Consider the following 70,295-nt stretch of genomic DNA (forward strand, 5'->3'; position numbering starts at 1 on the left):
ACTGACTCAGAGTGATGAATGAACTCTGTGGTCAGGTGGGAACTTGACCCTGGACCTTCTAGTCCAAAACCACCTACACCAGCTGAAGCTTCTTTAAAGGAGAAAAGACAACCATTTTTTCAGATAGATATAAGATTCCTATATTTCTCATAGTGATGGTCTGTTTCCCCTCACATTACGAGTCCTGCATGTTTCTCTTCCAATTGGCTCCACTGAGAAACCAAGAAAGCTGATGGTTCATTTGTCTCTCCGTGCTTCTGCTATCTCTTCCCACCAGTGCACAAGAACAGGCAAACGGCTAATCCCATTAGAGCAAGAGCACCGATGCTGATGCCTATCACTAGTGGAGTGTGTGAAGGTCCTTCACGTTGCCCTGCAAAAGGAAAGAGAAGATTTAGGATTGCTTTTAGGCAGGGGTTTTTTTTTTTAGTGGATGATGATGGAACTCATTTCAAATGCTATCTAAACAGAAGCCTTGCAGGAAGAAAATCCTAAAAGGAAGTGTCTAGTGATGATTTACTGTACAGAGATAGATTTTTTTTCCCAAGCTAGAACTATACCCTGGAAGACAAGCAACCACACATGCAATATTTATTTTGTACAATAGTTTGCCCTAGGTCAGCGGTTCTCAACCTATGGGTCGCGACCCCATTTGGGGTCGATCGACCATTTCACGGGGGTCGCCAAGCAAGGCTGTCCGCCATTTTTTTTGTCCGCCATTTTTTTCCCCTTTTCCGGCGGGTGCCTTACCTCCCTTGGGTTGGGCCAGCTGGTGGTCGGCCTGCTCCGTCTCTGCCGCTTGCCAGCTACGCCTCGGCCGGTGCAGGGGGCGGAACCATGCATGTGCGGCGCTCCCGGGAAGGGAAAGTCCTTGACGTATGACCGGTTGGGTAGTCCTCGACTTACGACCAGTTTAGTCCTCGACTTACGACTGGTTTAGTCCTCGACTTACGACCGGTTGGGGGTCGCGGCATTAAAAAGGTTGAGAACCACTGCCCTAGGTGATGGGATCACAGACCCTGTTCTGCCCGTCCTCACATCACCTTATGAAACACTTCCTTTTTAAATCTCCTCTAGTCCCTATTTGGGATAGAGTCAGTGCAGCTGGATGGAACTGAGCATTTACTGACTGGATGCCTTTCCTAAGGATCAGGTATTTTATTTTCCTGTTTCATTATTCATTTCTAAGGTTATTTCGGTACTGCAGAATTTTGCTCTTCAGTGTTATTGAGATGGCAGCGTCACTTTTATTGCATATCCTTTCCTCTTAGAATTAGTGAATAAGAAGAATTGACTGAGCCAGGATAATTTGTCAGGTTATCTATCTAGCCAAATGCTTCTCTGCAACTACCAATTGTTTCACATACCAGTACTAGCTTCTTTGTTGTTAGTATGCGCCCTTACAAAGTTGACACATGTTTCTTGTAGGAAGAACTGTAGATTGGTGGTTGTCTCTGGGAATTGATTCAGCTTCTTACTGGTATAATTGGCCACAAGAGTGTTAGACAAACCTTCCCAGTTATTACTATTTGTGTGAAATTTCAGGAAATCACTCCCATTCAGCCAAATCTTGTAGAAGCTTCTGGTGATATTTTCAGACACTACGCACCCCTTTGTGCAATATATGGATATGGGATCTGCAATCAAAATGTTTGTTAGAAAAATATATACTAAGTATTTATTTGAACATCATACACAAAGTAATGCAGCATAATAGAACAAATGAATCACTGAAACTGAGGCTTGCAAACATTCTTATACAATATGCATGTTTCCAATTGTTTTATGGTAACTTCAATAGAATCTATATATTTTTAATTTTTTTAAAGTGAAAATTACCAATTTCCAAAAAACTAAAAGTTAAATAAGTGAAAAAAGTGCAAAGAAATATAAAAAGGGGGGAAAGTTACAAAAGTGGCTTCCAATCTTCTATTTTACTTCCTTTTTAAAGGACTCTCTTAAACAGACTTTGTGGACATCTATTAGATAGTGTAACTCCTTATTTTTGCTGCCAGTGCTATGAATCATGGAGTTGGAAGTAACTTTACAAATTATTTAGTTCAATACTTTCCTCATTGTGGCATCTATTAGACTGGCTCTGACAGATGACCATTCAACTTCTATTTGGCCTTCAGCAAAGGAGAATTGTGGCAACAGTTCAGAAAATCAGGATTTCTAGCCTAAACCTCTTCCTTGTATGTAATTTTAACTCACTGGGTCTGATCCTCCCCTCTGGAACATTAGAGAATACATCCACTTGTATCTAATAATCCTTCATTTTTTAAAAAAACTACCATATCTTTCTTGGTTTCTGTAGGTCAAACATACTTGAATCCATTAATCATTCTTTATAAAGCTTCTTCCAGACTCTACCATCTTGGAAATCATCCCCTGAACCTGCTCCAATATGTTATTGCCCTTTTTGACCTTTAGGGCCCAAAAGTATAAGATCTTGACCATAGCCTGGATCTATTTTACAGGGACTCCTACCAAACAATATCCCCCACATTATACTTGGGCCTTTTCTTTTTCCTACCCAGATGCGGAACATTACGTTCTATTAAATTCCATTCTGTTTATTTCAGTGTACTATTCAAGCCTGAATCTTCCATCCCCCATAAAGTATTGGCCACACCTCCTTCCTTAGTACTGCAAATTTTGTAAGTATCCTCTCAACTCCCAAGTCAATAATAAAAAGTTGAACAGTATAGGGACATGGACAGACTTTACACTGCTGACTTCCCTCAAGCTGACATGCAGCCATAACTGGTACCCTCCAAAGTTCACCTAACTATAGTATGAGTATTTTATCATTTATGGAGAATACCTTGAGAAACTCTCAAAGTCTTTGATGAGTTCCAAATGCAGCATTGCTGCAACATCCTCCTCATCTAACATAGTAACTAACAAAAGAAACAACATTAATCTGCCATATTTTGTTTGCAACAAACCCATATTAGCTCCTGTTAGACATAGCATGGCTATCTAATGATCACAAGCATGTTCTTTATCAGTTCCATATCTCCGATGAAATAATTCCATTTATTTTCACTCTTAATAGACAACCCCTTTCAGATGTTAATTTGAAAATGTGAGCAATTCAGTTTAACAGAAAGAAGGGGTACAATGGATTGAGTGATAATACAAAATAGATGTGATAACATCACTTGTAAGGCTGGAATTTTTCAATTCTTTCATTATTTTTTGTTGCTAAGAAGTAAGGCTTTGCTTTTGAAATTGCTTTTAGAAATTATATTGCATACATTTCCCAACTCAAAATAGTGAAAATGATATTTTCATCAGTCATAAATGTTGGTGCTCAGCAATACCATCTTATTTGGCAAAAAGTCTGTTGCCTTAATATATACTCCCAACTATTGCCACCTTAAAAACTCCTTCATTACTCACAGGATATGATCTTTTCCTTAGAGAGTATCATAACCATTCCCTGGAAGCTCTGCAGGTATTTGTGCAGTTTGCTTTCCGTCTGTTCCCAGAGGTTTGGTGCCTCTAATGATAACAATTGGCTCACGTTCAGTTGTTCAATATCACCCTCCAAGCTATGGCTCAGTATCCCATCTAGGAAGGCATTGCCCACAAATTCCGCAGAGTTCTCTTTTGAAAAGTTGGCAGTCAATGTCATGATGAAGTTATGAGTTTCTGAGGGAAAAAAATGAGATAATCAAGCCAGTGGAAGCAATAGTTTTAAGCAGCGCTTTTTTTCTAAAAAAAAAAAAAAAAAGGTGCTGGAACTCACACATGTCATACAACCCGCCTTGCCTACCCTACAAGGTTCCATCCCAAAAAGATGCCGGAACTCTATGAGAAAAAAAGCCCTGATTTTAAGTCCATTCTTCCCAGTCTACTGCTTTTGGCTAGACAGGTGAGGGATAACAGGAGGATGGCTCAATCCTCACCTTCCCTCCCCTTAAAAAAGGAAAGGAAATCAGCCTGGCTGCTCTTTTTATCTCACTCTTTTTTCTCTCCCTTTGTTCAAAGGCATCCTGTAGTCTTAACTGAAAAAAGCAGAGGGATTAGTACAGGAAGTATTGCACATTCAGGAAGGAGGGGTTGCCTGCCTAATTTCCCCTTTGAGAAAATATTTCTCATAGCACTAACTGTGGCACTGATTGGATGACTGCCAAGGCACTATATGACCCAGACTGCCAGGCACCATTGTTTATGGTGGCCTCAACATTCTTCCTCTGGTGCAAGAAATGTGGCTTAAGAGGGAGAATAATCTATCGCTTCTGAGATGATCCACCATCCACCAGTGGCCAAGTCATTTTCCTGTTTTCCTGTCAATTTCTCTGGTTCACCTTATTTTTACTTGACCAATGTGTTGTATGAGGGGATACTTTTTGATAGCCAGAGCTATGCTTAATATTCTGGGGAAACCAAAGTTCCATGATAAGCAATATAATGATGCAATTGTATGAAGATTGTTTTTCTCCTTGATTTTGGGTCTGTATTTTTTTCATTTAAAAAACCATGTGAAGCTGATTTACACTATGGTTTTTATTTATTCTGTGCCTTAAAATATGCAAGATTGTGAAGATGGGAAAAAGACAAGCAATTGGCTCAACCATGCATCTGGGAGAAGAGAAACTGTTTTTGCAAGGCGCGTAGCCAATAATAAAACAGGAAATAGATTCAACATTGAGTCACTAACTCCTAAAAAACTGTGGGATATGGGTGCATTTGGAAGGCATGGATGTATATGGGGCATGTGCCTGTATATGAGAAGAAACTCCAAGCTTAAATAAGAAAAGCTCCCTGAAGTCTTCAGGCTCCATTAAAACTGGATACCAGCCTTATCTCATGGGATTTTTCCTTATTTTAGAACATGATAACTATTGCACAATATCCCAACCCTGAAGAATCTTTTTAGTTAATCATTTGCACAAATTTGTCCTGACTACTCCAAAAGGAATAGTCCTAAATTCATTCTATGCATGAGGCTGAGAATTATTACTAATCTTTTCCAATTTAGAGTTCTGCATCTAATACTGTCAATCTTGGAAGATAATAGAATTTTATCTCTAAATAAACATTTACATGATTGTAATATGGTTCTTTCGGTCTAGCACTAATTTCCAAATCATGACTGGGAGTTCAAAACAGATTATTTGTAAATTTCAAAATGTCATTAAAATATTTTTTACTGATTTGGATGAAGCATGAAATAAATGTACAGATAAAGTTTTGATCCACTCACTCTATTTCTGCACAAATGTACTTAGAAGTGTACAAATGTACTTCTACAGTTTTCAGTGGATACAGTCCCCAGCAAATGATATTTAGGATTACTGAATTAGTAAAATATTTTTAAAACCCAACATAAATAAAAATATATTTATTTTCTACCTAAACGATAGTAGGATTAGCCCCAGGCAAATAATTTTAAAGAGGCTATTCTATAACTTGGTATTATAGATGATCCACCATCAGGTGTATGAATTAGATCTGTGAAAATAAGTGGTTATGAATAAGAAAGAAAGATCCATGGATACGCATGTTAATCTTTCACAGCCAATATCACAGTGGTATAGACTAACATATTCTGCTACTTTTCACAGCTCACATTTATAGAGTGTTTAGCCAGCTTTATATTCACCCTTCTTGTTCCTTACTCAGAAACCTAGTTAAATCACAGAATACTCACTACTTCCCATTTTAAATCAAGACAACATGATTTTCCAAACTTACCTTCACCATATGCCCAATGATAGAGAGTCCAAGACTGGAGAAGAATTTGCAGAAGCAACATTCCCAATCAGGAGTCACTTATTTGCAAAACCAGGAACACTTCAGTGTTGTTAGTGAAGTAAGGTGTCTGGAAAGAAAACCTCGAAGTCTTTTATATGTCAAGCCAATATGTGTTAGTATCTCTGGGAACTACAAGCACCACCAGAAATCAGGGAGTTTCCTTTGCCAGGACTGGGCTGGAAGAGAGAGGGTACGGTTGGCTGGGAGGAGGCGGGTGGAGCATGTTTTCATCTTCCTATTTCCTCATGTTCAGCAAAGGAACTTTTTTCCTTGCCAGATCCGCCTCCTCCTGCTTCTCCCACAGCTGTGCAGGCTGTAGCTGGAAAATGCCTTTAAAATGCCAAGCATGACTCTGCTTTTGCCAAGTATAGTATTTAGGACTGAGAGACAAGGCAAACAAAACATGAGAAAAAGATCCAATCAAAATATCAGCAAAAAATAATATTCACAAAGGACAGAAAGAGTGCGTCTGCAGACAGTATAACCTGGATCATAGTGCCATTTGAAATTTCAAGTTTTGAGATTAGATATATAAAGATATTTTATTGCACACTACCCAAAAAGAGATATTCCAAGACTGCAGCATTGGAGAGACATATACTGTAGAATGTCTTGAGTCCAATATCTGAGACAAAATACAACCCAGGCAACAAATCCAATACTGTAACAGAAACAATTCCTACATCCTTATCCATTCGTTTCAGCCCTTATACAGTATACTGAATATATAGAGTGTGTCAATAGTTTGCCTAGCCACGTGGGCTGATACTGCTATTGTATGTCTATTCTACAAAGCCAGCCAGTATGAAACACAGGTAGTACTTTACTTATGACCACAATCGTTACTAAATGAGTCAGTTAAGTGAATTTTGCCCCATTTTTATGACCTTTCTTGCCACAGTTCTTAAATGAATAATTGTGATTGTTAAGTTAGTAACATGGTTATTAAGTGAATCCGGCTTTTCCATTGATTTTGCCTGGCAGAAGATCGCAAAAGATGATCATATGGCCTTGGGACACTGCAACCGTCATAAATATGAGTCAGTTGCCAAGCATGTCAGAGCATGCACAGTCTTATTGCACTGAGGTAACCCAGGAGTAAACACAATAAACAGTGGTTTGTATTAAATGGTGGTTTATCATACACTACAATATACACTAGGAACAAAATACATACATGTGGTGATTCAGCAAAGTCCAACACACAGCAATTACAGCAGGAAACAGATGAGAGAGCGACTCCAGCAAAGCCTTCCCTTTTATACTCAGACTCTTAAAGGGATACACACACCTGCTGAGTCATTCCTGTCATTGCATCGTGTACCTTACATTACATTACATTGTTACATAAGCTGTTTAGCCTTTAAATCAGAGCTTTCCAACCTTTTGGGCACCAGGGGCCGATTCTGTAGAGAGAGGTTTTTCCACGGACCGGAGGGTGCGTGGTTTTGTGTGCTGCCTGCATCTCGTGGATGGGGCTTTGCTTGTTTATGCAGACTGGTTGCTGGCATGCCACAGCCCGGTACTGGTCCACGGACCGGGGGTTAGGGACCCCTGCTTTAAATCATTATCCTGACAAAGCATCTGAACTTTAAAGCATCTGAACTTTGATCATGTGACCATGGGGATGCTGCAATGGTCATAAGCGTGAAAAATGGTAATCAGTCACTTTTTTCACTGCCTTTGTGACTTTGAATGGTTACTAAAGGAACTATTGTAAGTTGAGGACGACCTGTAGTGTTTAGGGTACTGGATCAGAGTGAGGAAGAGCATGTTTAAAAACCATTAAGCCATACACTACATGACAACAAACCACAGTAAAGATTATCATGAAATGGGAACTCAGCCAAAATGACACTATATGACTTGGTTTTGTAAGTGGGTTTGGTTAAAATCATAACTGTCCCAAAGTCTCCCTATAAGCTTTCGTGGCTAACTGTGGTTTAAAACATGGGAATCCCCAGTTCTAATCTAATATCTCCTAAGCATTATCTTATTCTGGTTCCCTTTATATGATTTTTGCTTGTTTTTAATCCCCTTTATTATTTTTTAAAAATAAATCAAGGCAAACATATCTAATATTCCTTCTTTCTATTATCCTCACAACAACAACTCTGTGAAGTCAGTTGGGCTGAGAGAAAGTGACTGGCCCAAAATTGCCTAGCTGGTATATATAATATTAATAGAATAGCAGACTTAGGCAATATAAAGTTGCTACTGGCAATATCTATTTAAATGCAGAACAGAAATATTACAACACCAAGAATTACTAAATGCATTCAAATGCTATAGCTGTTGCACGTGGAACTATTTGTAAGCAGCAAAGCTGCTTCATCCTGCCCTTTCTCTCACTTCTTTGCAGAAAACTGAACTGTGGCCTTAAAAGTCCTGCTGGCAGAAACCCACTGTGGGAAATTGGAATGAAACATTGCATCAAACCCCAAAAGCATAACATTGTAATTATGGGCAGAAGAAAAACAGATCATGTTACATTTCACAAAAGTTAGACATGCTTGGAATTTTAAGTTGCTTCTGTCTATGGACAAAACTACAAACAATCCCATATTTATAACATGCATATGCAGCCTATCTGAGTGGCAAGAAGAATTCTTTGCAGCATTTATTCAGTGTTCAGTTTCAACAGGAAAAAAAAGAAAGAATTGGCATATTTCTGAGAGAGAGAAAGAAACTGAGAACTCAGAACATAATCCTGCTCCCATCCAAATTCCTAGGAGAATGCATGGTGCCCCAGAATTCCCACAAAGAGCAGTATCTACCCTGAGCCTCCTCTTCAAGTCCAAATTAGTCCAGAGACGGAGAGTGTATAAAACTAAAAAAAAAAAAATGCTTCATACATGAAACAAAAATGTTGTATTCCAGAAGTTCTACTGAACTATTCTGAATGGGTCATAGTTTGCCAGAAATAAAATCCGGAATGTTTTTGTTGTATATGATTTCAACTAAAAACAAAACCCTCAGAGATAATTTTACATGGAAGAAAGGCAAGGCCGGTCCACGCCTCTGAATTTCTCCCCTTCTTTTCTTTTCAGCTTTCAATGATGTCCTTCCACCAGCCCTCCCTTCCTGCTGACCTTCTTAGCACTAGTCCTCTTTTTTTCCTCTGCAAACCTCAATCAGGCTGTCGCCAACATCCCAACCGAAAACTTGTAGTTCAAAGTATAAACTGTTTTATATAACTCTATTCCAGACTGATTTTTTTACTTATTTGTATCACCATTCTAGCTATTGTCTATCCACTGCAGGATGAAGGCCTCTTCTTCATGTTTTCAACCTATACAGTCCTAAGCTTTCTTTCGCCAATTGGGCCAATACTTGCTGATGTCATCAATCCATCTTGTTTTAGGTCTCTTTCGTGGATGCTTTTTATCCAGTGGGATCCATTCTATGACACTTTTGGTCCACCTGCCATCAGTTCTTCTTGCTATGTGACCAGCCCATTTCCATTTCAATTCTTTTACTCTCTTGATGATATCATATACTTTTGTTTGTTCTCTAATCCATGGGCAGATATTTCTATCTTGTCTTGTAATGCCAAGCATGTATCTTTCCATGGCTCTTTGCACCACTCATAGCTTTTGTATCAATTGTGAGGTTAGTGTCCATGTTTCACAGGCATCTGTTAGAACAGGTAGCACACACTGATTGAAAACCTCCCCCTATGCCTGAAAAGTTTTCGATCAACTTATTTGTATACATAGGTACTTCTCACACAACCTTCCCCTTGACTTTTCATGAGCTAAAAAATGGGTTATCCCACCTACCAGCATAATTGCTGTGCATATATGAAATGCGCATCTCCAGAACTTTAACTTTCAACTGTCTTGTCTCAGTGCCTGCGTTCACATTATTTTAGCCTAACATTTTGTATAAACCAACTGTGAATCCAGTCGCAAATCTCACTTACATTATTAATAGTTAAGTTAACCAAGAGTTTATTCTCTAAGCATAGCCTGAAAATTCCAATAACTTAAAACATCCATACTGATAATTCAAGAGTCAAATTTATAGATTTGGATTGGATTTAATGGAATCACCTTGACCACGCACAAGGCCATTATGTTTTTAGTAACTGATATTATTAAATAAATATAGGTCAGATAGAAGAGTCCCAGAGAACAATGAAATGACAAAAATGCTGACAACAGTCATCATGATGTCTATTCACTGTTTAGTCAAGATGTCTAAGAAAGATTAAAGAATTAGCTGAGCATAACAAGGTTTTACCCTCTTTTTTAAAAAAACAAACAAAAAACAAACCTCTCCTGTACTCTAATCCAGTTTTTTTATTCTTAATGAAGTTTCTGGCTGCTACTTTGAATATGGCTGGAGAGATTTGAGGAGGACGGTTGGGATTAAAGACTAGCGTTAAGATAGAAATATATGTTATTTTATATAAAACTTAGATGTATATTCAGAGATGAAGAACCGATTGTAAAATATGGTATAATTTGATAAGAATGTATATATTGGAATGTCACGTTATATCCAATGTTTTTTTTAATTGTATTATAAATAAAATTTTGTTATATATATAGATATAGATATATTTCCTGCTTGTAAAAGGATCACCTGTCCTTGAGGTTGCTCATTCAGTAGCAGCAGCAACATCTGGAGAGGGGAATTGTCAAAACAGGCAAGGTAGTGGATGAAAATCCCATCCCTTGTATACATGCACTGATGTCACTTGCATGTACAAAGAGAAGGAGACTAAACAATCCTGTTGCAGTCAATAACTTACCTATTTTTATTGTCTTAGGCTGCTTTTGCTACCATTTTCTCTTCATGTGCAAATATTTGGGAAGAGGTAGGAGGGATCTTATTTAATTATGGTGTGCTGTTACAAAACAATCAGGGAGAGAGAGAACAGGTCAGGGGTTTTGGAGAAATTATTTGCAGGGAGATATATGATGAGCAACTGAAATCTAGCTATTATAAAGAGTGGAGGGAAGACCAATGGCTGATCTCCCTTCCTTTCAGTCTACAATCTTATTAATGGTGTGACAGTGACAGAAGACCCTTTAATCTAAAGATTTAACTTTTTTTCATGCTAAATCAGTTTCTGACAAAGTATATATCTAGGATTTAATCCTGGACAAAACACTGATTTGGCATTTATCATAGATATCTGGATAAGAGTAGAGGGGAATTAATTTCTTCCAGTTTTGTAGATGAATTACTGTATAAAGTAGCAGGCTAGCTTGGAGGGTAGGGAGGTATGTGGTATAGTGTAAAGGACATAAGGAATAAAGGAGTAAGAAGGCAGCCATGATATGTTATGCTTGATCCAGGTAGTGAGATGTGAGTTGTTATGATAAAAGTAAGTTGGTAAAGTCAAGAATGTAGTTATGAGGAAAGATGTGAAAGACTGCTTAGCCAAGAAGGCCATAATTTAGGGAAGATGATTAAAAAAATCAAGGGACTATCATAAAGGGAGCTCAAGGAATGTACTTATATTGTCAGGGATTGTTAGAAGTCTGCTATCAGCATAAGGAATGTGCTAACTTCTGACTTTGTTGTGTACTATATATATGCAATGTATGTTTTATTTTACTTCTTTACTGTCCTTCCTTTGGGAACAGCATTTTCTTTGTGCTAAAGTAAACTTTTTGGGCAGTGCTGAGCTTCAGAGTTTAATGACCGTGGTCTAGGCAATGTATTTCTTGATGTTTTGCTAGCAACTGTGGCTAACATCCTGAGAGGCAAGGTGAGCAGGGACTAACTGGGCTTCTATCTTTAAAACTAGTGCACGTGAGTAGGCTAAACACCAATCAAAAGTCAAGAGTGTTGTTGAAGCTGACTGTTTTGTAGTATACAGAAATAGCCTAACATTTAATATCACTTTTAAACACACTCTTCCCTCCAGTGGATTTCAAGCACCACTTTGGTTTACCAAGGAATTGAGACTGATGAAATGGACTGCTGGAGAGCTTTAGCAGAAGTAGAAAATGCTCAGAAGTGGAAAAAGTAGCAGTAGATATTGTGAAGACAGCATAAACCCCTGGTAAAAGGACTGCATAGCTTCCCCCAAAGTAAATTAGATTCTAATTCTGTAATTGTGTCTGCACAAAACAGGCCCACATGTTTTTCCTTATTGTAAGTCCTTCAAGATAACGGAAAAGAACCAAAACAGTCGGAAGAGATTCACCATAAGCAATTTTTATTGGGTTGTTTTTTGTAGATAATGAATCTGTAGGTTAATGAATATTTTTCAGACTCATCATTCTGAAGGTCTCCAATAGCTTTAAATGGTTAACAGGCAATTTCCAAAAGTTTCACATGGCGAACATCTTCATTGATGAATTATTTATTTTTATTCCAGTGTATTTCCTCATCACTTACTGCTAGCTCTGAGTCCAGTGGTTTGTGTAATCACTTAGGATATTTGACACCAATGCCCATCATGCTTCACTTGTTCACAATGAATGATATCTGTCATTTTGATGCCTATTTTCTAATGTGCAAATATCTCTTTGAGGCTCTTTCCATTTTACTACTCTGAACAAGTCACAATTTAGCAAATTTGACTATTCAACTAGTCATGCCTGACCCCTTATAAATATGTTAAAACAACACCACTACAGCATCAGGACAGAACCCCAGGGGACCGCCTAGTTGCATTCCTATATTATGAGAAATGTCAATTTAATTTCTATTCTTTGTTTTCTGTTCTTTAGCCAGTTGCTCATCCATAAAGGACCTGCTCTTTTATTCCATGACTTTTAAGCTTATTGAGAAGTTTGCAATTATTATACAGACCTCTTCTTGGACTTTCCAGCCATTTTCCTAATTTCAGGAATATATTGGTTGTAAAAACTGCCAAATCTTCCTGGAGTGAGTTTGCCCTTTTGATTTTCTTTTTCACTGGTCTTTCTCAATTTTGAGATGTTTCCTTTCTTGAAGTCAAATATAACTGTGAGGGATTTGGTATGTGGGTTATCACTTCTTTGAATATTGAATTTTGCAATAATGGTGAATATCTGTAGCTTGGGTGTAGGATGAGGGTGAAGGTTCATTCTCCAAGCTTGTAGTTTCCAAACATTCTGTTACCAGGCTAGGTAACATCTTTGCAGAGTTTAAGGGGTGTCAGTGCTCTTCTGTTTATAAGAGCTTCATGTGGCCAATAGGTCAGTTGTCTTGTGATGGGTCAGGTGTGGGTGTGTCAAGTGAGGGTTTTGTAACTATCTTGTGAGGGATCAGGTGTGAGTCATCAGTGAGTCTTGTGATGAGGAGGTTATTTCAGGTAAGGGTCATTGGGAGATGTGGTACTGGTTGGGGGGTGGGGTTTGTGTGGGTTGGTTGAGGGTCTGTGCTGTCTCTGGCTGGCTGTGCTGGATTCTGAGGGGTTTATAGGCTGGTTGTAGATCAATGTGTCTGTTGATGGAATTGCTTGTGGTATGCCAGACTGCGATAAACTCATGAACATAGTGGGTGGTAGCATGGCTGATTTTTGTGTTGCTCCAATTGAACTGGTGCTGTTTGGTCAGTCTTCCTAATTAGTTCAACTACATATTTCTCTTGTTAAATTCTGGGTGCTAGTCAAGAGGAGGTCTAGTATTAAAGAACCAATCAACCTTGATCATTATAAACACCACAATAAACAACCCTGCTGCAATAAACAGCAAACTCACAAACTTGAGTGTATGATGTCAGTGGATAGGACTAGGAAAAGAAATGTAATGGGCAATGTTAAGGAGAGAAGTGAAAAGCAACTTAGATGGGTGTACAAATAGCAAGCATTTCAGGGCCATTCTTGGAAGAACTTGAGATTCCACGTCTTCTCCATCGCACCTGAATTAAAGTCATTTAGGGAGCAAATCCCAGTAGGAGCCTGCTGATCACTACGATCAACCAATTTCACCAGTTGCAGCTCGGTGCAAAACAATACCTGAGGCAGACAAATTGACAGTGATTACGTTTCCACCACAGCGCCTGCGCTGGCCAGGTAGCCCCTCCTCCAGGACGAAGGCCAGTCGAGAGGCGGAGCTTCTTGAAGCCGCGATTCCTGGAACGCCGCTGTTGCCCGTGATTATCTTTAGATTTTTGCACCCCGGATAAAGCTGGGAAAATGGCGGGAACCGATCTAAGCTCAACGGGGCTGGACCTAGAGAAGCTACGCATGGCGGGCGCCGGTCTAGCGTTGGCTGTGCTCACCAGCGGCGGCGACGCACAAGGTCAGTCGCACCGACCCCCGGCTTTCCTCCAGTCGAGCCGGCTCAAAAAACGCCAACTGGGGGTGTGCGAGTCACGTGCTACCAGATGCAACGTGCAAATGAGCAGGGTTAGAGCCGAGCACAAGCGAGCCTGCTAACTAGGCTTGAGCAGTAGAGCCTCTGCCCTATGGAGGTTAAGAGTCGAAAACCCTAAAGCAGGGGTAGGCAACCTTGGCTCTTTTATGACTCCTGGACTTCAACTCCCAGAATTCCTGAGCCAGCTGTGCTGGCTCAGGAATTCTGGGAGTTGAAGTCCAGGAGTCATAAAAGAGCCAAGGTTCCCTACCCCTGCCCTAAAGCAAGTCTGCCTTAAGGGCCTGTTGCAGAAATCTCCTTCGCCAGGGAGTTCCTGCTCCGCCTCCACGGCTTTTACATAGGTGCTCGCATAAGGGCGCCCCGGAGGTTGGCGGAGGGCGCTGCTCTCTGCCGCATCTGCCCTCATCGTGGGTGAGGCGGAGGTTAGCGGTGCAATGTTCAGACCTGACGGGCTAAGAGATTCCCCTTTGGAACGGGCTCCGTGGCAAGAGCTGTGACGACTCTGCTTGTTTGACGCACATGGCAGGCAGCTCTGCACATTCGCAGGAGAGCATTTCCTCCATGATGAGCCAAGGAAATTTCCCTGTCCCTCTATCCACATTTTTAGGGCTTGCGGAACTGAGCTGCAAAAATCTAGACGAGGACTAGGGTGATAGCAAAAAGATGTGGATGACTCCTTTTTTGTCACGAGTTTTGCAATCACATATCACTGCGTTGCATTTTAATCAAAGCATCGGTCCGTTAAATTTTTTGTCATTCTTCATTTCCCCGATGTCTGCTTAATAATGCAGTCCTAACATAGTAAGGTTGCAAAAAATGTTCATGAAGAGTACTTTGAACGTGAAAAGACAAAATTGCATCATTTGCTTCTATACTAGGCATAAGATGTGAGAGGATAACCAGTAAAGCCATCTTTTGGGGGATGCAGAATTGGAAAAAGGCTTATTGTACAGAGATGTATGTGTTTTGCATGCTGATTTCTGAAATATAAATATTGTAAACGGGGGTCTTTGGTGCTCCCCGAGCTTGGTTGTTTTCTTGCAACCATTTCATAACATCAAATTCTTGATACAAGGATTTTTTCTTGAAGCAGGTCACCTCACCAGGCAACTGGGATATGTCAATGCAAGTTCTTTCATTTCCCATTGACTGCATTTGATCTATCACAGGATTTAGGGGGCTTGAATTAGATCTTCCTGAATATTTTTAAAAGTTAGGGTAATGGTTAATAGTTAAAGCTGATTATGTGAACACTAAAGCTGCATTTGTGTTCAGTATTTTGACTAAGGATTTTTTTCTCATAAATATGTCAGGGTCTTGTCTAATACATATTGTAGTCCTGTCTTGACTGTTATGGAAATTGATTAGACAAGTAGCTGTTATTTCTAGATCAGTACCCTTAGTCCTTCGGGGGACAGAATGCCTTTGATTCTAGTGAAGAATCTGTGACATATGCTTTAATGTCTTTAGCGAAAAGGGAAATTCAGAAAGTATTATTGATTTTTTGCTTGCAATCATTAAAATAATATACTTGTTATGACTAAAAACTCACACAGGTCAAGAAAAATTGAAAATAAGATTGCATACTCAGTTGGAATGCTGGCTATTAGATGAATTAATCAATAATGTTTAATGATGTTTTATTGTAAAATTTTAATTCAAAACTTTTAGTGTGTGTTAAAAATAACCAACCCCCCTTCAAATTTCCAACTCTATATATTGTATTTTCATCATATCAGTGCTACTAGTTTAAATCAACAGTGTAATATAGAAAATTGATATAAATCTACAGTAATGGCAGAATCAGTTTAGTTGTAATGAACTGTCATTCCTGGATCTTGTCTCTTTCTCAAATGAGTCTTAGAAAAATGGAATTTGATGGGTGTTCATAATGTGTGTTTTATTCCATAACAGCTGTCACCCTTATATAACCTTTACTTTGCCCTTGTTTTCTACAATGTAATCTTTCTTCTCAGTTATAATGAGACAATCTGACAAATTTAGAATGAAAAGTTACAATAGATTTTGTCTACAGGGTACTTCTATGAATTATAGCAGCTTAATCTTTTTATTTATTCTTTCAGGGTAACAAGCCAAACTTGTATGTAGCACAGGCTTTTTAAACAATGTAAAATCTCAGTTTTGTTAACTAACTGGGTAAGAGGTGTCTTTTGAAGCTAAATGTCTGTGATTCATATTACTTTCAGGGAGAGAGAGCAATATCTTGTCCAAATATTTGGGATGAAATCCAAACTACAATTTTGTCCATTCTATCCAAATATCACTAAAATGAGTAAAATCAAAGTTTTACCAAAATTGTAAATAAAACACATTAATTATTTTAAAATCGGTGAACAAACTTCTAAGATTCTTCCCATAGGTCAGGGGTGTCAAACTGCCAGCCTACGGGCCAGTTGCATCATATGGATGCTGCGCCCACCCCAGCTCCAGCAATGCAAAAAAAGTTGTGACACGTCACATGACACGGCGAGTTTGACACCCATGCCATAGATCAATCATAGTGAGGAGTAGAAATGGAAAAGAATCCAGCTTAGCTGCTTTTTTAAAGTAACTGTTGCCTCCCTTGGTTCCTCTCTCCTTAAGGCTCCTTTCTACAACCTCAGAATTATTGCTGGATGAAATCTCTTTTCCATTTCTATGACATGGTTCCTAATCTCTGTTGTTGACATTTTTTTCCATATCACATGGAAATGTTCTAGTGTTAAAGACAACCAGCTATGGAGCTAGAAACAGCAACCTACTTCAGAGGAAGTTGCCTAACATTAACCAGTTGAGGACAGAATTCTAACCATAGGTTGCACTATCTTTTATTTATATGGTATAAAATATATGTTGCCCTTCAAACAATAGGTATTTTAACTATGAATTATATCTGTAATTCTGTCTATTCCAGTGGAGTTTGTAGCAGATTCTTGAGAAGATAAAGTAGCAAGTTTTTTTTCCAAATCATCTTCCACTCCCATTGTATACTTTTATTGTTTGGTTATTTTAATATATTCATTTTATATAAAATAGTTTGTACAGAAGTAGATTTTTACAAGTAGTAAGATTAAGCAGTGGATGTGACTACATTTTAAATCGAACACAATGTTACATAGAATAAAACAGCTTACTTTAAATGGGCAAATAATGGACTTGTCTAATTCTCTTAGGGGGAGCTCCACAACTGGTTCACCACTTTAGTTCTGTCTACCACCAACATACCTGATTTTCATTGTGGGAGATACATGGGGTTTTTTGAACCAGATATGCACAAATTAAGGTACTAAGGCAATGTGCAGCTCCTCAAAACTAGAATGCCACTCAAGAGGTTGCTGTTGGTTTATAATTTGCAATCAAACAACAAGGGAAAGTATTAAGTCTTGGGAGTAATTTTTAACTCTGATTTAAATAAAATTTTAATTTAATATTTTCATCTCAGTCACTTCCACTTCTTTCCCTTGGTTCTGCTCCTTTTCCTGACACAGGAGTCAAAGATCAAATATGATCTTGTGAAAAACTGTGTACCCTTATCTTCAATTCAAGATTGAATAAAAGGAGGTAATGTTTCAGTTATCTTGACCCCAGACCATCTTTGGCTGGCCAACAATATTTCAGCCCTTCAAATGTTGAAATAAAATCCCATCTGTATTCAGTGTTCTATCTAGAACAGCGGTTCTCAACCTATGGGTCGCGACCTCATTTGGGGTCGATCGACCATTTCACGGGGGTCGCCAAGCAAGGCTGTCCGCCATTTTTCCCCCTTTTCTGGCAGGTGCCTTACCTCCCTTGAGCTGGGCCAGCTGGTGGTCGGCCTGCTCCATCTCTGCCGCTTGCCAGCTACGCCTCGGCCAGCGCAGGGGGCGGAACCACGCATGCGCGGCGCTCCCGGGCACGGAAAGTCCTTGACCTACGACCGGTTGGGTAGTCCTCGACTTACGACCGGTTTAGTCCTCGACTTACGACCGGTTTAGTCCTCGACTTACGACCGGTTTAGTCCTCGACTTACGACCGGTTGGGGGTCGTGGCATTAAAAAGGTTGAGAACCACTGATCTAGAAAGGGATTGAAGTAATAGCTACTGTACCTACTTTAGAAAGAAATGCAAATGATGCAGCATCAGAATTACTTACATGTACCCCTAGTCACCAAATCTGACTGGAACATTGCTGGTTTCAGAAGGCTATTAGATTTCAATCCTAGATCCAAGTATTTCACTCTATCTAGAACAGCCTATTTCCTCAGTCTTGCCTGAATTGAGTTACAGTTTATACATTCACAACTAAGCCTTCACTGTGTCCTGAATGTTGAAATTTTCTATTCTTTTTTTGGCAGTAGAAAAGAAAAAGAGCTGGGTATAATCAGGAAATCTGTGATTTAATTCCCTTATGATCAAGTAGAGGACAACATGATGACCTAATAGTCACCAGCTCCACTATATCTTGCCATATAGCCAAATAATTTCAGAAGCAATGCAGAAATGCAAAGAGAACAGAACGTGACACTCACAATCTATCCACGTGAGCTTGATCTTCATTGTAACAAAGTAAAATACAGAAGCAGCAGGTAGGCAGTTGTAAGTGGCCATTCCAGGCAGAAGAAATGGCAGAGCAGAGTTCAGAGTTAATTTTCAATATCTCTGAAAAACAGCTGAGCATGTCTTTGGCAGTCTTAGCTCCTCTAAATGTCTGATCACACGATTCTTTGAAAGAGTGTTGAATGAGATAAAGTAAATCATTAAACTAATTCCTATATAAAATTAAGGCTACATTGGATTCATTTATTTTATAATTGGAGTTTAGGGAATTCTATAAATTAGCTTTAGATTAATTGTTATTTTGGCTCTGAATAATGCTGCAAATTAAGCCTAATCTACTATAGTTGATTAGAGTAGCTGGTATGTGACCTACTTGCCAATACATTTTTTTCTTTCCTTTTGGATTCAGCTGGCTTCTGAATTTCGTGCAAAGGATAAGAAAATGTGGTTTGGCCAAAAGAAACAAAAAATATGTTGATTCACATTCAAAACTTTGGTGAATCTTTTAGAGCAGCCTACTCCTGTGGTCTTAGATGTGATGAATCAAATGTTTTATAGCTATCAATGAATAAATGTCTGTATATTCCTTTCTTTCTGCATTTCATTAAAGATTTTAAAGTGGCTTACTCTATTTTTTAAAAAAATTAGTTCCAGTAGTAATTAAAACTATTGAAACAAAAATGTTGTTTTTCCACATACCATTGTTAAACAAAACTTAGCCTACATAATACTGGTACTCAACCATTGATTATAGTTTTGTGTAAGAGCTTCTAAGTAGTTAAATTGTCATTGTAGAAGAAAAACTAGGAAAAAATTCAATGGCATACAGTAATGTATACATTTAAATATACTTTAGAGCAGGGGTAGTCAACCTTGGCTCTTTTATGACTCGTAGACTTCAATTCCCAGAATTCCTGAGCCAGCTTACCCCGGCTTTAGAGGATCTAGGGCAGTCCTTATGACAACTGCATAAGCAGAATGCTTTTTAATAATATTGCTTTATGTTTGCTTGCTATTTTGACATCATACTTAACAATGTAACAAGATATAGCCAATGTGACAAGTTGGTTAGGTATCTAGGATTTGATCCATTCATAAACCTCAGTATTAACATGATTCACCAGCCAAGGGATGCTTGGTTACATGCTATATATGGAGAACATAAGAATGTTAACCTAAGGGCACTGGCACCGAGATCAAAGACAAAGCAATTTGTACCTGCATTACAAATAGTGTTTCCTATCATTGCTGTTGGATGAATCTCTGCTAAAATTATTATTTGGTTGGATTATAAAGCAGTGGACTTAACTACCCACTTATATAGAATAATTGGATGGTTTTCCACAAACAGTTAGAATCTGATGGGTTTGTTTTAATGGAAAACAGATAAATTGGGTGGTTTGGGGGGTTTTTTTGCATATAGAAAAATTCTTTGTAATAAAAATCCTATGTAGTTAACAGTGCTGGATTACCATTGGGAGATCTGAATTCTAGTTCTCACATTAGCATGAAAGCCGATAGGTTGACTTTGGCCAGTCATACTTTCTTCATTCTAGACTGAGAAACTGAAAATTATCTTAGAACAGCAGTTCTCAACCTATGGGTCGCGACCCCATTTGGGGTCGATCGACCATTTCACGGGGGTCGCCAAGCAAGGCTGTCCACCATTTTTTTCCCCTTTTCCGGCGGGCGCCTTACCTCCCTTGAGCTGGGCCAGCTGGTAGTCGGCCTGCTCCGTCTCTGCCGCTTGCCAGCTACGCCTCGGCCGGCGCAGGGGGCGGAACCACGCATGTGCGGCGCTCCCGGGCAGGGAAAGTCCTTGACTTACGACCGGTTGGGTAGTCCTCGACTTACGACCGGTTTAGTCCTTGACTTACGACTGGTTTAGTCCTCGACTTACGACCGGCTGGGGGTCGCAGCATAAAAAAGGTTGAGAACCACTGTCTTAGAAGATGAAAGTGACAAGCCATTTCCAAACATATTGCCCCCAAAACCCCTGTGTGGCCCTAGCTATATAATTGCCAGGAGCCAACATTTACTTGAAAGTCATTAACAAAAGTGAGGGGTCCTTGGTGCCCCCTGAGCTTGGTTGTTTTCTTGCTAGCAGTGACAATGTTACCTAGTTTGAGTAATGAAACATTCGCAAGAAAACAACCAAGCTTAGAGAGCACCAAGGATCCCTCATTGCAACCCTGAGCTACAAATATTCTCCTTTATTAGTCATAACAGTATTTTATGTTGTTTTAATTTTTGATTGAGAGCCAACCAGAGCTTGTTACAAGTTGAGTGGCTACATAAATTTTTAAGTAAATAAAAATAAGCCATGCCAGTATCAAAATATGTATAAAAGGAAAATATTTTTAAGTCAAGGCCAAGTAAGAATCAGTATTGAAATGTGAATAAAAGGAACAATCTACATCCTGCAGTAGTTATTTTATTAAGGAAAACAATCCTTTTAGAGGACTTGCCCATTTCAGTTTCCTGCTTTCATAAGACTTTCCTTTCACATAAATTAGGGTGTAGTGAATATGAGGATATTCCATTTTAGAAAGTTCCAACCTGAAGGAATTCCAGGGAGGAGAAGACGGATGGAGGCTCCTCCTGGGGACCTGCAAGAAGTCAGCACAACCCATGTGTGTTTGTGTCTGTGTGTCTTAGCCCAGCACAGAGGGGAAAAGGCAAGAGCTTCATTTCTCTGCCCAAGGTAAAACATAATCAGCACAACTGAATTATGTGGTATCAGTGTCAGAAATTGAAACAATATCAAACTTTTTTATAATTGCATAATGTAATAAATTAAAATTTCGTAATAAATCACAGTCATTTATTCATCATATAACTTTGAGCCATTTCATGGTACATTGGCTCTACCCAGCATCATAAAAGCAGTAAGAATCTTCCCTGAATAGCCAAGCTTTTTCTAGTAATACATTTGATGCATTTGGAGCTCTCATAAAAGTAAGGCTGCCAGGTCTGGATTAAATATATCTTGAGATGGCAGCAAGAGATACAAGAAACTTGAAGGCTTTGCTGCCATTAGTGGTTGTACTGATTTTTACAGCCCAAATCTGCTAGTCCTAATAAAAAGACAGCATGTTTCATTTTTTTAAACAAAATTAAATTTTATTAAAGAAAAAGAAAAATATAAAATATTTTTACTTTAAAATCTTTTAGGCAAACATTCAATAGTAAAGAGCTAAATAGCAGATCTATTCAAAGCACAGTGATACAGCTTGTAACTCAGTAAAAATAAATGTTATGCTCTAACCTAGACTATAGGATGTTACTTTTTCTCTCAGGCAGAAACTTCATAAGACACTAGAGAAGTTTTAAAAAATCAATACAATTTACCCTAAAATTAAAATAATCTGGTGCTCAGTTTGGGCACAGCAAGTTTCATTGTTATGCTGATGATTTAAAAAATAGCATGTGATATTCTTTGATATTATGTTATGCATCTCAATTTCACTTACGTAATGGTTAGGTCCAATATTAATGGTATCTGAGTTGCAAATTGTATCTTTTTCATCATTGTATTTCTTCCACCTACACTAAATATTGTTGCTTTTGTTCTGGTTAATAACTCTGCAGATGGAATGGATGGGAGAAAAAATTTCTCTGTTAGTAATGACAGATTTGGTTTTTTTTTGTTTGTTTTTTTAAATGAAAGTTGGATCTGTTTCTCTTAACTTTATTGTGAGTTTCTTTTAGAGTTTCTTTTCTCTTTTCCTTCATATTCTCCCAAATGGAAGAAGCAAACATTTTTGGCATTTTTGTTTAGCAGCTAAGCATAAATAAAACTGATTAGCAAAAATAAATATTTTACTTATAAGGGACACATGCTGTGGAATTTCTATGGGATTTCATGTGTACTGTTTTATTCCTTTACCAGCTACTTTTTAAACTTTATTTTTTTGTGCATAAAGTTTTCTTCCCAAGGAATTTTAACCCATCACTAACACAAGACAATAAAGTGCTACCCTGTACATGCACAAGAAGGCAATTCTTTCACTGCTTATTCAGAAGGGCAAGGGTATTCAGTGAGATATATTCCTTGTATGTGGAAAATTGTACTCTGCCTCTGTTCAGTTTCAGTGAAGTGCAAATTCCCTGTATAGCATCTAGCAAAAAAAAAAAAAAAGCAGGAATGTTTTTACAATGCTTTTTGTCTTCTGGGACTTGACCTTATTTCCGAGAATTCTAACAGCAACATTTGGAGAATGCTAGTTTTGGGAAGGGTAGTATTTTACAAACTAGCTAGGGTGCAGAATACTGCATTATGACCTGGGTCATAATTTAACTTGTATTCCATTTTTCCAGGTATGAATGCTGCTGTTCGAGCTGTAACACGCATGGGAATATATGTTGGAGCTAAAGTGTTCCTGATATATGAGGTTCACATTTTTTATTTATTATCAAAATATTTTTCCCCTGTGTTGTGTAAGTGTTTATAGAAATAGTTCTTTTAAATTGCTTCTGGGAAAGCAAAAGGATCAGAGGATTTGAAAACGGAAGTGCTAGTACAAATATTTTTACAGTGGTGCAGAAATTGATTAATTCTAACAGACCTAGCAATATAATCTTAGGAAATTTAGGAAAATCTAAGAGTTAAGAAATGGTTGAGGAACATCATTGACAAGTTAAATGTTTTCACCCTTTTGATAACTGATAAATACAAATGCAGAATAAATTCTGTATTTAATGTAAATTGTTGAGGTTTTGGCAGAGGCAAGATTCAAACTACCGTAAATATAACTACAGTAAACTGATAAGGAACATATGGCCCTCAAAAATGCTGATCAAATCAGGGCCAAATAACATATTAACTAGGCCACACATTCCTTATTTATGATAACAGGCTACCTGTTTGCTTAGCTGCTTTTATTTCCAGACAATTTTTCCATGATTTTTTTCACAGTTCAACTATCCTCCCAATTCTGCTGTGGTACTGTAAAAACATTAGCTTCCAGCAGTCAAGATGCTACATTACTACATTGGGCCAATTTTGCTATATTGCATTGGATATGTTCTTGATAATATGTATTTATTATATTTTTATAATGTTTTAGTTCAAGATCTTTCCTCCACGTGTCAGTCTTTTGCATGGTTACAATTTTATGAAAAACAGTTAAATGGAATTTATGGTGGAGCAAATATGTCCTGCTTTAAATTTGGCTTCTTGTAGCAACCTGCAGTAAATTTAAACAAAAGGGTAAGGCCAAGGATATTGGAATATGTAGATAATTCTCTGTGTTGCAAATGAACTTTAATAAAGTTTTCTTAGTAGTACAATTATGGTATTTTACAAAACTTTCTTTTTTTCTTCTTAGGGTTACGAGGGATTAGTGGAAGGAGGAGAAAATATTAAGCAAGCAGATTGGCTCAGTGTGTCCAATATTATTCAGTTGGTAAGGCTAATCTTGCCTGACTTCTTACTCTGTAATTAGATGGTCTTATATTCATATCTAAGCCTTTCATGGTACACAGCTTTGTCTTAACTCTCTGAGTAATTTGAATTAAGTGTAAATTTCTGAGTTTGGGGTAATAATTGATTCCCATTTTCAGGAAGAACTGAAAATAGAACTGTACTAGAACATACCGTAGTCAGTGGACTCAGTCTTCCTATCTGTTGTACCAGGACTCAGTGCTTATCAGTCAGATGACTATGAGCTGCCTTGACTCTCTTATGCCTTCCTTTGCCTTAATAGCAGTGCTTCTTCAAATTTTACTGAATAAGACGTGAGTCAGTTTTATTTTCAAAGCGTCCCTGTTATTAGGAAGAAATAGGAACCTATTCAAGATAGAATCTATAATACTTTATATGAATTCAGTACGGGAGAAACAGTTATGGCTCAGACAATTAAATTGTGGAGTACTAAACCTTGTATGCTGCTAAGCATTGGAATATTTTATTTATTTAGAAAATTTATATTGTTGCCTACTCGCATATGGCGATTCAGGGCAGCTTACACAGATATAAAAATACCACATAAAAGAAGTAAAAATAATAATAATAAAAATAATAAAATAACGTACACACCCCGGCGACAACACACATTCATACTAGTCATTTAATGGACTCCATCCCGCTCCGGGTTCCCCAGGCCTGTTGGCAGAACCACTTTTTCAGCACCTTCCGAAAGAGTGTTAGAGTGGGGGCCAGTCTAATTTTTGGAGAGATGATATTCCAGAAAGAGGAACCACCATGGAGAAGGCCCTTCTTCTGGATCCCGCCAGATGTATCTCCTTAGGGGACGGGACTCGCAACATTCCTTGCCTCCCTGCTCTATTGTCACTCTTTGCTTTTGGGTGGCAAGAGATGAACAACTACCTTCTATTAGCTAGCAATGCCCATAATTGTGAACCAGGAATCATGGCTTGATTATTATGGCATGACTAAGATACTATTATGCACAGTCCTTTTATTCATACAGTCACATCTGGGAAACAAAAAAGAGCTCACCTTTATGTTGAAATAGGGAATTAATGAATTTGTTAACAGCAAAAGACAGAAATTCTAAGCCAAAAAGCAGTTTAAAGCTGATTTACAGTCCTGATTTGTTAGACAACATCCCTCTCCAAGACCCATGATTCACATTTAATGGAAAACTATCTCATTTTTCTATTTATGAAACTAATGAGCAAAAGAACTGCAGGCACTGATATGCCATATGTTCATATTATACAGTGTTGGGATTCAAATATGTGAACAACTGGTTCTCTGTGTGGATGCTGCTTCTGGAAGTCCGTTCTGGGCCTGGGCAACAAAAAATTAGCTACCGGTTCTGCCAAAGTGGTGCAAACCAGCTGAATCCCACCACCTTATTAAATTAGAAACCTTAAATTTACTTCTATATGTGACCATGGCTGTAAAATTATTCTACACTGGTAACGTTGGTCCAGGCTAATAGCTCTTCAAGAACCCAGATAGAGAGCTTGTCCAATTTTGCTATCTGGAAAGATCTTGGTAATGAATTGAGTCTTGCAGGGCTTCTTTCTCATTGAAATTATTCATGTAAACTTTACTGCAACTTAAATAGGAAAGATTATTTTCCTAGGGAAATCTAGGGAGTGTCTTCCACTGAGATATGAGGAAGGAATCCAGTCAGATAAATTTTCTATTTGGTTGTTTCATGTCTTTCCTGTCTGATATATCCCACCAATCTGGATCTCCTGAGCACATGTGATACCTAGCTTCTCCTCATCCAACTCTCAGAGCAACCTATGGGATTGTTCTGATTCTCTTGCATGTTTATTTGTTTATTTTGTTCATTATGATTTTCCCTTTGTCCCACTTTTGGGAAAGATTGAGCTTGTTGCATAGCAAGAGCAATTTTGAGATAATAATATAAAGGGATAATATTATTTTTTTATCTATCCCTTCAAACAACCCTAAATGATAAATGATTTTTCATGTACTGTAAATTGCTGTATGATACAGTTCTTCAATTTTATGAACTGCTGCTACATTTTCACTTTTTTTTAGATTAAGCCAAGGAAGTTATATAATAGGTCTTACAGGTTTTTTTAATTAGATCCCTGCCCCCTGCAGCCACACACTTAACATAGGTGTTTAAATAGTGCAGGTTAATGACCCATGTCCCCATTCTCACTTTGGTAATCCTCTAACACCTTCCAGAGTAGCTTCTAGTGAGACTTGTGGATGATTGGGAATTCTTGGAATTGCAGCCTCAATACTTCTAAACAAGGTCAACTTAGAAATTGCTGTCCTGGCGACATTACCCTAAATTTGTGTTTGTCATTGAAAAATGGAAAGGTTGGTTTTGGTGAACATTGTGAGATGACTTTTTTATTTAAAAAAATTAACTACATCTGCAGGAGTTAAGGATTGGATTGTATTAGAATTGCTTCTTAGATGGACCTGACTGTCAGAATGTCTTTGAATTAGACCCACCCACCTCACTTACAAAAGTATTGTATTTTTCCTTCTTCTTAGAACCTTTCCCAGTTTGACTGGTGTGTTTCCTTTCTGTCAGGTAACATTCTGGTGTTGCATGTTTCTATAGGATGGGTCTCTCTTTGTCTTCCTTTACTGCTGATGTAGCTTCTGCTACTAATAAATACAGGCTTGAGCAAGGCTGCCATGTCTATGCCATGTTTTCTTTCATGTGCCATATAAATTATCCCCAAATCTTCTCTAAAAGAAGTCATTTAGCAGTTAAACAAGTTTGATTTGCACGCTTTAACTGGTTTTGATAGCAGTCCAATTTAAAAAAATAATAATCTTTCTAGCAACATGCTCTTCTACTCCTGACCTCACCATATTTCTCTTCAGTTTATTAGCATTGTAACTAATTAAATCCATATTTTTTTTGTGGGTTTAGCCCTTATTTGTGTTACAAGTAATAGTCGAAAGCTTCAAATCGGTAGATGTAAATTTATTATGTCAACCTTCAAAGGAGTTATCCTTATCCTGAGCTGAGGGGGCAGGTGTTCAGAAGATGATTGTTCGATTATAGTTATGTTCCCAATACCAGGCAGCAGCAGCAGCAGAATCCGCTAAGTTCTTCAGGCATAGCAACAGAAAATTGGGTTAATTAAGAGGTGTCTGTGATGGGCTAAACAGAAACGGTCAAATGCTAATTTAATAACCCTTGATTCCTAGTTTGATTATTCAAAACTACCAGAGCTGGTATTGCTCAGTGTCACATATCACTGTAGTAACTTCCTGTTATCATTCTGAAAGCCATCTGCTTGGGATATAATAGAGAAACAAATAACTTCCTCCAGAATTTAGCATATTTTCCAGTCAGTTCTGCAATGTATTGGTATGTTAAAAATGGTATCTTGTGAGTGATTGCACAGTATCACCAATCCTGGCAATTGATGCTTCACAATGTTAGAAAATAGAAAAATGAAAAAATTGTATGTATTCTTTTTGTAAGTTCAGGGGTGTGTGCTTTCGAAACAAAAACATATACCAACTTAAACTTATTTAAATCTAGAGCCACATAGCCTTTTTGTTTCTTCTGTGTTCCTGTTTAGAAAACACCAATATTAGTTTACCATTGGAACTCATACACTTTCAATACCATTTTTTCCTATTAATTTCTGCAGTCATCTAATTTTTTAATTCATAATTAGGCTTTCTTTTCTGTTTAAAGGGAGGCACTATCATTGGCAGTGCCCGCTGCAAAGCTTTCACCACACGGGAGGGTCGCCTTCAGGCTGCCTACAACCTTGTACAGCATGGCATCACTAACTTGTGCGTCATTGGAGGCGATGGCAGCCTGACTGGTGCAAATATCTTCCGCTCAGAGTGGGGTGGTCTTTTGGAAGAACTGGTCGAAGAAGGTAAGTATAAACCTCCTCTAACATCGTACTATTGGTGCCAGGCTGCTGCCTGCATTTCATATAATTCACTCTGAAAATCACCTTGGATGTTGAGAGCCAAAAGACTGTAACCAAATAATGCTTCTAAGGATGCAAGATAGTATCAACACATGTATTTATTTTGTTGTCCGGTCATTAAGTTGTGTCCGACTCTTTGTGACCCCATGGACCGTACTTAGTTACTTAGTTCACTTTCAACAGGACAATGAAAAATCATCAATTTCAGTAGGAAAAATCAGAGATATGATTTAGAATTGCAGGGTTGGGGAAGATCATACTGGGTTGCAGCACATGCAGAAAAGAGAGTTCTAGATGTCTTAGATCATAAGCTGAATGAGAGCCAACTGTGTGATACAGAAATGATACATGTGTAATCCTAAGCTACATCAACAGATCTCTAGAGTCAAGATCAAAAAGAATCATTGTTCTTCTTTGTTCTGCTTTGGTACTTCCAATTTTGGGCATAATATTTTAAATGGTGACCAACTGGACCCTCCCAGAAATTAACAACCAAGATGACAAGGGACCTAGAGGAAAAAAGAAATTATGAATGGTGGGACATTTTAACTATGTTTAACCTGGGAAAATTTTGTGAGGAGATATTGTATTATCTGGAGAGCTATCATAAAGAAGAATGGCCAAATTTTTCAGAGTAGTTCTGTAACAGGGAAACAAACTGGTTCGAATTATAAGAAGTAAGATTTCAATTGGTTATATGGAAAACATTTCTATGATAATAGCTGTTCAACAATAGAACAGATTGTGTCAGGAAGTAGCAGATTCTTCTTCACTGGGATGTTTAAGCAGCTAGAAGACCATCTAAGTTACCTGTTCAAAGTGGATCATCAAAAAACATTCTATGAGTTTACTTTACTGTTGTAGGGTCAAATAGAAAACTATTTTATGCCAAACAGCATCAAAGCAGGATTATTTTGAGTTTCTTTCCATTGCTTGCTTCAGTGTCTAAACTGTGAGTAACTTCTTCAAGTCCCTCCTTAATGGTTTGTTCCCCCTATCCTCCTTAGCAATTCTTTCACCTTTTCCCAAAGTCCACTCTAAATTCCTTTACAAACTGTCTGAAATGCTGTAATTCTGGATTTTATCCCGGGCTAGGTGAATTCCAGAATCCCTTCCAGACCTATGATTTTATGATTGTTTTTTTTTAAAAAATCCTCACTTTTAACACCATTGAATCTTTTGCTGAATCTTTTTAATAGTCAGTTGCCGCTCTTTATGCATTTTTGTAACATGAAACATATAATGGAAATAAAAATAAAAGAAATAAAAATCAGCCTTCAGTTCCAATGAAACACAAACTTAGTGAAATCAGTGCTTTTATATAGATATGACATATCTGTCCTGTTTTTGCAGGCAAACTGTTAATCAAGACAAAGAATATAATTTACAGTTTATCAGAATACCATTTAAATGCAATAAAAGAATAACCTGATTTTAATTGAAATAACCTCCATTTACTTTGATGTAGGATAATTTTTGTTTAATTGTGTTTGGAAACAGTTCATTTGAGATATTCTTAAGACTCACAACCCTTTGTTCATTTTCTATATAGGAAAAATCACTGAGGAAATATCTCAGACATACCGTCACTTAAATATTGTGGGCCTTGTGGGCTCCATTGACAATGATTTTTGTGGCACTGACATGACCATTGGTACTGATTCTGCCTTGCACCGCATCATGGAAGTGATTGATGCCATCACTACAACAGCCCAGAGGTGAACACAAGATTTCTTATATCTTTTCTTCACTGTCATTGTCACAAGCACAAAAGGTGTGGCTAGTTTTAATGAAGCTGCTTCCTTATTCTCTGTAAACTGAGCACTTTATTTTGCTTAATTTCCTCTGTTTCCCCCCCCCCTTCATTTTATAAAAGCAACTTATTATTGTAAGGCACTTATATCTTCACCTAAGATAGCATTGGGTGATAAGCTTTTACTTTCTAATTTTGTTTTACAGTCACCAGAGAACATTTGTGCTGGAAGTGATGGGCAGGCACTGTGGGTAAGAGTTGTTTACTTGTTGAACTGGGAAAAAAATTAACAATTTCCTAGCTGGGGAGGGCTAATCTAAAAAACACCCCCCTTTATGCATTATGAAATCCTCCCTCCCCCCAGCTCCCTCCATTCAGTCTTCAGGACCATTTCTTTCACTTTAATAAACATCAAAGCTGCCATTCACAAGATGATACTATTCTCCTTTTCCAGATACTTAGCATTAGTTTCAGCGCTGGCTTCTGGAGCTGACTGGCTTTTCATTCCCGAATCACCCCCTGAGGATGGCTGGGAGGATTTTATGTGTGAACGGCTTGGTGAGGTAAGAATTAGTAATTCAACTAAATAAAGCTAGCTCATGCTAGACAATGCTTGTGGAATTCACTTTTCCTACAAATACCTTTATAAGTATCATTGTGCAACCTGGCTTAAAAAAAAGATTATTTTTATATAAAATCTGGCTGCTGTCTTATTGCAAAGTATCAGTGGCTAGCATTATTTAAAAAGTGCCTGTGGACTCCCCTCCCGTGAGACCTAGAGACATTCTTTAAGAAATAATAGCAATAGCAATAGGACTTAAATTTATATACCTTTCCATAGTGCTTACAGTATTCTTTGAGCAGTTTACAAATGTTAGTATATTTCCCCCAACAATCTGGGTCCTCATTTTACCATCCTCAGAAGGATGGAAGGCTGAGTCAACTTTGAGTCAGTCAGGATTGAAATCCTAGCTGTGGGCAGAGTTAGCCTACAATATTGCATTCTAACCATTGTGCTACTACAACCCCTATAAAAATAAGATATGATTGTAAAGATTTGGGCATTTTTTTTTAAAAAAAAAGGCAGAATATGCTGATAAACAATAGAAAAGATCTGCCCTAGTTTACTTAAAAAACACTTGATATTTATAGGGATGTGCAAAATTCATAGATTTGAGAATATAATGTTCTGAAGTATTCTGGAACATTCTATTCCCTTTTTGATATCTTGCCATTCCAGGGCTAATCCAATATTTTCCAGAAGTAACAAGCCTGTTTTGAAGCCAGAACACCTTGAACATGTGAAGGAGTATTTCTGGAAATTGCCAAACCTGTCCCTGGAATGGCATGGTCCAGAAAAGGTATTGCATGACCTCAAGGAGAAACCTTCCAGTGTTCTCCAGAATTCCAGATTTCTCCAGAATGTTAGGGGTTTTTAATACTATTTTAATTCAAATATGTATTCCCTGAGCTAATATGGCTTACAATGCACCCTAGAAAAAGCTAACTTTTTTAAGGAACAGCTGACAGATAAAGAATTTGCCTAAATAGATTCTGAGGCATGCTTACTTGCTTGGATTTGAATACTGTGCACAGTTACTACAAGCTGCCCAACATAAACAAAATTGTTGAAAGAAGGATGAGAGATGAAATCTTCCAGATTTGAGGTTTATGGTGTCAGAAATTCAGGACCAGTTAAGCGTGGTCAGCTTTGTCTCCATTTTTTCTACATGTAGGGTACTATGTTTCTGTGTGATTAAAAACTCAGGGTGCTAATATTAGGATTGTGAAAGTCTCTTGCCCTGGAGTCCATCAGTTGTTTGGTTTCTTATATTTTTATCTGGACAGGCCCGAAGCAGAGGATCCCGACTAAATATAATCATAATTGCTGAAGGTGCCATAGACAGCAATGGGAAGGCCATCACCTCTAACTATGTGAAGGAGGTAAGAGACAAATTAATAGGTTAGAACCAGACATTGAAAACAAAGGGAGAAAAATATTGTTTTAGGTTCTTCTAAATTCTGAAAATAGTTGCATAGATTATGTGTTTCTTTTATTTTTTTTCAGCCCTTAACTCTATACAAAGTTGAGAAACTCAACTTGGGCAGCTTTAATATAGATTCTCTTGTAGAAGCTCTTGATCTATAGCAGTCTCTGATTTTGTTTAGGGGGAGGGCATTGTATTGGTAGGGAATGCAAGAATGTAAAATGCATCATCCTTTCCTCCCCTCTTTTTAATCAGCTGGTTGTCAAACGCCTCGGCTTTGACACTCGTGTAACTGTGCTTGGTCATGTGCAGCGTGGTGGGACCCCATCTGCATTTGATCGTGTCTTGGTAAGTGTGACATAATGACTAAATAATAACTCCATAATGTGTTGCCTATTTAAGTTCCCCCAAATTTGAAATCTCCCTCATATCTATGTACAACCTCCCAAGGAGTCATGTATGACAGCTTAGAAACCTTTAAACCAGGAAGTCTGAATCCTGAAGTTAACTTTTTGTGTTCTGCTCCATGGTTTCCTCCTTTTGGAATAATATATTTAAAAAGAACAGTTGAATAGTTTGATGTTTCCAGATCTTATTTCTCAACCTGTGGGTTTATTTGGTGCTACTGGATGGGAGGAACTTACCCAGTTTCTGACATAATTTGGCAGTTCCCTCTTGGGTAACCTTGCCTACTGATTTTATTCCAAGAAGAAGCATTAATCTGCAGTAAAGACAGTTGTATCTGGACACTACCAAGGTCAGATATTCAAGGAAAGCTAATTTCTCTTCTTCAGTTAGATGTCATATTGTAGGATAGCTGTCTAATAATCTCATCTCTTTCTTCTCTCTGGAAAGGAGTTGTTCCATGGCTGTGAAGCAGTACATAAATAAGGGTGAAAATAGTTTAGAGGACAACTATCATGAAACAGATGCCAGGCTTACTGCAAAACCCGAGCAGGAGAGAACTACTGTGTGCGATAGACATTACTTGCCTCACAATGTGTGACGTTCAAGAAAAAAAATTGTTATTTGATTGCAGACGAAGCTTTGAAAGTTATTTTTTCCCATCAACCCTATTATGAACCTTTGTTTTTTTATGATGACCTTGGTGATTCATGAACTAAGTGCCTGCCCAGAATGCTTCATAATGTTTTACAATTAACCAAATTTATTAGCAGGAATCCTACCCTGTGCATAGCAGCAGTTGTATGCAGCTGCTGCTCAAATTCTAGCTTGCTTTCTACCATCACACAAATAATAGGTGTATGCTTAGACCTCATGTTACTTCTAGTATTTGTACTTTGTCACCCTTTTCTCTTGATTTTAATTTTAATTTACCTTTTGTTCATTTGCCTATATAGGATATATATCAACACCATTCATATACTTTCTGGCCTTGGACACAAGGCTGTTGATGTCCCCATTCTACCAGTGCCAGCATTGTGATAGCAAAGTTTCTCCCTTGGATGGACACAATCTTTGCCCTTTGGGACTTGGTTAAGGCTATGCAGTAGACACACTCATTTATAAATGCAGCTGGGTATTTTCAGAATAGTCTTAAGTGTAATTGCTCTTCTTGGCACTGAGCCATTTTTTGGGGGGAAATTCTTAGGACATCACATTCTGAAGCTATCATAATCTCTGTCTTAATGCAGAGTTTCTACCATATCTCACTACTTTCTGGTCTCTACCACACCTAGTCTTGAAGGCATTTAAGATCCATTTTTCTTGTTGAGGACCCTCTAGACTTTGTAATTTTAACACTGGCATTAGGAAAACCATGAAAAAAATAGCCTACATCTGCTAAAAGACCTACACAGTTCCATTTAGGACAAAAAGAAGCAAAGAGAAAGAGATAAAGGGCCTCTCAGGACACTGTCCTCCACTCCCGCTCAAGCCTCTGTATAATGTGGGTATTTAATTCCACCAGTTCCCTTCATTTTCAATTTTAGCAGCATCACCATTGCTGGATTCAACACTTTCTCTAGTCTTCCTTGAATCTTATTGATTTCAGAAGGAGAAATTTATATGTGTTATCTACTGTAAAAATCTTCTCCAGTCTGATATGACTATTTTCCTCCTCTCAGTTTCCCTATCTTCTTGGTCCATTTATTAGCTATTGTTCTTTCAAGACTGGGCATGGCACTGCAAGTCTTCAAGCTTTCTGAAGTCCCACTTGACTACCCACCTATTGTCCAGAGCAGCCTCCAATATTGCAATGCCAAAAACAATATGTTCCATGCCTCAGCCTCATTTTCTTCTTGGCCAAGTACCTTGATTATTTCATTAAGCAAATCTGTAACAAACAAGTTCTTAAGGTATCACTTTCATCCCCATCATAATCTCAGGATGCCCTTCTGCAGCTTTCATACCTGAACACCAATTCTTCATGGCCTTCCACTCAAAGACTGCCATCTTCTCCTACATTAGAAATGTCGTTGCATGCTTTGCAATTCCACAATCTAGCAGCTGCCCTTGATCTTGGGGCTCTTACCCATTCTATATTATTCTGGATTGGATGTATCAGGGAGCGACAACTATGTCTCTGAAGCTTCCTCTGTTGCTTTTCCATATGTTTTGTCACATGAAACCAAGATTTTTTGTACTAAGCAGATTTTTCTGGTGGTTATGCTCTTCACCTAAAAAGCTAGACATCATCACAGACCACTGAGGAGGAATCTAGCCTTGAGCTCTCCCAAAGGTGCTTTTTCAAGACATATACCCTTGACACACGTAGCATGGCGTGACTAGAGAAGAACCTTTACTACATATTAGGAAGCAGTCATAAAACAGTTGATTGCTCTCTGTCAAGATAGCAGTGCCCATTGTAATTTAATTGCAGCATTTATTTCTCCTACCCTCATGCCCTTATTTTAATATATTCTTTTTCCTCTGTACTTCTCAGCCTTGAAGCTGAGTAGTTATTGATTGTTCACTACAGCATTGCTGCACTAAGAAACTCTGGTTCACTGCTTAACATCCAACACCAATAGTGAGCCAACCTGCTTACAACAAATGCACTTGTGTACTCCTAGAGCAGCAAAATGGGCATGGAAGCAGTGATGGCATTACTGGAAGCAACACCAGATACTCCAGCCTGTGTGGTGAGTCTGTCTGGGAACCAATCAGTGCGCCTACCTCTAATGGAATGTGTGCAAGTGGTGAGTATTTCACAGAAACACCGAAGCCAAATATGTTCAGGATAGGATGCTGTTGGCTTTGCTTTTAGCTGGAGCTGGGAGAAGGCGGGAGGAGAACTAAATGGAGGAGATAAGGAGGTTGAAAATTCATGTTGCTGGTGCTCACATCCTGATGCTCCCCAAATATATTCAGAACTCAAAAGGTTCCTAGCAGCTCTGATTAGAATTCTGGGAAATCAGGTTTCTCTATATTTAAAAATTTCCAGATTGGAGAATGGTAGTCTTAGCTACTCAGGATATATACAATATGTGGCAATTCTGTTGATGTAATTGGAATATGCATCTGAGATACAATACCTAAAAGCTCAGTTTTTCTTTCCCTTGAGGAAAGTTTAAAAAAATGGAAAACAATGTGATTGCTTTTACAGGAAACAGAGCAAATAGGGACTAGGAGATAAAGGATTGATATCAATAAGTAAACTACTTCTCCCAAGTCCTAGGCTGTGAATCAGTAATACAGCATCCATAAGGCAGGGGTGAGCAGGGAAAGACAAGCCTTGAACTATGATTGGACAATAGCAGTGAAGGCTGGGATAAGGTTGCTGATTCTTTTCTTATCTTCATTTCTTTATAAGAACAAATAACATTTTTGTGAACTCCAATATTTTTTTTTGTTTTTGCAAAATCAAATTAATTTAAAGAAATGACAAAACAATGCTTCTTAAAGAGTGAAAATATCTTGCAGGCCTATCTTATTTGCATAACTTGTCACAGTCATTTAAATTGTGGTATTTGGGTGTAGTGTTTTAGAGTTTTGAGTACAGACTCATATCTTATGAGTCATTCTTGATTTTGTTCCAGGAAGGAGGCTACCTCTCTTTTTGGCCTTGCTCAAGTTTTCTTTAAAGTAGGGGTGATTAATTTGTGACCCTGAATTCCCAGCAGCTTCTCCTAAGATGTCCACTGGGGAAGAATTTGAGAGTTGTTATTCAGCAAAATCTGGAGGGCCTAAAAGCAGTGTTTTTCAACCTTGGCAACTTTAAGATGTATGTTCTTCAATTCCCAGAATTCCCCAGCCAGGAATTTTGGAAATTGAAGTCCACACTTCTTAAAGTTGCCAAGGTTGAAAAACACTGATGTAAAGTTTCCCCATCCCTCATTCAAAAGAAAGTCATTTTGCCCTGTATTCCTGCCAATGCACAAATTATTTTTCTTATTCTTTGCATGTTTTTCTGAAATAATAATATATTCTTGAGTGGCTTAACTTGCTGGTTCTTTAATTGGAACAAACAGATAATAATTCTCATTGCATACATGGTATTACCTGATTTCTTTTGTGACTCCTCACAAGAACGTCCTTGTGATTCTTTATCCTTATAGACCAAAGATGTCCAGAAAGCTATGGATGAGAAAAGATTTGATGAAGCTATCCAGCTCAGAGGCAGGTGAGAGCTATCTCTCAATATGAGAAGAGAATCAATTTCTTTTATCTGCTTGTAGAAGTGTGAATGAGAAAAGACAAGCCAAAACATCTTCAGTATACTGCAGGTTGTCATGCTATAGAAATAACCTAGTCTTCTCTGTTCATTAAAGCACTCTAACCTAATGGTTAAATGCTGAATTAGGAGTAGAGAAATCCAAACTTTGTGTTAGACACAGAAGCCAGTTAGTGGCTTTGGACCAGTAATTTTATCTCAAGACCAGGAAAAGGGTGTAACAGCAAATAACTTCCAAAAATGTTACCAAGAAAACAAGTCCATGCAATCATCTAGAGTCAAAGATGCTAAGAAGTGTTGTGTTGGCATCATGGATGTCACTTGTAATATAGAACCCTGTTTCACCGTGCTGTGGTCATTCTTACCTTTCTGGAAGGCATAGCCAGCCTTCATAGCCTTCAATATCCTCAGTTTTAACTGATTATTTGGTTGAACCTTTCATTTCTAGTAATTTTTCCCTAAATAGTTTGTATGTTTCTGAAAATAGTGGTCATTTCCAGAGTTTAATGACATCGTTTCTTGTATGAGTTTGGAATTATTTTAGTTATTTAAGGCACCTTGGAGACTAAACATTAGAAATTGAATGATTTGACTTATACTGTTGTCACTCTTTCAAGTAAGTATTTGACGTCTAAGAAAAGAATTTCAGGCTGGTACTATTTCCTGTTTCCACTAAGAAATCTTTAAAACAATTAAATCAGACTGAAAATTGAGATGATTATCAGCCGGACTATTTAAAAAAAGTGACATAGCTTATTAAGGAAATGACACATTGCAAACTGAGTAAAATCAGGTAGTAATTGTTTCCATACTTCTAAAATGGTCACGATGACCAGGAAATAATTAGAGCCTCTTTTTTGAAAATATAAGTAATGTCCTTGGATATTGCTTATGAAAATATAATCTTAAAAGACTAAGAACTTTTTTCAGAAACGTGGTAGAGAAATCATTCACTAAAGATGTGAAAGTGATTTTCAAGGAAAAGCTGAAACACATAGAAATTACATCTACAGATTCAAATATGCACATATTGGTGGGGAAGCAAGGGGGGTTGTTAAGCAATGAAACAAACATTGTAACACACATTCTACTTCTTGTCAACTAGTGTTTAACTACAATTTAGAGAGAACGGAGGTTGCATCATGATATCGTGATAAATATTATGATTTTTGTATGGATCTTTTGCATCTCACACAGATACCGCTTCTGTTCATCAGTTATGTTATCCCATGTCACAGTTTAAAAGAATTCCTGAGCTTGAATATTAGGAGATAAAAAGAGACACTTTATCACCCTTTGGATTTGGACAGTTGCTAGCTAGTCTTCTGAAACCTGTTACCTTTTAGATGTCTTGGAATCGTATCTTTCAGAATTCCCGCTAACATGACCAAATAGTTATAGGTTGAGGAGGGGCAGCATATGAGATATAGTAACTAAAAGAGGTATTTTGCTTACAGTTTCAGCCTGGAAACCAAACTTTGGAGAATATACCACAATAGCAAAGTTAATAGTATCTATCAGAACAGACCTTTGATTAAATTTAATCAAGAATGGCCCCTTTTTATCATGTATCACATAAGAAGGCAAACTCAGATACTCTTGAATGCAGGTGTTAAGGGGAAAAGAATGGATTTAAAGAGAGGAATCAGAACAATTTCCATATTTATAAATATTTTGATGCAATAATCTGATACATTAGAATTATGTAGTTTCTTAATGTTTTTGCTGATTTTTCTCTTTTTTAAATCTTATTTTTATTTTTTCTAATTTTTTCCTTTTTCCGTTACATGATTGTGCAACTATTTTTGGCACACTGATAAAATAGTGGGGATATCAATATTAATATCATGTTTAGACATTTATAGGAATGTTTAGTTATTTCCAGTGGTGGGATTCTGTCAGTTTGCACCACTTCAGCAGAACCAGTAGCTAATTTTTTGTGGTCCAGGCCCAGACTGAACTTCCGAAAGCGGCATCCACACAGAGAACCGGTTGTTCACATATTTGAATCCCACCACTGGCTATTTCTTAAGATGATACAGTGAACCAATTCTATAAAATTAATTAATGCATGAATGAATGAATTTTAAATTGTATAATTATAAACCATTTGTTTATTCATTGATATTTTATTCTTTATCCACTATCTATCTACTTTTATGTAGCTATTTATTTTGTTCCTTTAGTGTTTTAACAAATAAATTGCTAATTTAAAAAGAAAAAAAATACAACAGTCAAATGGTAACCAATATGATTGTAAAATTATTTTACAGAAGCTTTGAAAACAATTGGAACATGTATAAGCTGCTTGCACACCAGAAGCCAGCTCAGAAAAAGGTGAGAAAAGGAAAGAACATGAGTTGTCTGAGTGCTTGTGTTTGGAGATAGGAGGACTGGTGGTGATGTTCCACAGTCATGTATATGTGACTGACACTTCGCCATGCCTAAATGTAGATAGAAATGCAATATTTATGTTCTGTATATAGATTTAAATAATCCTCTCCCCAATGACAGTGACTCAAGATTTGCATTATTCTTGTTTATTTCAGAAAATATTTAATTCAAATGTGAAGAAAGGTTAAAATAACTGCTTTCTGAATTAAAGGCACTGATAGTACTCGATATACAGGCAGAGAACTGACAATTGTTATTATAGATAATCCTCAGCTTACAATTTTTCAAAGTTACGATGGTCTCGGAAAAGGTACTTTGTAGCAGGGGTCCTCAACCTTGGCAACTTTAAGACTTGTGGACTTCAACTCCCAGAATTCCTCAACCAGCTTTGGGAGTTAAAGTCCACAAGTCTTAAAGTTGCCAAGTTTGAGGACCCCTGCTTTATAGCTTCCGGCCATTGTAAAGTTGTACAGCTCACCCTGTGTTCACATGGTTATATTTTGTGTGCTTGGCATGCAGCTCGCATTTACAACCAGTTGCCAAGCACCCGCAATCATGTGATTACCATTTGCAACCTTTCTTGTCTGCTTGCCCAGAAAGTCATTTGGGAAAATAGCAGGGAAGGTTGCAAGTGAAGGAGAAGGAGGGGGGGGGAGAGAAAATCTTTCAGTGGTTTGCAGAACAATGCTGAAATCCTGAAGATTTCAACTTCATTCCTGCAGCCCCATGAAGGAGTTTCTATTCATGCACAGAGGGGAGCTGAAATCCTTCATGGGGCTGCAGGAACATTTGAGAACGAAAGGGACTGCCTGCCAGGAGGATTTCATCTCTACATGGAACTAAAATCTTTCAGCAGGCAACTCTTTCAATCTGTCTGCTTAATGACCTGAGATGGTTTAACATCTGCAACCAAGAGTGCCCAGATTGCGGTCATTGAGCAAAGGAAACATATGGCCTCTTACTTAATAACCCCTTCATTCAATGACTAAAATTCCAGTCTCAACTGTGGTTGTAAGTCAAGGACCTGTATGACATATGATGGCCTGCCCGTTATCATTTTTAAAAGGACTTTGGGGGGAAAGGAGGAAGAAGATATATCTGAGACAACCTTTACATCTCTGAATCCTGCTTCAATCCTTAAAAGAGTTGGAGGAGTGTTGAGGAAAATAGATTTTATTTTAAAACACACCCACTTTTATTGCTTATCCATAGTTTTAGGGTCTTCAGGTTCTGTGTAGCTTGCTAATTGTCTTTCCTTTCCACCAGAGCAATTTCAGCATTGCCATTCTGAATGTAGGCGCGCCAGCAGCCGGCATGAATGCAGCAGTCCGATCGGCTGTTCGTGTTGGCATTTGCCAGGGTCACACAATGTATGTGGTGAATGATGGCTTTGAAGGCTTAAGCAAAGGACAGGTAAGTCTTCTTCCAATCAGATGAAAGACTACTCCTTCTCCTGGATGTCTTCTTTCTCTGATATGAGAATAATTAGACATCAATATTCCTTTGGAACTTTATGAATTCTGAATGCGCCACTTAGAGTTTTAAAATTTCAGATTAAAGAATTGTTATTAATAATTCTCATGCAATAAAATATTAATCTGCCACTGGTTTGTAAGGCAGAAAACTGGCATTGGTTGGTTTATTTGAGATTGATAGAGCAAATCACAACAGACTTAATTATTTGCTCTTACAGGTCAGAGAACTGTGCTGGCATGATGTTGCAGGCTGGTTAGGCCGTGGAGGATCCATGTTGGGCACCAAACGGTTAGTGCTATCAAAGCCAATAAAAACTTACAAGAAAGTATACATTGAGTATAAAAAGAATAGGAGGTCAAGTTGAAACTCGCCATAAAGTTAGAGGATATGCGAATGACGTAGTCAGCCCTTGACCTCAAATAAATTCTACAACCTTTTCCTACCTCCATGAAAGACATGAATAATCACTATTTATTTTTGAACTGTTCTTGTTCTTCTTATCTTATCTTGCATCTGCCTTTCTAATGTGGAATTGAATTATTTCAGTATTTTGTTTTTCATACTTTCTCTTGTGGAGAAAAATGCCAATATATCAATTACTTCCATAAATTTATGTTTAATAACTGTGAAGAATCTCAGAACATAGCTTTTCAATATGCATATGCTAACTGGAAAAAACTTTTGTTTAAAACTTGCTTTATTATTGTTTTGCCAGAACTCTTCCAAAGACATGTATGGAAAAGATTGCTGAAAATGTTAGGAAATTGAACATCCAGGCCCTGCTAGTCATTGGAGGTTTTGAGGTACTGAGAAACTGGTTGTGTCATTTCAGTATTAATTACTATCTCTTTTCACCTTACTTCACTTCATTCCCCCCCCAACCCTTTTTATAAAAGGCTTTTCTAAACAGAGATATTTGTAGTGTTAGTATTATACGTGGATAGAATGTAAGCCTAGAATTAAATGAACATTGATTAAATCATTATTCTATGCCAGTGATGGCAAACCTTTTAGAGACCAAGTTCCCAAACTGCAACCCAAAACCCACTTATGCATCATCGGGTGCCAGGTAGATGTGGCCCATTGGGTGGGTGTGGCCCATTGGGTGGGCGTGGCTACAGTGGTAACAGCAGACTGGGTGGGACTAAAAAGTTCAATCAATCAATTCCAACTTTGCAAGATCTTTTTTTTTCCTGTGAGAAGTTGAAATTGACTGATTGATTGAACCTCTTTTTTTTTTGTACACGGCAGTGGAGGCCTAAAGCGAAAAGGTTTTATAAAACCCAGCTGAAAGCCTAGGACTGGGGTGACGTCTTGCATGCCCACAGAGAGGGCTCTGAGTGCCGCCTCTGGCACCCGTGCCATAGGTTTGCCACCATTGTTCTATGCAGTCACTCTCTCACTATAGCTCTATGGTGGAATTGGTACTTTTTCATGCAAAGCACCCAAGCTACACTCACTAGTTTTCAGGTAAGGCTGGAAGTCTGCCAGTCAGTACAGACTGCTGAATCAGCTGCCAGTATACCCATTCACATGCACTATTTCTCATACACATTTGTACACATACATATCAGTCATACTGTTTCCTCCCTTTTTCTTAAAGCAGATACTGAGCAAGGTTACTTAGAAGAAAGGATAAGGAAAGGGCCTTTCCCATGATCTGCTTCAGATGGTGAATGGCAATGGGATGCTACCCCCTGACACCCATCAACAGTTGATTAATGGCAACAAAAAATAGGCAGCTGATTTCCTGATAAGTAGATGATGAGGGTGGAAAACTAGGCACTGAGCACACAATACAATGTACACTAAGTACACTGAGATAAATAATTCTCTGGTCTTGATGTTATAAAGCAACTTCATACGTTTTATACAGTCTTCATATTAGTCTGCATATTTTTTTTTAATCATGCATTTTTATCAACAACTGTAATTCTCGCAAATTTACCCTCTGCATAATATAAGCTCAGAATTCAAAACAAGTTCATTCAAAGTCAAGAGTTGTCTTTCTCCTACACTTTTTGCCCTCCAGTTCTTAGACTCCCTGCTGTGGCTTAGACTTACAATTTGTTCTCCCTTTTGCAGGCATATGAAGGAGTGTTACAGTTGGTGGAGGCTCGTGGGCAGTATGATGAGCTTTGTATCATCATGTGTGTGATACCAGCTACCATCAGTAATAATGTTCCTGGCACTGATTTCAGTCTGGGATCTGATACAGCTGTCAATGCTGCCATGGAGGTGAGCTGCGGTTATTGCAACTGTATATTCCAGGGAATTAGGGCAGATTGGCAGATAAATTGTTTAAACATCCTTACATCAATGCATTTCTTCTCTGTAAATGGCCAAAAAAGTGAGGAACATGGAGTAATACTGAGACTCATAAATCTGATTTGTAGACATCCTGCCCAGACATTCCTTTGATTATCAGGTTTCAACAGATACTGCATATTTTCAAGTATTTTCCTAAAAATGTATAAGCTAATTATAACTAATCCCAGGAAGCCCATTTCTCTCTCTGTCTGCACAATTCAAGATGCAGTTATTTGGAGTATTCCCTCTCACAGATGTTTCATTTCCAGTAAATCAAATATTTACTAATTGTTTAAGTAGTAAAAATGTTATAAATTGCTTGAATGGCATGTTTCTATAATTCCTATTTAAAGACAAGTTAAGAACTATTGTCCTGTTTTATGATTTATGTATTATTTATTGTGAGAAAGTACTTATATTGTATGTCTGTAATTACTTTCAATCATGAATTCTGTATCATGAAAAAGGGAAAAGATTAATCTACAGATAGTCATCAATTTATAACCACAATTGAGCCCAAAATTTCTATTGCTAAGCGAGACAGTTATTAAGTGGGTTTTGCCCCATTTTATGACTTTTTTGCCACAATTGTTAAGTGAATCATTGAAGTTGTTAAGTTAGTAACACAGTTGCTTAGTGAATCTGGCTTCCCCATTGACTCTGCTTGTCAGAAGGTCACAAAAGATGATCATGTGACCCTGGGACACTGCAACTGCCATAAATATGAGTCAGTTGCCAAGCATCTGAATTTTGATCATGTGACCATGGGGATGCTACAACTGTTAAAAATGGTCATAGGTCACTTTTTTTTAGTGCTGTTGTAATTTTAATTACATTCTTAATTACGAGTGGCCTGATGGCCATCAGAGAGACCTTTTAAGTATTCTCAAATCACAGCCACTGTCTTTATACGCTGTTTCAATCACAGTCTCCAATAAGGGGAGGAAACAGTGGGTTAAAGAGGAAAGGAAGTTAAGTGTTTCCTTGTTCTTCATATTGGCTGGTTAACTGTAAGAGAATCAGGTACTTTAAGAAAACAGATTTCAGGCATTGGGCCAAAGAATTCAGACTCATGTCCAAAAGGCATGGGAGAGCTAACACTAGTAAGATAAGCTGGCAAGAAACATTTCTTTATTTACACAGTGGATTCTTTGGTGATGTTCACTCAGTTTTTATAATATTATATCTGCTGTGATTCTCTGTCTCTGTATCTTTTTCTCTTCTCAAACTCTTTGTAGGATACTGAGTGGCAGGCTTTGTTGTTCAAAATTCTGCATACAAGTCGCACTCGACTTACAGCCATAATTGGGACCAGAATTTCTGCCATAAGTCATTGTAGTCAAAAGTCAAGTTGGACCCAATTTTACAAGTTTTTATGATGGTCTTTACATTAGATGTGATGATTCTTGATATTCTGAAGTATAACTGGTCAGGTCGGAATATTTTTTGTCCCTCACATTTGCTGGGGGTAGTGATGATAACTGAGATCATCTATCTCAATTTCTTCTGTTGAGTTTGGGAATGCTGTACTGTGATCTAAGCCAGGTTTGTTCTTGCTAAGCAATTGCATACCAGCGTAGTTGCATGACTTGGCAGCCTATAACTGTTTAATGCCTTCCAATATCTGAACAGGTAATTTTTTGCCTCTTCATTTCTTGCCATTTAGAGCTGTGACCGCATCAAACAGTCTGCTTCAGGTACCAAAAGGCGTGTCTTCATTGTGGAGACTATGGGGGGTTATTGTGGCTACTTGTCAACAGTGACAGGAATTGCAGTGGGAGCGGATGCTGCTTACATCTATGAAGACCCTTTCACCATTCATGACTTAAAGGTGTGCTGGTAAAGAAAATGAAAATGTGTGAAAACGTTTTTTTCTGTTTATTGTGTAAATAACATTATGTGCAAATGTAGAATATCGTATATCAGGTTGGGTTGCTTATGAACTATATATGCTCTTTCCTCCCTCTGCATGTTGTGATTCCCGTTATGCAGTTCCTGAAGTTCAGCTGTACATGTTTGACAGTATAATGTGTATTTTCCCAATAAAAGAAAACGGGGGATACAGGCAGATTAAACCTGTACAAGACTTAATGTTCTTGTTTTACACTTATTTCAAACACTCACAGCTTAAAAAAAAAAAAGGTAAAAAAAAGGTAAAATGGGATTTAAAAAAATCTCTCCCCAGTCTGGTAATATCTCTGTGGATCTTGGAAATTGAAAAGTTGGGGGGCAAAATAATTCCATGTGCAGCCCCAACTAAAAAAGATTACCAACTGTACTGTATGAATTGTATGCATTGAGATATACATAGTGACTCCAGATCATAGCACCAGATCCTTATCATGAAATGGCTGCCAACTATACAGTGTTGATTGCATTCTATGAGAAGAAACAGATTTCTTAAATTCCTTCTCTGGTTCTTTAACACTCCTACCTAAACTGACTGCTAAATGGTTGTGTCTATCCCTAGTTGACACATATATGAACATATTAATCTAGCATTAACGTTACATAGCAAATGAAAAAGCTTGTATTCATTCCCATTAAAATCTGTGATTAAAAGCAATGGAATTTATATTATTTATGCCTATGAGGCATTTTGTATCCCAGATGACAGTTATACAGTATGTGGGTGAAACCATATTGTCTTTTGTGATAAATATGTGATTAGAGATAGTAATTGTATAGATAGAAAAACAACACATGATCCAGTGGCCAGTGCTTCTGTCACTTTGATTATTTCATTATTTGTTCTGAACTAGAGCCATGTAAGCCTGAAAACATTGGATCTAGATTTATTTAGTTAAGAATTCCGTAGTTGTCATTGTAGCTTATGTTCTTAATGATATATGAGAGGTGAAGCCCTGGATTCTCAGAACAAAAGATACAGACAGGGTCTGGGTTTCTTAAATTTCTCTCTTTAACATTTTTGACTGATCTGGACTTGTCAGATAGTTGTTGCACTGATAACTAGTCATTCTGTCCAACATGAACAAAGCATTTATTTTTTATCTAATCTTGTTCTATGTAGCTCAGAAATGTCATTTCCTCCTCCTTTTGTCTAAATAACTTTTTTTACTCTGATCAGCAAAAAAAATGTTCCAATAAAAACTATTATAATTTTTATCTTGCCAGGCGAATGTTGAACATTTGACTGACAAAATGAAAACAGATATTCAGAGAGGTCTGGTACTCCGGTAAGTCATAGAAATATTTTAACAAGGACATATTGTCCTTTGAATTGTCAAAGAAGATGCGCATTCCTATTGCAACACGACACTGAAAGAGTGTGAACTTTGTACCTTTTTTAATGTTTTGTAACTGAGCAATGATTCAACAGAACAGAAATCATTGTAGTCTCTGAAATGTAGAGAAATTAATAATTTTCAAACCTGAGAAATTGGCTTTGATCTGTGGGTATCTAGTGGGCTGCAGAGAAAAAAGATTTTTTCAAGTGCAAAAACTAAAATAGTTTGCGTTGTTGATGTTCAGTGGTTTGGTGTATTAATAATATACATTACAAGTGGACCTCGCTTACCAACTGCCTCATTTAGCAACTGTTTGAAGTTACAACAGGTGCTGAAAAAAATAACTTTGGAACTAATGCCTGCATACAATTACACTAGCTGTTTGCCCTGTGTACTTGCAGCTCCGCACCACCATATTCCTTTTGATGTGCATTCCCCATTCTCTTCTTGCTAATTACCCCAGTGCTGGCGTGAGCATTCCAAAGGGTGGAGGAGTGGAAAAAAAGGAAAACTGAAGTTAAATCATAAACACGGTGGCAGTCAAATGACTTTCCACTAGCAAACATTTCACTTAATAATAGAGCTGCTAATCTGAATTGGGGTTGCTAAACAAGAGCTCCTGTTATCTCTCCCTTTCTGATATCCTGAAAATGTGCTGGATTAAAATTCCCATCATATACCTGGTAGAGACGATGCTGTTTGCAGGCCAGTACAGCTAAAGAACATCAAATTGGAGGATGCTATTGGCCAATTCCTCCTCAGTTCCTTGTATATTGTTAATGGGGTAAAAATTTAGTAATGATTAATTCTTTATATTTTGTGGTTCGTAAATGGTTCTTTCCAAAGCCTTTGCCTTCCTTCATATTCATACAGATGTCAGCATTTAAAATATTGTAACATATTATATATTATGTATATGTCCCCAAAGAAAAAGTAAAATTGCAGCATAAAGCAATTAATAAAAAATACAAAGCAAGCAATAAAATGAAAACCTACTTGTCTTCAGAAAGTTAAGAATTAATAATTCTGTCAATGCTCCATGTGTTTAATACTAGTTTCAAACAAAAACTTTGCATTTTCTTGTTTGGGAAGGGGGGAAAAGCTGCACCAGAGATCTTTCTTATGAATTAAAAAGGCAGAAAGATTCATGGATACACTAAAAGAAAGAGCCAAAAGTAGACAAAACTTGCTACAGACAGATTTATTATTCAGAAGTTAACATTTTTGTTTTCCGGAAAAAAATAAATTTCTGTACCACCTTTTCTACAAAAGATATAATTGTACTTGCTTACATTATACAATATTTTATTCTTTCTTTTATCAGCAATGAGAAATGCCATGAACATTACACCACTGAGTTCCTGTACAACCTGTACTCCTCAGAGGGGAAAGGAATATTTGATTGCAGAATTAATGTTTTAGGCCATCTCCAACAGGTATGTAGAGCTAAAGGTCATATTGCATTAGCATTTTGAGGAGGCATAAGCTAGCTGATTAAAATTTGTAGTGGAGGGAATCACTGCAGACATTACATGATAAAGAAATTCTTACGTATTTACTAAAGCTTACCTGCCACTCTAGTAAAAAAATAAATCTGAGAGGATTATACTGCTATTTATATGACAAAGTTTAAAATTCAATATAAGCCATAATTATTATATATTACATATTACATATGCCATTATCAAATGGAACCATCTACTCAAGAAGGAGGAGGACAACTGAAAAACAGTAACCCCATCCTAGGCCTTCATGGGCAATCCAGAAGGATACCATGATTCATGGCACTGAAGGCTGCTGTAGATCCAGCAGGATCAGGAAAGCTATACTCTCCTCATCCCAGGCACACCACAATTTATCAACAATTGGTGTCATCAAGAAAATACATATTTAGTAAGAGCTTTCTCAGTTCAGGGCTATATAATTAATAGTTATTTTCCATCTTGCACTTGCCTAAACCTTGTTACGTTTAGCTATTTCCCACTTTTGCAGAACATATTTGCAAAATGGCTTCTGAGTTAAATGGTTCCAGCCAACTATACAGCAGCTCAGCCTCTTCTACAACAGGATTGGCATGGCTGTTCTTTTGGCTCTACTTTTACTTTCCTGTCTCTAGGGAGGTGCTCCAACTCCCTTTGACCGCAACTATGGTACCAAGCTGGGTGTGAAAGCTGTTTTATGGATGTCAGAAAAGTTGAAAGAAGTGTACCGCAAAGGTAGGTCATAATTTATCATCTCAATGATAGAAGATGTTGATGCCATTGCATGCTGTAACAAGAGAAGATGCTTAGAGCCTATTGGCAAAAGGAGATGAAACAACACGCAACAAATTGTGGAAAGACTTGCTTTCAAACAAAGCTATTGATTAATCATTCTTATCAGAATGATTATCGTGAAGCTAGTTTCCCATGGGTAAATTATATAATTATTTATAAAAGTTTAGGAAGCTTTCAGTCATTTGGTAGTTGTTGCAATAACCAGAATTACATATCCAGATACCTCGTGTAAAACCAAGGCATTTATGTGATGAGATGATTTTCTTGCATTACAAGTAAAGATTCTCTGTTTCTCTAGGCCGAGTATTTGCCAATTCTGCAGAATCTGCTTGTGTCATTGGCCTGCGTAGGAAGACTGTGTCCTTTAGTCCTGTGACAGAGCTTAAAAAGGTCACCGATTTTGAGTAAGTGTATTGGTGGAGTATCACCAAAGTTCTAAGGAAGGAACACTGATATGCTGGAAATTATGACATATAGAATGATGTCAGATACTTTGTTCATGCATTGATCAATTAGTTGAATTTCCTTTCCGTCTTCTGATGTAGATAGGATACATAATTATTCCTTTTGAAGATCTTTTCAGAACTGTAATACATATATTGAATCTAAAAGTGAGCTGTGGTACTTCTTGACTATTATACAGTATATCTACTTTTCTCTTGAGCCTTAGGGAATGTAGAGGTCTAACTGGTAGCTCTGCCCCATGACTTAGATATTCTGAGATTGTTTGTTAGAGAGACATGGTATGCATATATTCAGAGCTGCTTTGTGGTTGCATCACCTATGCCAGACTGGTATTCATTCAGAGTTTGTTTGTTTTTCTGCAGACACAGGCTTCCTAAGGAGCAGTGGTGGCTGAATTTGCGCCTTATGCTGAAGATGCTGGCCCACTACCAGATCAGTCTAACTGAATATGTAACTGGAAAGATGGAGCACGTCACTCGGCGTACACTCAGCATCGAGAAGGGATTCTAGCTAGTCTTCCCTTAGCCATGTATCTGATCAATTCTATGTATTTCTCTCCCTTTCTGGCCTTGTCATGCCTTTCGAGTGCAAAGCTGATGCCACTGTGAGTCTACAAGAGTGTGGCAGCCTGCCTTTGTTGCAGAATTACTCCATGCCCACACAGATTCTTACGTTCTTTCTTGCCTGGATGGGTTCACTTATCCTTCCTCAAGCCTCTTTGTTGCCTCATGAAGTAGAGGGTGTATAATGCCGGTCAGAATTTGTTCCTATTTCACAGGGTTTTTGAAACATTCCTACACTACTTAGAAGAATTATGTACTGATTGCCAATGGACAGTGTGCTACTTTAGATTTTGATTGGCCTGGTGCCATGAAGAATGCAGTTTTCAGAAAGGGACTTCCTGTAATTTAGACAAAATAGTTTCCCAAAAAGTCTCCTTGGGAAAATGCTCTAAAATAACCAAGGATTCCTATTGCCATCACACACAACACAACAAAGATCCTTCTTAGCAGAAGGAACGTGCTTGCAATATAACAACAAACAGTAGGAGAGGTCTTCTTTCTTCCCATCCCTCCCTCACTTGAGGTAGTTCATGCCGACCAGGGTAGTATTTCTGAGTACTCAGCGGGAGTTGCTGGTATGCCATCACTTTCCTCAGAATCCCATTCTTCATTCTGTCTGGCTCATGTGTTTAATTCACTATCCCTGGCTGGTCTGTGATGATGGCACAGCTCTTGACTGTTGTGTCTGTACCTTTCTGGTGCATTTCTGTGCATTCAGTGCCCTATATTGCCTGTTTGTCCGTGGCATTGCTTTCTGTCCTGTAGAGATATTAAAACATGCACTGAATCAATTCTGTGTATGCTCAATTTGTTTGTTTGTTTGTTTGGAGATCGGCCTCAGATCTGCAAGATGTGATAAGTTAACGGGTGTTTAAATTCCAGCCTTATTGATACCTGATTCTTCACTGAGAATATCCTTGTTAAGTAGGGTTGACTAAAAGACAGAAGGCAGGATAGCTTATAACTATAATAAGTTAGTTTATAACTATATAAATTTTCATACTAAGAAGAGACATTAGAATTTAAGATGTTGCATTTGTTCAAAAATTCAATTATTTGATTTCGTAATTGGAAATTGCAGTTCTGTTATCTTAAAAATTGGTGTTTTTCATTACCGCAATCTGATCCTTCAAGATGAAAATGCAAGGTATGCACATGCTCTGACTTATGTTAATACGACACTGGCGTGCAAGGCATCTAACACATAACCTCTTGCATCTCAAATCATCTTTAATCCAATAAGATAGGTGCCAATTCTCATGACATACAATTGTTAATTGAAAAAAATTGTTTCATGGAGAATTAAGAAATTATGAGAATTTGAGTTAAACAGTGGTAGATTTGGGGAAGGGGGCGAGAGGGGAAAAGAAAGAGATTATACTTGAGACTACAGTATAGTGCACCTCTCAGCACCTGGATATAAAGAATAGAGAAGAATGAGAAGTTCTATGAAGATTATAGCAAAGTTATTGGTCAAGTGTGCTAGTTGGTTCAGTTGCTCATGCTCTAACAAATGAAGACTAAACTCCACTAAACAACAGAGTTCATGTCAAAAGTTATAAAACTGCACAATTTCTCAGGATAACAAGTTATTTGTAATTGCATCATGAAAAGCATTGCTGTTAGTGAAGAGACCTTCCTTTGAGGCAGTTCTAGTCAGTGGAAAGTTCAACTCAGCGTCTTTCAAGGTTTTCATTGCTTGTCTACACAAATGCTATCCGTTTTGTTGGGGGGGGGAAATATCATTGTTCATTCAGGGTTGTGTTCATGAAGATAGTCTAGTAACTTGAATACCATAATTTCTTTTCAATTAGAAAAAAAAATCATTGCCCAGTTCAACAGACTTCTGTGCTTGGCAACTAGCCAGATGATTTCAGGTAGATTTCTTTGCTGGGCTTGTGTAAGAATAAGTAGCTCAAGGCAGAGAAAGAATGTGATGTGATAAACAGCAAAACATCTCATAAATTTACTAAAATTCTTACTAGATTAAACACATTGGTAGAAACACCCTTATCAGCTTTAGGACACAATGTCCGGAATACAAACCTCTCATGTTCTGAAACAACCTGAGTTCCTGCTGCTCATGCTGTCATCTATCTATCTATCTACTGCAGTGGTTCTCAACCTTTTTAATGCCGCAACCCCAACCGGTCGTAAGTCGAGGACTAAACCGGTCGTAAGTTGAGGACTACCCAACCGGTTGTAAGTCGAGGACTTTCCCTGCCCAGGAGCGCCGCGCATGCGTGGTTCCGCCCCCTGCTGTCAAGGAAGTTCACACTTCCTTGACAGCAGCATATTCTATAGCAGATAATGCAATATAACCAATTTTTACAAGATTATATGCTGGATTTGTTTTATAGTCCAGTTCTCAAAGCAATTCAACTTTTCTGAAAAACATGTAGTTGGTTGGTATCTGCCCAGTTTTTTTACACTAAAAAAATCCTTGCTATCTATAAAAGAATATTCAAATATAACGGATGTCTTTTTATTTAAAACTTTTACGAATGCTATCCTCTCCACATCCTCTGAATTACTACTATTCTTTTGATAAGCCATATTCACCACAGTTTTGAGCAAAACTCTTGATTCCTATGTAAGTTTGAATAAAGATAATGCTTCCAGAACATAGTTGTAATAGTCAGAGATAAGCATTTACATTGTGCAAGTGTTTATCCTGAAGTCCTGATCACAGGAAAGAAGCACTGGCTTTAAAGCATCTGCTAGAAAGCACACATAACGTTTACAGTCACGGCAAAACCAAAGGACTTAGCCATTTTTTTGCATACTTAAAATACTGGATGGCCAATTAAGCAGTGCTGTGGAGTCGGAGTCGAGGAGTCGGAGGAAATTTTGGGTACCTGGAGTCGGAGTCGGAAGTACAAAAAACTGAGGAGTCGGAGTCGGAACATTTATCTACCGACTCCACAGCCCTGCAATTAAGTATCAAGGACTAAACATCAGAATCTGAAAAACTTGAACTTTTAAGTGTTCTACAACATTGAATTTCCTATACATCACTGAATCACTTAGCTTACACATAATTTTGTCAGCATTTTTAATCAAATAGGTGAAGCTGGACAAAAACACATTTTCCCACCAAACTAGATCATAGAAATAAATATTTTTAGACTGTAAAGTAAAATTTATTTTCATGCGTGTGGTAATTTTAACAGAAGCAAGAAATCCCAAGTTACAAATGGAACCTGCTGCAAACCAAATTAGTAAGGGCCAGATAGTCCCATCCATCCTGAGATAAACACTGATCTGGATCAGAGTTCTATAAATAATCAGCAAAAAAGTACATAATTTTTAACCACAGTCATTAATCAAACAATGTTCATATTATGGAAGGAAAATTTTACCTATTTCATGGCATAATGGTGCTCCTGCACTAGACGTAGCTTGACAGACTAGAGAGGCTAGAGCACCATCTCAAATAATACTGTACTGGATTTTGCTGCTTCCTTATATAATCATATTGATGTTGTACCCTCCCCTCCATGAAGCCTTTATTTTTTAGAAGGCTTTGGAAGAATTCATGTACTGAAAGAAATCTTAAGTTTTGTAAGATGTAAGTGTAATGTAAGTGGAACTGTATTGCAAGTGATAATTTTCCCCCCCATAAATTTCAAGTTACTTAGCAGAGGAATGATGACAGCAAACACTTGGCTTCAAGCTTTTAATTTAAACATGCAATGATTTTATGAATTTTAACTTTTTATGAAATTCTGGCGTGAGGCCAGGATTGTCAAACACTATTTAATGGAGAAGGGAAAGGAAGAGACATGAAGATAAGCTTAGACTTGCTCCAATATTGGGATATTAGGGAAGGCCACGATGCTAACCAAGTCAGATGCATCACAGGTTTGGTCTGACAAAGGTATGAGTAAACAAGTCTAGGCATGATTCTTCCAGCAGGAAGGCACTAGCAGGAGATGAAGTACATCCTCTTCCAAATGGTAAATATTTGTCTACAAATAGACGTAATCTATACGTGCTTATTTGCTATCTCTGCTGCCAGCCATTTTGGAAGGCAGAATAAGAGTTGTAAAATGCAGGCACGTACATTGTAGATGAAAAATTATTGCAGAACATGGTTCTAAGCACATGAAACACAAGATGTGCTTGTTTTTTCTGTACAAAACCATCCATTCTCATAGGAAGTCCAACAGCACACAAAGAATGCTAGTAGGACTAGTGAAATAAATTTTGCTGATCCAGAAACAGTTCCATGGAGGTGCTATCGGTCCTCATGGAGTTCCTTTTTCTGCAAGGCTTGGAGTTTGTTTCCAATTGTTTGATGGACAACTTCTAAACCCTCTGAATCCAGCTCTTCTAGAAGTAACATGATGGCACTGAGGATATTATTCTGTTAAGGTGACAAAAAACAAAATCAGCAGATCATAGAATTAATTATTATGCAGAAGCAGTCTAGTCCTCTTATTATTACTATAGGTAATCCTCAACTTATGACCACAATTGAGTCAAAATTTTCTGTTTCTAAATGAGACAGTTAAGTGAGTTTTGCCCCATTTTATGACCTTTCTTGCCATAGTTGTTAAATGAATCACTTTGACTGTTAAGTTAGTAACATGGTTGTTAAATGAATATGGCTTCCCAATTGACTTTGCTTGCCAGAAAGTCACAAAAGGTGATCACATGACTCTGGGACATTGCAACCATCATAAATATAAATATGAGCCAGAAGCTTCTGAATGTTGATCACATGACTGGTTCATAAATCATTGAATGGTCATAAGTTGAGGATTACCTATACTTCACTGTTCTCCAATCTGTTCTCACATATTTAAGCAAATTATGAATAGAACTGAATTTCACAGAAGATAGATTTATCAATGGCACAACACAATTGGAACAACTATGGCAAAAGAAAGCAAACAAGGTATTGAGAGTAATAGGGCACCAATTCCAAAAAAATCTTTTACTACCAACTTGACCGCCGTTATTGACATCATCACTATCAGTCAATTGCAAAGGGGAGATTTACTTACATCCTGCAATAACTTTTACCACCATCAAACGACATCATCTCTATCCCATGTCTTTGGGAAGGACAATAGATAAAAATGCCAAAACCAGTCTAAACATCTGTGACTGTGCAATCAACCATAATAATAACTTGATGTATATGAAGGTAATGATTTTGTCAGTGTCAATGATATTCATGTGATGCTCCAGATGTTTTGGGATTGTACCCAAGATGCTCTATTACAACAGGTGCTATCGTTGCTTTCTTTTGTCACAATCATTCTACCTGTATTTGCAGGTCCTTGTATTTTGTTATTTTCTCCACTTCTTTCTTTTCTGTTTGGCTGTCTCCAGGTACTGCCACATCCACTGTCCAGACTTTTTTGTCTTTCTTATTGACAACTGTTAAGTCTGGGGTGTTATGTGGCAGGTGCTTGTCTATCTCCCAGAGCACTTTAGTTTCTTCGTTTTCTACTACTGCTTTAAGTTCCCACCAGTTCTTGCTTGTAGGCAAGTGGTATTTCTTGCAGATATTCCAATGCACTATTGTTGCTACTTTGTTATGCCATTGTTTGTAATGAGTTGTTGGTCACTGTTTCTTTAACTAGCTTGAATTACCTCTAACTAGCTTCTTTGCAGAGACAGCATTTGTTTTCTGTTGCTGTCTTCTCAATTCTTTCACTGTAACAATGCAGCTGAGCAAGACTGATTATTACCTGAGTTTTATACAATTGTTTAGTGCCAGACAATACATCATATGATCCAAAATACACAGAACTATGGATTTTTGGGGTGGTGAAGACTCTTATACTCACCCATTTTGTCCGGCTACCACCTACTTCTTTGGGTGAAAATGTATCTTTTGGAACAACAGGCTTCATACCAAGCTGCTCACGGATTTTACTGTACAAGAGGAACATAAGTAAAAGAATGACCTAATGCAAGGTTCTATTAACATGTAACCGGCAAAGTACTATATTTAAATAGTTGCACACAAAATTAAATATTTCTGCATACTTAAAAATCATGGCATCCCTTCTCATATTACGAATTGTTTACACAAGTGAGAAATATATTTTTTGTCTCCAGATTGAACCACATGTTGGACAAAGCATTTTACATAAATTAAGTCCAGAAAATAAATGCTAACAACAAATAACAAAGCTCGCCTCACTTTGTCTCTTCAAGGCTGAAGTTCATGAGTTCATTTTCTGTTGTACATTCTGTCGTGCTGGACTCAGTGTTAGAGTATTGGCAGCAGCTGTCTCCATCTGTTTTAACTGGGGATGTTGTTATCTCTTCTCCTTCTACTAATGCATGTGACAGTTCTTCCTCTGTCACCACTACAGAAATCAAACGAAAACCAACGGGGGGGAATATTATTTATTCTTACACTGTTTATATCCATCCTATCCCAGAGGACTCTCAGCAGTTTACAGCAATAACATTTTTTAAAAAAAATAAAAGTATTTCAAGCAGATTCATCATAGCAATAGCACTTATAAAGCACCACATAGTGCTTTACTGCACTCTGGGCAGTTTATAATGTAAACATATTTCCCCCAACAATCTGGGTTCTCCTTTTATTGATCTCAGAAGGATGGAAGGCTTAGTGAACCTTGAGCCCTGTCAGGCTCGAACTCTAGGCTGTAGGCAGAGTTAGCCTGCATTACTGCACTTTAACCACTGCATCATCAGGGCTCTTCGTATTAAATTGAAGCCTTTAGAATGTTTGATATAATCCTATATATTATATTTGATGTATTTATTAATACAAGGCTCCTTTGATCATAAAACCTTTGGCTATATACCATTCTTCCAACAGTTAATTTTATGAATTGATAACTGTAGAAAAACTGCTTCTTTCACATTTGAAACTAGGAATATATTAAAGAATATATTTATCAAAAATACTGTTCCATTGATAAACACATCCCGAATTTTATAAAATATTAAAGAAAGAATAAAGTATGAGGAGCCAAAATTTGTTGCCACTTTTTTTAATCTTCTGAAGTTTTAATATGCATTTCAACAGCAGATAATTCTTTACACAAGGCAAGAATAGTATAGGCTTAATTGTACACTATCTGACAGAACATTGTTACTCTTTTGAGCTCCAGAAAGACTGGAAAAAAATTCAGCCTCATTTTTTCTGAGGACTAGAGATGGTATACTGGGGAGGGCTGCAAACTGTTCAAGGGTTGCCCACCAGGGTATTAACGAGATATCTAATTGTTGGGAATCCTACGATGCTGAGCTTCTGTGCACTTTTTCCTGACAAGGAGTTGTTTTCAATGAAACAATTAATACCCTCCCCTCATTAGTTCAAAGAAATATTAATTCAAAGTTAAATCTCATTTTGCGACACAATTTTTCTTAAGCTTCTCACACACCCCGCCAAGAAATGTGCTGCTATACACACTTTTATTGTCAAGCTTGTGGAGATTGGGAAGATTACGCAGAACTGTCATTCTGTAGCGATGGTGGTCAGAGCCACAGCAGGGATTCTCAGTCATCCAGAGGATTCTCAGGCGGGGCAGTTTTTTCAAATGGAATAGTTCATGGAGGGTTGAAATACAGTTTCTCCTAAGGTAAAGCTCAGTTAGCTTCTCGCACTGATTAAAGGGTTCCAGACTGGAGATGTTATTTGCACTAGAGAAGAAAACAAGGGCAGCATTAACAACTACAATTCTTCTAGGTCAGCTGAATAAACATATGTTTGTGCCCTTTCTTATGGTTCTATAGAACGCCTGAAACCATGAACAATAAGAGGAGAAATAAAAATAACTAAACCATTACATTTATATTGTCCATTACATTTTCAACATTTTGAAACCAGAACTATAGCATTGGACTGCACATAATGATATTCAAAATTACTCATTTCCTAAAAGAGTACAAGTCTTGATTGCTATTATTACTGAACCTAGGAGTAGAGATTGGGTCAGTAACTAAAAATGCATTGAATAAAAAGAAAGTAAAAGACGATAAGTCTGGGATCCACAGTACAGAGCTATGATAATGTGCACATATAAAGTACAGAGAGATCAGGGATCAAAAATAAATTCCTGAAATGATATGTAAATCCACACATAGACAGAAAATATATAAAGAGATAAACAGACAGGGTGTTCAAAATGATTTAAATCAGGGGTAGTCAACCTTGGCTCTTTTATGACTCATGGACTTCAACTCCCAGAATTCCTGAGCCAGCATAGCTGGCTCAGGAATTCTGGGAATTGAAGTCCACGAGCCATAAAAGAGCCAAGGTTGACTACCCCGAATTTAAATGATGGATTGCTAATTTGTACAGTTAATGAAATGAAAAATGAAGATCTGTAATTTCCTTTCTTGTGATCTGGTGTTATTAAAAAAATAATAATTTAAAGCATAGAAAAGAGGGTACGTATGGCTGGAGGGGTAGGTTAGGCACATAATGTAGAAACATGAGACTACACATGCATGATCCAAAATTGAAATAAACCACTATATGAATTTCTACTGAACAATTATCTATAGATACAGCTAAAGAAGTTTGAAATTTTGCTAAAAATTAGAACTTAAAAATGATACACGAAGACACAATGATTGAAGAAGTACAATGCCTGAATGCTTTAGAGATAATAAGGATTTCCTTTCAAGTTCCATGTTGAAAGTAGGACCACTGATTTCCCTTGGCTTTTCTTTGGGCAGCCACCATTCTAACACACACCTGAATGTGACCACCTCAACATTAGGAAGCTCATGGCAGATTGATATCTATATGATTAAAAAGAAAAAAAAAACCAAATAAAATATTAGCAAAACTTCAGTCTTGCAAGGAGAAGGAACAAATATATGTAATTAACTGATTGATTAGAAATATTGTATTTAAGCATCTGTAACAGAAGCACCATAGTACAACACATTCTTATGTCAACTGAGGCCAAAATGCACTGAATCCAAATATTTGATGGATTGATTGAACTACAGAGATCAGTTGAGTTAACAGTTTTTCTATTTCAAAGTAATCTACATTATTACTGGGTGCTATTTTTCAGAATTTCAAGAACAGTATTGTTTAGAACAGTGTTTCTCAACCTTGGTAACTTTAAGATGTGTGGACTCCTAGAATTTCCCAATCAACTGGGGAAGGCTGAGACCTTCTGGAAATGGAAGTCTACGCATCTTAAAGCTGCTAAGTAAGGTTAAGAAACTGCTCTGGAATATAAAGGCAGGTATTTTTTTTACCTTGATATGCGAGGAGTTGAACCTTTTCCAAACAAATATACATTATAACTTGTGCTTTCCTGAATGACTGTTCAGATATACAGTGCAACTGAGAGTCCGTTAAAACTCTGTCAATCAAGCAAGGTAAATCACAGTGATATAACACTTCCAAATGATGTGTCAATCCTCTACCTCTTCTCCCTGGATATTTCAGCATGAAGTACTTGTAGCTAAAGGTGGCTCAAAATTACACCACTGCCAGCTCCTCAGCCCTCTAATAACTATTTTTCCAATGAGAAAGAAGCAAAGTACCCACTGATGAGTCTTTGCTTCTTCCCTGGATTTGGTATCTTGATTTTATTCAAGTCAGAAATTCACAATCCTCTATTGGGAACAGATTATGAGAGAACCAATATACCAACAATTATTTCCATTTCTTACATATTAGAAACTTAGAAATGGTACTTACATCTGAGATGCGGCTTCCCCTAAAAAAGAACAACACATTTAAAAGGCATATATAAAATAGTACATTAACTAAAGCAATATTTGCACTAAGGAAAGCCATATATGACAGAACAATTGGAGCCCTCCACAAATGCCCTTTGTCCTTTTAGTGAGCCTGTGAAAGGCAGCATGGCCTACTTATGACCTGCTATATACATTTTGTTGACTTCTCTGCCTATGCTCATATGTGCACAGATACTATTCCATTTAGCTAGGCCAATAAGTGTGTGCATGATAATGGGGGAAGAGCTATTTTCCCAATATTTCAAGGGGGACCCCACATTTCTGGAAAGACGTTAAACAGAAACAGGATGTACAGACAACAGAGCTGTAATCACAGTAGAGCAGCCACTCTAGTCCTTATCCCCAGGGAACCTATAATTTGGAATGAATGAAAACAAAGTTCTTTATTCTGATTGATTTTACAATGTATCATGTAACAATTTCGAAAGTAAATCATTTCAGAGAAAACAAGACAGGTGGGATAAGTGTAGGATATTTCTGGATGATAACTTCAGAATATTTTTGGAAGGAAATGAAAGCACTGCAGTTGTTGAGAAAAAGGAAAAGAAAAATACAGAGAGATATAGTAATAAGGCATATATGCTATCTAATACCAAAAAAAGTATGGAAAAATATTTTTAAAATGAGCCAAAAAAAATCTTATAAACAGTCTGCAGCTGTCAGGAAGATAATTAGGAAGAAACAATGGCTTCAAGTAGCTTTTTCCAGAACAGTAAAAAAAAAAATTTCAGTCTCAAATATGCACCATGAAACTCAAAAAGGAACAGCTGAGTGATGGATGGTCTACCTACACAATAGGTTATATTAATCAGGCTGTATTTGGCTAAATTCTGAATAGATTTAGAACCGCTCCATATACAGTGCTAGGCAGGTCCAGATGAAATCAGGATAATGTAACTTTACTCGTTTTGAAAAAAGATAAATGAACCCAAGGTAATTTTGGGGGGGCCATAACTCCCCTCTGGATGGATCAAAGTCAAGTTTTACTACCTTTTTTATGCCACACACTTAATCAATGAATGCAAGGGAAAGAGAAATGGTGAAGGAAAATAGGCTATGAACTGAAAGATAGAAAAGAGGATAAAAAAAATGACCAGATAATGAAACGTGATTTTTAATAGTGCAAAACGCAAAATATTCTGAATTGGCATATAGTACTAGTAATCAATATTTACATGGTGGCTTTAATCGTTACTGGGACAGAATTCTTTCGCTTTTCAACATCTCTGGATTTAGGAATCAGAAGAGAGTCTACAACGATTGAATTTCAGGAATTCGCTTTTTGCTGGGCAAAGCCTTTATAATAATTCTGCAAGGCGCCCTGTTCTCACCACTGAACCTCTCGGTACTAGACCTCTTGGTGCCCGTTGAGAAGACAACAGAGCAAATTAAAAGCGAAAAGCAGAAGCTCTCCAATCCTTGCCCGAACTACAGCGACCAGCATCCCAGCCGCCACGGCCAATGGCGAGGAACGCCGGAAACTGCAGTTAATATGAAAGGCCACCGGGGCTCACTCCTCCTCACCAGCAATTCAGCTTGCGGACCCCTGCAAGGCTCGTAGCTTTCGCTCGAGACAGAACCGCTTTACGAGTCAATTTCATGGTCCCCGCACAACCATCGGACTTCTCGTGCCTCTTAGCTAAGGTTGGCTTGGGAATTTCCGACGCGTTTCCCACGACGACTCCAGGCGCAGGCGCCATCATCTCCATCCCACTCCCAGCGGAGAGTGACAACCAGAGGCGGAACTTAACTGCCTATTCCCGCCCCCTCTTCGCCGCCACGCCCTTTAACGACGGCGCACAAGCCTGAGCAACCACTGCAGGGGAGGGGTCGGTTGTAGCGATCCCCGGAGTTGAACCGGGCAAGCGGGAAGGTTTCTTTAGTGTCGCAGTCGTGGCGCTGCTCGGCGCTTCACGGCGGGCTAATCCATCGAACAGTTGCCCGTGATAGCTTCCTACCTTACTTGGGCATTAGACTGCTTGCGTTTCACAATAATTGCACCCATATTTGTCTACTGACCTTCGGAGTGGGGTTGATCGACGTTTGGGGATGGACCTCGTATTTTTTATTACTTGAATATTGCCTTCCCCCCTACTTTTATTCAACCTTTTCTCTCTAAAATAAAAATTAACACATCTGGTTTCACTCATTTGTGCTTCATTTTCTTAACACTTATGTCGTAGTCTGAGACAAACGAGGCAGACCGCATGCAGCAGTTACTATGGATTGTAGAAGCATAATTAGCAAAAATTGTTAAGCCTCATGAATAAATAAGATTAAGACAGAGATGAACTGCCCAACATCTAATTGATTATGCATAATCAAGTTGTTTTTGACCTCGTGGATTCTCTTCCAAGACTCTTCGTAGTACCCCTTAATCAGTGCTTTTTTTGAAGGAAAAAAAAAAAAGATGCCGGAACTCACACATATCCTACAACCCGCCTTGCCTAACCTACAAGGTTCCATCCAAAAAAAGGTGCCAGAACTCCGTTCTGCGCGTTCTATGACAAAAAAAAGCCCTGCCCTTAATGCTTAATCTGTTCTTTCATGTCCCCCAATAGTGCATTGAGTGCATCTAACAGCCTTATTGCTGGCTATTTTTTTCTTCCTTTTCCTTCTGCTTTTCCCAGCATTGGAGCTTTTTTCCAATGAGCTGAGTCCAAAGTAGGATAATTTGAGTCTGGTCATTTGTGCCTTGAGTGAGAAGTCTAGATTGATTTGTTCAATGATCAGTGAGTTTGCTTTTTTGGCTGTTCACGATATACTTAAAAGTTTACTCCAACACTATGATTCAAAAGCATCAATTCTCTTCCTGCCCTTTAAATTCTAACTTTCATTTCTATAGAGTGTTACAGGGAATACCATGGCGTGCATATTTCTGATCTTTGTATGTTAGACACATCACAGCATTTGAATATCTTTTCCAAAGACTTCATGGCTGGTCTACTGAATGCTAGTCTGCAACATGTATCTTGACTATTTATTCCATTACTGTTGATGATTGTTAAAGGCAGAAGTCCCATATATATTTTTTTTCACCATGTTCTTGGACCTTTAGTACAAGGGCTTGCAGATCCTTTGCATTTTCAGCTACCAGGGTAGTGTCAAATTATTGATGGTTCTTCCTCTAATTTTAAAATCACCTCACCTTTTCAATCCAGCTTCCCTTACTATATATTCCATAAATAGATTGAATAAATAAAAAGGGGAAAATGTAGCCTTTTTACACTCCTTTGCCAACCTGAAGCCAATCTGTTTCACTACGTTCTGACTGGATTGTGGCTTCTTATCATGTATATACATTTTTCATAAGGACAATGAGGTGTTCTGGGATTCCTAGTTTTCTGAGCATATTCCACAACCTGATGTAATTGACACAACCAAAGGCTTTTCTATAATCCATGAAGTACATACTGACCTTTTTGTATATTCTTTGGCTTTTTCAATTAACCAGTGTACACCAGCAATAACATCTTATGTTCTTCAGGCTTTTTTAAAGCTAGCATGAGCATTTGTCATCTCTTTTTCCATCTAGGGATCTAATCTGAGTTGGATGATCCTAAGCATTATTTTGCGATCCTCTTACAGCACTTCAAGAACAGGCTTGATAAACTTGCTGCTTTGACACGGGATGGCAGTTAGCTGCCATCAGAAAAGTGGGGAATCGGGATGGGCATTTTTCCTCCGCTGCGTGCCTCTGCTTCTTTCTCCTTACTTCCCTTACTTCCACACATACTAAAGCAGGGTTTTTCAACCAGTGGTGCCTGTACCACTGGTGGTACTTCAGCACCTGGCAGATAGTATGCAACCTAGACAAGTGTAGTGGGGGGATGAGCTTAAGTGACAGCAGTGCAGATGAGCTGATATGGTGGCAGTGCCAGAAAGGCCTGAGGGACAGTCAGCTGGAACTGTGGTGTTGCTGGGGCTCTGCTGAGTGCCCACGATGACCGTGCATGGCTTGAGCTGATTGACACTTCTGGCGGCCTCCGAAGTGGCCAGCAGCTGCATGCAGTCTTCGGGTGGAGATTCAGCTGGAGCTGCGGCGTGGCTGGGGCACTGCTGTGGGTCCTGGATCAGCGCATGCAGCTCCAACTGATCAGCGCTTCTGGCAGCCTCTGCTATCATTAGGAGCAGCAGACAGGCCTTGGGGTGATTCAGTTGGAGCTGCAGGGTTGCAGGGGCTCAGCAGAAGCCCCAGGATCAGTGTGTGCAGCACCAGCTGATCAGCACTGTGTGCAATGGCCAGCCGAGGAGGGGTGACCTCATGGGGGAGTGAGTCCCAGAGAGTGGCACCCCTGGAAGAGAAAAGGAGGAGGAGGGAGAGAGGAGAGGATATAAAAGGAGGAGGGAGAGAGGAGAAGAGTTTGGCAGAAGAGAGAGAGAAAAAAAAGACAATGGGGAGAGAGAAGGGGACGGACAAAGAGAGAGAAGAGGAGAGGCTTCTGTGAGACAAGCAGAGAGATCAACAAAGAGTAGAAGCTGTGAAAAAGAGAGAAAGAGGAGAGAGAGAGAGAGAGAGAGAGGCCGACCAGCCACCTGACCACCAAGGTAGTAATGCATATTAATAAATATAGATAAATTTCTCATATGTTTGTTGGTGCAAAGGGAAAGCAATTAAGCAAAGGAACTGCCACCGAAGAAATTAAAACCGGTACTTTTTTCCTTTTTTTTTTTGGTCATCAATTTGTTGATACCTTGCTAAGCACTGGTGGTACTTGAATATTGTCATGTCCTAAAAGTGGTACAATATGTGAAAAGGTTGAAAAGTACCACCATCACTGTCACACCCAGGCCAAGCCTGGGTCCCTCTGAGGGTTGACTATATACAATTGCTATGCTCAAGGAGGTCAGGAGATTAAAATAGAGAACATGAAAGATCAAGACTTGGATGGGACGGGGCAAGGGGAGATAGACTGCACAGCATGAATAGCGTGGCCATAGGCTTTGCAGTTATGGATAGAGGTTGATGAAATGGTGGTTTTAGAATTAAAATAAGGAACAAGATGTTCTGTACAGCTCCAGATTGATCTTCACTAGCCGCTGGACCTTGCCCAAATTCCTTCTCCTTTGAAGACAGCATGTCTTTATCAGTCAGAGACAAGCAATGAAAGTTTAACAATGAAAGGCAGTAAAACCTCCCCCCCCCCAAAAAAATAATAATAAAAAGGAGCTGGTTGTGCTTGCAACAGGAATAGATAAGAAACTGATAAGAAACTCAACTGGCTCAACAGTAGTATGAGCCAGGACTGTGCTGCAACTGCTGAAAAAGTCAATGTAGTTCTAGGCTGCATCAACAGAGAGATAGTATCAAGATTGAGTACTGCTTTATACTGCACTGATAAGTATGGTTGGAATATTGTGCCTAGTTTTGGTTACTACGATACAAAAAAGATGTTGAGACTCTAGAAATAGTGTAGAGAAGAACAACAAAGATGAATATGGGACTGGAGGCTAAAGTGTAATATGAACAGTTGCAGGAACTGGGTATGTCTAGTCTAACAAAGAGAAAAAATTATATTCTTCAATAATGCCATGATTTTTTTAATTGTTGCTATTTAAAAACACAGTGCCTGAAGCAAACTGCCCCTTTTCTGTGCAGAATAAAATTATTAGAGAGACATCCATGTCTTTCATGTTTAATTGATGCTACACGCTAGGTACAATGGACCCAGTGTTTTCTGGACAAAATGGCAGTCTTTAAGAATCTTGTTTTTCAAAGATGGGCTGCCTTGTGCATTCAGCACAAAATGGTTTTTATTTGGAAAATTGTTCCTCAATTGTTCCATGAGGTTAAAATATGAAGAATGAAGAATGTATTTTGTGTATTGAAAGCAATAATTTAATTTTATTATAATCATTCTGAACGAAGCTACATTTGAACAACTTAGAGCAATTTGAATTTAGTCACCTTTTTGTAACGTTCAATCAAAGAATCAAAGATAGTTTGCTTTCTCTATAAAGCAGAGCAAACAAGAGTCATTTGCAATTCAGCCTGGGAAACCTCAATTCACTTGACCTATCCATCAGGTTTCTGTGAATGACTAGGAAAGCTTCTGCAGTGTGATTTGCTGGCAAAGTGCAGCCCCCTGGATTGCTGCCTCCTCCTCCTCCTCTTAACTGCAGTCACTTCAGAAAAGCTCCAGTGGGCTCTTAGCATTATTCAGCAATCAGGTGATGAGTTTACAGCATGAAACAAAAGTGTGTCCTTCACAGCTAATTGGCAAGGAATATGTGAGTAAAATTGGGATTGGAAGGATGCTGTTGGAAAAATATATGCAGCCATCTGGGTTGTTTTCTGTTGCATATTTTAAGATAGTAGCCTGAAGCATCAAAAGCTGGGAATGTATGTCTCAGCCATTCTAGTGTAACTCAGACCCTGGCTGATCTGGCACTGCAAAATTGCTTAGTAAGCGTTCTTTCTATGTTGAGATATTCTGCATTGCAAGGTCAGAAGAAATCCTTACCACATTTTAAGCAAAGCTTGCTGAGTGTGTTGCATATGGAAGTGGATCTATAAGCACATGCATTGAGTTATTGGCCATAAATTTGCGTGGAATCAATAGGGCTCTTTATTTTCTCCTTTTAAGTTGTGCATAAATTTGTGCATGTGTTTAGTATAACATATTCAAAAAGGTGCATGGTTTTGCAGCTTGTGTCTAAAGAAAATTAGCATTATGATCACAAGGAGCTTGTTCATGATATATATCCAGGACAAAGAAAATTCAGATTGGCTTCTGAGATGTTGAACTAAGTTTTTAAAGAAGCCATTCTGGAATAATTACAGAATCTTATAAATAGGTCTGCAGCTCGGTACCAGAACATTTGTGTGTGTGTGTGTGCTGAAGGCCTTATTCCTAGCATCTAAATAAATTAAGGAAATAATTCTGTCTGAAACCCTGGGGAACCACTGGTATTTATGGGCTTGATGGATCAGTTAGCTTACTTGGTCTGGGGTACTTTCCTTTTTGTATTAACATTATATTTCAAGCATCCAGGTAACTGTTTAGGTAATTTCATTTTATGTCATTTTAACTTCTAGTATACTACTTGAGTACACAAAATTTCTGTTGATTTGAAGGGTACAGATTAGTTCCTGGCCATTACTTAATGCTGTATTTTCTTTTTTATGTTATCATTTGAATATTTTAAGTTATAGCCTGAATGAAACTTAATGCTTGAGGGAAGGTTTTGTTGAAGCTAATGATTTAAAGATATAGAAAAGAATCACCAAACTGAATAGCAATATTTATGCTTAAACTAGTTACTGAAATATTTTTTAAAGAAAACACAGCATACTAATATTTCTCTGAAGCTAGTGGGACATGGAATAGACAGACATAGAGTGTCTGCTTTTAGCTTCATTGTTTTCAGTTGAAAATGGCACACATAACTTTTTCTGTATTGCAGTACAACATAATCCATGTTCAAACCACAGCAATGCAGAAATAGTTAAATATATTATCTTCTACCATTTGGCTTCTTTTGATAACATTGTCCCATGTTATGGCATCTTAAAAGATGCAACATAAATAAGTCCAGTTTCATAACTATTGTTAACATTGCTATAACAATTGTTTTAAGCTATTAATTTAACCAGGTAGTGCTGGAAAAACTACAATGTCTCAGCCATGACTGCAGAAATACGTTGCAAAATTCTTGACTACTTGGAATGTATGATTATAAATTAGTAATACTAATACTAATACTAATACTAATACTAATACTAATACTAATACTAATACTAATACTAATACTAATACTAATACTAATACTAATGATGTTGGAAGGGACCTTGGAGGTCATCTAGTCCAACTCTCTGCTCAGGCAGGAAACCCTATACTATTTCAGACAAATGGCTGTCCAGTCTCTTCTTAAAAACTTCCAGTGTTGGAGCATTCACCACTTCTGGAGGCAGGTTGTTCCACTGGTTAATTGTTCTAACTGTCAGGAAGTTTCTCCTTAGTTCTTTGGTTGCTTCTCTCCTTGCTTAGTTTCCATCCGTTGCTTCTTATCCTGCCCTCAGGCGCCTTGGAAAATAGCTTGACTCCCTCTTCTTTGTGGCAGCCCCTGAGATATTGGAACTGAGAACCATGCAAATGAAAATAAACCAGTGGATAGCAAGTAGTTGACTGCTGCCGGATATTGAAAATGTATAATATGTATAATGTATAATATGTATAATGTATAAAATGTATAATATTGAAAATATTATACATTTTAAAAAAAATGTCACTAGCAGAAGAGCACATACGTTTATGACTGAGCAGGCGGCAACACCTGGTTATCAGGGCCAAAGAACTAAGAAGATATCTCTGTTCCCCCCAAAATAAGACCTAACCAGAAAATAAGCCCTAGCATGATTTTTCAGGATGTTCGTAATATAAGCCCTTTTCCCAAAATAAGCCCTAGTTAAGATCATCAGCCAGATGGAGGCGATGTTCCAGCTGGCGATGACTTGGGTTGTCTGGGCTTACCAGGCAGCCTTTCTTCTGTCCTTTTGGAGGGTTTCTTCAGTCCGTCCAGACCGACCGCTGTCTGGTCTGGACTCCCAAAGCATCCCTCCTTCTTCGTTGCCCCTCCAGAGCAACTTTCCAACCCATTGGGGTCACCGGGCTGAACGAAATCGGGCTAAGAAGCCAGAGCCCCGGCTTCTTCCACCCGTCTCGTCAAACGCCAAACCGGAAGTCTTTGAACACACAAAAATATGGCAAATATATCCAAATTCTCAAGTTAAAAGATGAGGTATTTGTGAGAGGCTTCAACCAGGGGACTTTTAAAAAAAGAAAAGAAACACATGTCTTTTTGGTGTTTTATGAAATCTAGGCAGAATACAGCATTTGCAGTCCATGAAGTCTGAGATGGTAGTTTCAAGAATTGGTCTTCCAAATGTACTTGAACATCTTTGGTGATTGATCTAACAAATGTAGCCATGGCTGGGCCTGGTCTGCGAATACCAATGGAGCAGAATAAGATCCACCATGATGAAGGCTATCCTCTTGATCTTGAGAGCTACTATGATATCACCATGATTTCCAACTTCAGAAGAAGCAACAGCCCTTCCAATAGGAGCAAGCGCAGGGCTCACTTCTCTTCCAGCATAAATGAAAAGGCAAGTTCAAGAAAAAGGAAGAGCTAGGTGGTGGTTTGTTTGAGGGCTGACCTACTATGGGATGGAAATTACAAGCTTAGGCCTGAAAAGGATGGGAGAGAGAAAGAGAATAGGGGAGATATTCAAATACATTGTTGCCACTAGAGTATAAAATCATATTGTAGTTAGCAATATAAAGTTTATACTTTGCGTGCTTGTTGCTCTCCTTAGATGTGATAACCATTCATCTTTTAAAGAATAATTGACCGCAAGTAATATTAGAATTATTTTTCCTCAAAAAGCAGCACAAAATACCTGGTGTTTTATGTGGAGAATATAAATTTGCTCTGGGAAGGAGATAATTTTATGCTTTCTAAGTAAGAACTGATCTTTTGCTCCCTGTTTACTCCACAGGAAAATCTCCGCTTATGGATCCCTGAAAACATTCAGAAAAAAGAATGTGTTTATTTTATTGAAAGTTCACAGTTGTCAGATTCTGGGTAAGAAAACTACTCTGATTAACTTTACCCCTAAAAGAACTGCAAAAGAGGACAACCAAAATGATCAGGGAGGTTTAGACTGAATGAAGTCTGGAATGTTGGGACTTTTTAGCTTAGAAAAATGGTGGCTAAGGGGAAACATAGCTGAGGTATTGTACTGTATATAAAATCATGCCAGAATATAGAAAGTGAGCAGGGATCCTGTTTCATAACACAAGGATTAGGGCTATCCAATGGTGTTGACTGTGAGGACATTTGAAAAGCTCCATGTATATTTAACCTGTGCAATTAATTATTAAATAAATAACGATAGTTTAAGTTAAACCAGATTGGAAGCTAAAATCATAAGACTACATCTGATTTACTTTGACCGTGTTATACATGTGAATTCATTGGAGAAAGCAATGATCCTGGAAATGGTTAGTGGACAAAGAAGAGGCAAGCAAAGAACATGCTGGATTGATAACATAAAATCTGATGCAAAGTTGAACATACAACAATTGAAAGAAGTTGTGCTTGACAAGGTAACATGGAGAGCACTTGCCTATAAAGTCACTGAGAGTCAGACACGACTCAGTGGTTAAAAACAAGTGCAACTTGGAATTACACAAACGTAACAATAGCTTACAGACAGTAAGCAATCTTTAACCTATTGGTTGAAAGCATCTCATATGTCTCCTAAGCAGTGTTATCAAAACCATTCTTATGCTTGTGGGAAAGGCTGCATTGACAGAAGCAAAGTATTATGTAGATCAGGGGTATCAAACTGCCGGCCTGCAGGCTGGATGCGTCATGCCAAAACCGCGCCCATCCCATTGCCGGCAATGGAGAAAAAGTCATGATACGTTGCGATACGTATGGGACGTTGCGAGTTTGACACCCCTGATGTAGATGGTACAGCACTGCCATTTTGGGACAAAGGTATGATTCATTACTGAGAGGATTTTGAATGCTGTGATACTGCACATAATCCCAATAATATTTCAGCAAGTGGAAAATTACCACAAAATATAATTGGAGGCAGCTTTTGATATTTTTGGTGTTGACAGCAACACGTATTGCTTCTTTTTACAAAGGAATGATAATTTAATTTCAGAGAAAACATGATGAAAGATTATGCTAAACTATTTTCAGTCAAATGGAAATGATTAAAAGGCTAAGGAACACTGGAATGTTTTAGAAAAATCATCTGGTATTATTTTTAAAAGTGAGAAAAGAGGCTCTAACATGTATAAATAAATAAAATTGATATGCATAAAATACTGAAATAACACTTGAAATGCAAGTAAATAAACCAAGTATAGGCATATTGAGTAGTGTTGATGTTTATTTTTGTAATGATTGGGAATTTAGAGAACTCCAGTAGTTAATCTTGCATAATCTGATTCCTCTAGATCAGGGGTGTCAAACTGCCAGCCCGCAGGCCGGATGTGTAACGTGGAAGCCGCACCCACCCCATTGCCGGCAATGGCAAAACTGTCCCAATACGTCGTGCGACGTCATGTGACGTTGCGAGTTTGACATGTCTGTTCTAGATGTTTTGAATTCCCTCTTGCAAAATTCTCAGCCAGCTTGCCACTTGCTATCTTTATTCTTGCTGTCTAATTAAAATTGTTATAAGTACATTGGGTATGTCAAAATAATTGTTCATATACTATTTGAACAATCTATTTTGTGCTAATTGTGTTTGCAAATATTGCAACTATTCACACATGTGAAAATATGTCCTTGTATTTCTCAAGCTCTGTATTTGTCATGTAGGCATTGAGTACTTGTATAACTGTATTCAACATAAGCACAGTATTATATACAGCAGTGAATTCAGCTTATGTTTATTTTAGTGTTTGGAGTCTCCTTTATTCTAACCTCCATGTCTCTTTTATATGATTTATGTAATTATACCAATTTCAGTATGTATTTTTTTT

The 70,295-nt window shown here is 38.0% G+C and overlaps 4 protein-coding genes across 5 annotated transcripts in view; 2 read left to right on the plus strand and 2 right to left on the minus strand.

The window, feature by feature from the left end:
- PROCR (protein C receptor) overlaps positions 1 to 5,940 on the minus strand; it is a 7,197-nt gene extending 1,257 nt beyond the window's left edge. Inside the window, exons 1-4 of the mRNA XM_015814134.1 lie at positions 5,710 to 5,940; positions 3,409 to 3,660; positions 1,368 to 1,637; positions 1 to 373 (exon numbers count right to left, since the gene is read on the minus strand). The exon at positions 1 to 373 is cut by the window's left edge and continues 1,257 nt beyond it. Coding sequence (XP_015669620.1) covers positions 261 to 373; positions 1,368 to 1,637; positions 3,409 to 3,660; positions 5,710 to 5,770 — 696 coding nt within the window. The 5' untranslated portion in view covers positions 5,771 to 5,940 and the 3' untranslated portion in view covers positions 1 to 260. The remainder of the gene's footprint in view (positions 374 to 1,367; positions 1,638 to 3,408; positions 3,661 to 5,709) is intronic.
- Positions 5,941 to 13,796: 7,856 nt separating this feature from the next.
- Positions 13,797 to 49,845, plus strand: PFKL (phosphofructokinase, liver type). Its single transcript, XM_015814135.2, has 22 exons — positions 13,797 to 13,961; positions 22,893 to 22,966; positions 23,903 to 23,980; positions 27,698 to 27,887; positions 29,497 to 29,662; positions 29,904 to 29,948; positions 30,152 to 30,260; positions 31,546 to 31,641; positions 31,941 to 32,033; positions 34,721 to 34,846; positions 36,206 to 36,270; positions 38,595 to 38,658; positions 39,982 to 40,128; positions 40,409 to 40,479; positions 40,907 to 40,994; positions 42,277 to 42,429; positions 44,168 to 44,332; positions 45,637 to 45,698; positions 47,074 to 47,185; positions 47,866 to 47,965; positions 48,324 to 48,429; positions 48,853 to 49,845. The coding sequence occupies exons 1-22, from the start codon at positions 13,856 to 13,858 to the stop codon at positions 48,998 to 49,000; spliced, it is 2,364 nt and encodes a 787-aa protein (XP_015669621.1). The 5' UTR covers positions 13,797 to 13,855; the 3' UTR covers positions 49,001 to 49,845.
- Positions 49,846 to 52,706: 2,861 nt separating this feature from the next.
- On the minus strand, positions 52,707 to 60,492 carry CFAP410 (cilia and flagella associated protein 410). Of its 2 annotated transcripts, XM_015814136.1 has the most exons (7): positions 60,307 to 60,492; positions 58,721 to 58,739; positions 57,755 to 57,801; positions 56,465 to 56,694; positions 55,217 to 55,385; positions 54,858 to 54,945; positions 52,707 to 53,422 (listed from the first exon to the last, which is right to left on the minus strand). In XM_015814136.1, exons 1-7 carry the CDS (start codon positions 60,489 to 60,491, stop codon positions 53,294 to 53,296), a joined length of 867 nt encoding a protein of 288 aa, XP_015669622.1. In that variant the 5' UTR covers position 60,492; the 3' UTR covers positions 52,707 to 53,293. The 2 variants fall into 2 exon arrangements, with proteins under 2 accessions (XP_015669622.1, XP_015669623.1); XM_015814137.1 differs by lacking the exons at positions 57,755 to 57,801; positions 58,721 to 58,739.
- A 7,219-nt stretch (positions 60,493 to 67,711) lies between these two features.
- TRPM2 (transient receptor potential cation channel subfamily M member 2) overlaps positions 67,712 to 70,295 on the plus strand; it is a 38,036-nt gene continuing 35,452 nt past the window's right edge. The window contains exons 1-3 of the mRNA XM_015814168.2: positions 67,712 to 67,891; positions 68,285 to 68,370; positions 69,107 to 69,128. Coding sequence (XP_015669654.2) covers positions 67,712 to 67,891; positions 68,285 to 68,370; positions 69,107 to 69,128 — 288 coding nt within the window. The remainder of the gene's footprint in view (positions 67,892 to 68,284; positions 68,371 to 69,106; positions 69,129 to 70,295) is intronic.

The sequence above is a fragment of the Protobothrops mucrosquamatus genome, unplaced genomic scaffold, assembly GCF_001527695.2.
Source record: "Protobothrops mucrosquamatus isolate PMUCROS unplaced genomic scaffold, P.Mucros_1.0 scaffold225, whole genome shotgun sequence".
NCBI classification, from domain to species: domain Eukaryota; kingdom Metazoa; phylum Chordata; class Lepidosauria; order Squamata; family Viperidae; genus Protobothrops; species Protobothrops mucrosquamatus.

Excerpts from the sequence above, each read along its gene's own strand:
- PFKL (XM_015814135.2), top strand. The coding sequence starts at position 13,856 with ATGGCGGGAACCGATCTAAGCTCAACGGGGCTGGACCTAGAGAAGCTA. Across the intron at positions 29,949-30,151 it reads GTGATGGGCAGGCACTGTGG|ATACTTAGCATTAGTTTCAG; the intron begins GTAAGAGTTGTT and ends CTCCTTTTCCAG. Across the intron at positions 44,333-45,636 it reads TCACCATTCATGACTTAAAG|GCGAATGTTGAACATTTGAC; the intron begins GTGTGCTGGTAA and ends TTATCTTGCCAG.
- CFAP410 (XM_015814136.1), bottom strand. The coding sequence starts at position 60,491 with ATGGAGATGATGGCGCCTGCGCCTGGAGTCGTCGTGGGAAACGCGTCG. Across the intron at positions 55,386-56,464 it reads CCACAAGCTTGACAATAAAA|TGGTGACAGAGGAAGAACTG; the intron begins GTGTGTATAGCA and ends TGATTTCTGTAG. Across the intron at positions 54,946-55,216 it reads TTCAGCCTTGAAGAGACAAA|TAAAATCCGTGAGCAGCTTG; the intron begins GTGAGGCGAGCT and ends CCTCTTGTACAG.